Below are 72,089 nucleotides of genomic sequence, written 5' to 3'. Positions count from 1 at the left end.
TTGATGCGTATGTTAGCTGAGTAATTATTAAATTTCATTCATCCAACATAATGACAAAATTAGGATACCGACATCATATCACTAGTCCTTATCTGGATCACGTGGCTCGTTACTGCATGTAGCGACTCCTCACCAATGTCCCTTGATCCAAATTTAGGTGTCACCTGTTTATCTCACAAATCAACGATTATAAAGGTATGCCATGATACCTAAATGTATGAGGATCAACCCGACATGAGTCGTCACCCAAATACCGAGTATGATCACTCAGTTCCGAGATGCAGGCTTGTCATATAAAATCAAATCACCACAAAGGAAATGGTTCGTCATTTAATTCCATTCACGCCCAAGTCATTCGAATGATATTCTGGCACAGAAACATCGGCGGGGTAATTTGATGGGGGCCATTCGAATAATGATCTATCACCTTCATTAGTGCTCACGGATCACTATGGGGAGGCTCGTCACCCCAACATAGGCCGAAAGCTTGGACACGATGTCTTATACCACTATATCTGGCTCATGAGTCTTAGTGGGATCGTATCGCAGTAACGGTTATGAATGGATTCATCCAATAGCAATAGAGTATCTTAGATTCATTTTGTTCTTGTTATACACTGTGAACATACACGATCAGTCGACTAGTGGACTAATTTGATTTATCTAAGAGAACCCCGGCGCAACCGGCATTAGGTGCAAGCATCCTATGTAGTCCAACTACTATCAGTAATCCATGTTCATCCCGAATCAATCGAACGAGCTTAGTGTGGCCAGCCTAACTCGGGTCACCCCTTGGTTTGGGCGATTTACGGACTGACCCAACATTGTAAGCAACCTAAGTATTACTATAAATTTAACAATTCGTCATGCCGTCAATATATATTCAACGACACAACCACATAGGCATTTTATCAAACATGAGAGCATACGTAGAATGCTCATATATCACCTTGCCGTTTTATCAAACATGTGGGCCTCTATGAAATAATACATTCACTAGAGCATTTAATCAAACATGTAAGCATCAACAAATCAACACATCCAATCAAGCATTCAACCAAACATGTGAGCATCATTGGAATAACGCATTTAATCACATGGGCATTTTATCAAATATGTAAGCATCCATAAACAACCAATGGCACATATTGCAATCAAACTCAAAAGATAGACATGCTAACTATTTACAAAGCATTCACTATAACATATCATTAAATGAGACCCTCAAGGGTCAATAAATGGAAACATATACATAATGGTCCGCACCTTAAGAGGAGATTTCTAATCTTTGAGCTTCTAGGGTTGGAATTTTGGAGAAAATCACTAATTCCTAATGTAAAGCAAGGATGCATCGTTAATCACAAGTAAAGTAGGTATAAGTTGTGAAATTGAAGGGTTGAATGCAAGTCTTACTTTCAGTTGCAAGTGGTGGTGGATTTGGCAAATGATTCGATAAGTTAAAGGGTTTGATCGATACGATGTTAACACCCACGCACCAAGATTCTCCCCTCCCTGTCACACTCACTCTCTTCCTCCTTATCTCTTCTTTTCTTTCTCTCTTCCTTTTTCTCTTTCTCTCATAAGGCATGAAAATTCGTATGGGAGCAAAGGAGGCCCTCAAATGCCTTATTTATACCATCAGATCTGGTTCATATGGCTCTAATGACCCGTTATTCCTTATATTAACCCTTGAGGGGATTCTTTCTAACATTTGGGGCCCACTATAGGGTGTAGAGGTTTATATACACCGTATGATAGTTAGCCATAATGATGATATACATGTGAATATGATCATCCCACCATTTGGATGCGCTAATCGACGGATATGATTAGAAGTCTATTTAACGGTAATCGATGGTCGATTAGAGTTGCGGCTATACGGATATTTTTAGTCGGTACCTCGACTTTGGATACGATCTAACGGTCGGAAAGCCACAACTTCGTGAAAGAGTGAGAGGTTTATTTCACTTAAGTTTCAAGTTTCAGCTATGGGTATTTGCGCATTTCAAGAGCTCGGTCTCTGACCCAAGTTATGCAGTTCTAGGTACTATATTGATTCGCCACCCGTGATGGACGTCAAGCCCACTCAAAATAACATTATTCTATAGTTTTAGAACTAGTGGCCCACTAACGAGCGGTCTAGAGTTTTTTCGGATAATCAATGCATTTCTTGAATGAATTAGGTATCAAGATTTCTTGTGTGCAATGATTAAGGTTTGAATTAGCTAAGTTCATAGTGTGGCCTATTCACAATTAACGGAAACGACGATTCATTCATAATCACCCTAAACCATCGGTTCGTATGCTAGTCGAGTAACTGAGTCAATTTAGCTCATTAATTAAAATTTGACCCATAATCGTCTCGGCTTTCGGTAGATCTTTAATTTAGTTGTGGTCGTCTTATTAATCAGTGGTAAGTCCGTTACATTTGGGCCTTATGTGAACAAATCACGATGCTAAACTTGATGCTTAAGTGATTTGACAGATTCATTGGCTTCCTATGGTTGATTAATTGGATTTGTGCAGTTCTTTACAGGTACCACCCACGTATAGGCTCACCAAGTGCGTCAAAGGTCAATAAGTGACAATGTAGGTTAATTATAATGAAAATTTTCAAAGGTTTTTAGAAATCCAAAATGTCAAATATCGGGAACGTTAAACAAACCTTATCCCCTACATATGGACCGATTCCGGTTCCGATTTTCTTGAAACCGTTAGGAATAGTTCGGTTCTAGTTTCACCCCATAACCAGACCGAACTGACCCATGTGCACCCCTACAAACATACAAAGTTATGTGGACCCCACCATGTTGTATATATAAAATCTGCTCCATTCATCAGGCAATAATAACTATTTTCACAATACATATGAAAACAAGAAAACCACAATCTTATAATGGCCAAATGAATGGGGACTATAAATTGTGCTTGAAACATCTAAGTTCACACGATGTGACCCACCTGAGTTTTCTATAAGGCTAATTTTTTATTTCCCTCAATACTTGTAAGCCACACTGATGAACGGGTTTGATGAAAGATACACAACATGTTAGTAAAAAAATTTTTTTAAAAAAAACCCTAAGGGGTCATTTGAATGCATGTAATGTTTTTAGTTGTAAACACATTGGTCTACATGATATTTTGATTGGCTTTTAAGTGGTAATTTATTTACAGGTAAATAAATTATGCCTTTGACTAACCTATAAAGTGCTTAAATGAATAAAGTAGGTTTTATACCAGAGATCTTTGGCAATGAACTTTCCAAAATTAGCAAATCACATAATAAAGACTTGATTTTTTCTAAAGGTTCCAAGAGAACATTAAAGCATGCACACACTAAATGCATTGAATGTCTTCCACCCATCATAGTGGGCTCCAAATGCACTATAGAAGTTTTTAATGGTGGACGTCCCATCTTTCCATTGTGTGGTTCATTTAATTTTAGGGCTACATAGAGCATCAAGGGAAGTACATGATGGATAGATTAGAGGTACTATATACATTCTGATGGGCCTCACATATCATGAGCATATATTAACCATTATGTTTTAATATGTATAATGCCTTTTTAGTTGTAGAGACTTTACTTGTAATTTAAAACCCATGTTTTAGATTACAACTAAAAACTGTAATCTATTTAGGGCGTGTTTGGCCGGGTGGATTGGAAGGGATTGAATGGTATTAGGGTGGATGGCATTGATTTCAAGGTAATGATGGTGTTGTTAGTGGATTGTCTTAAGATCCATGGGAATGCTATACCCCGGGATTACTATATCAAGTCTGTTTGGCACGCCTGGCCAATCCAGGGATTAAACCTTCCCATCCCTTCCAAACCCTCGAACCAAACACGTCCTAGGCAAATTTGAATGGATTAGGGTGGATTGGATGGGATTTAAAGGTAGTGATGGTGTTGTCAGTGGATTGTCTTAAGATCCATGGGATTGCTATATCCCGGGATCAGATCACCCAGTTTGTTTGGCACGCCCAGCCAATCCCGGGATTTAACTTCCAATCCCTTCCAATCTGCCCGGCCAAACAGGCCCTTACTGTCTTTACAGGTGAATACATGTATCCAAACAGGCCCTGTAATTAATTCCTTTACAACCTAAGGACTTCACAGGCATCCAAAGGACAACTAAGGATGGCATCCAATTCCCACAGTTTCTTGTAGTGGCGCAACTCTGTTGTCTATGTAGCTTCTTTTTAGGTTTTTGGGCTGAGTATCAGGTTACACAGAATGGATTTCACAAAGACAACATGGTGGTGGGATCACAGAGTTCGGGTGCTTTGCGCTGCGTAGAACAGGTGTTGTAGAGAAATCCGGTCCGAGTTTCTACACATGAGGAAGGTGGGAAGTTAATTTATTTTACTCCGGTCCGAGACCGACCAAACCATGGATCCGGTTACGCTTCATCACATGAGCATGGGAAAGGTGGACATTTATTGGACGGTTCGAAATGAGAATTATCCATTGGATAGAAAAAGAAAATGTCTAAAGGTCACAGGTTTTGAGAAGGAGACAGATTTTTCCTCAATTCGCTCAGTTTAATTTATGTTAATATGTGTGTTGCATTTACAATTTCAGAGTGCCTTTTTTTTTTTTTACACACCTCACACACTCACGCTAGTGAAATTTCACCACCTATCGATGCTCGAACCCTTGACCGGGTGTTGAAACTCCTGAGAGTCTACTACCAGCAAGAGTAAGGATCCAGAGTGCCTGTATACAATTTCAAAGTGCCTGTATATAAAGCACAATCTTCGCCAGAGTATTAACTACCCAAATATTACTTAAAAACTGCGTCTCCCAGGGGTAGGCTATGGATGGCATACTTGGAGACCGGTTACTGTAAAACGTTATCTACTGCAAAATGTGTGGGGGCCCACCCTAATGTTGAGTGACATCATATCGGTCCAAGTGCGCCCTTTCATTTTCTCCCTCGTCCAAAAAATCAGGCTGATCTAAAAATAAGGTGGGGCGTACCAGCTAAAATCATGCCTAAAAACTCCATGGAGTGGCCACGTATGAGCTTCAGAATCACAGAGTTTATTGCAGCGGGTAGACTTCAAGGGCACATCTAATCTCAGTTGATGCAGCTAGCCAAACAGGCTCCCATGGCGGATTAGATGGGATTACGAATGCAATCCCATCTAATCCCAGTTAATGCAACTGGCCAAACAGGCCCTAAACAGATTGGATGTTGGCTGGCAATGACCTGTTCCCGACCTTTAAAAATATAAAATTTCTGCACATACAGTTCAGGTGTCTCTATTTATTTTCAAGAACGCACACGTGCTAACATGAATCTTCAGACATACCACACGTGTCACCATTAATCTACAAGCATCCCACACCACGTGTTAATATGCACATATATCGATATATACGGACAAGGATGGGGTACAACCCCCACTAGGACCTAGAGTTGGGCATGTCTGGCCCGATCTGGTGGATCTGACCTGATTCAACCAGATCCGACCCTATTTAAACTGAACCGACGGCCTAGATCGGTGCAGCTCGAGTAGGGTCAGTCTGATCCAACCGTTCATCGAATCGAGTTCAGTTCAATGTCAATCTGGACCGATCCGATCCGTGATCCAATCCGATCAGGTCATATAGTATGAAGTTAAAATAGATTGAGAAATAAAGGGCCGAGGTATGGCTTCTACCACTCATTTTTCTCATGTGCAAACATTTCCCCTCTCATTCTCTTTCTACCACTCATCTACTCCCTCTAATAAAACAATGGCCGAGATGACAGTACTGGCGCCTCCATCATCGGGAGGAATTAAAGACAAGAAGCAAGCCCAGATGGATGTGTTGAAGGTAGTGACTATCCTTTTAATTGTGGTTTCAGCCGTTGGGATTGGAGATATCTCTGTTGGGGTTGGGTTTTATGCAGACCCAAACTAGGAGTTTCTCTTGAAAGTCTATGCCATGGTGATTCTCACCAACTTTGAATTAGGGATGAGACTGTTTTTTATCTCTATGGACCTGTGGTACTTGTATAGGTGCCTATATCGATTGCTATAGCCAAGAATCTAGTGTGGGTAGTTGTTGCATTGGTCTACATTTCAAAATAGATCCGATTCGATCAATACTTCTACTTTTTCCGATGGTATGGCCCACGAGCTTTGGATATGCATAAATTTTGGGTTCCAACCCCTAAAATGATCTGGAAAAACGAATGGGCGGTGTGGATCAACTACATGCATTCACGGTGGGCCCACATGCATTCATACTATATCACACCAACTATACAGCCTTGTGTTGCCTGGATAAACTTCAAATTAGTTTCTTGTATTAGGTGCAAGCTATGACAAGTGACAAGTTGAGTAGCCTGCAAGACTCCCTATTGAAGTGACGTCACCAGGTTTTGTAGGACCCACCATGATGTATGTGTTGTATCCACACCGTCCATCAATTTGTAGAGATCATTTTAGGACATGAGACAGAATGAGTCAGATCCAGATTTGGAGTGGACCCCACCACAGAAAACAGTGGGAAGAGTGACTCCTACCGTTGAAACCTTCCTAAGGTCCACTATGATGTTTATCTGACATCCAACGTGTTCACCAGTTAAGACAGACATGAAAGAAGGGAAAACACAAATTTCAGTTTGATCAAAAGCTTTTGTGGGCCTTAGAAAATTTTAATGATAGGCGTCACTCTCTCCATTTGGGCTTTAGATCTGACTCATTCTTTGGCTCCTACCCTAAATTGATATCTCCAAATGAATGGACAGTGCAGATGCAACACATATATCATGATGGGTCCCACAAAACTTGGTCACGTCACTTCAATAGGGAGTCTAGCTACTCAACCTGTCGGTAGCTAATCTGCGTCCCACACACAAGCTACACAAGTGACAGGCTATTGTAGATACGTGTCATGCGAAGATGAGCGCGTACGCGCCTCGAGCTCTAAGTTGTACGAACGGTTCAAATGAGAAGTTACATGGCCCCCATCATAACGTTTATTTTCCATCTAATCTGTTAATAATGTTAAAAAAACATGGATGAAGTGGAAAAACAAATTTCATATTGATCTGAAACTTATGTGATCTGAAAAAGGTTTCAATGGTAAACGATCAATGCCCCACTATTTTTTGCAGTGTGGTCCAACTGATATTTAGATCTGTCTTATTTTTCAGCTCAAGCCTTAAGACAAACTCACCAAATGGATGGACGGTTTGGATATAACACATACCTCATAGTTTGACCCAAAGAACTTGCTGACGTCAATACACCACCACCAACCAATCCGCTTCCGGTTTGTATCACCCACCTCTCTTCTGATCCGATCCGATTCGGTTTTCTTGACCAAGTTAGACTCAGTTCGGATCAGGCTAGCAGTGCATCGGATCAGATCAAGTCAGATGTCCTGGACTCGGTCCCGAATCGAATAAGTTCGGGTTAGGCCATGTAGAATGCAGACCGAGTCAAGTTGGACCCAATCCAATCCAACTCAGTCCAATGTCCATCTTTACCTGGACATAGCTTGAGCACAATGGTCCTATCAGTGGCTCTGTGGGGCCCACAGTGATGTACATGTTTTTATCCACACTGTCCATGTATTTTGACTGATGGGCATGAGCCCTAAATGGAAGCAGATCGAAAGCTCATGCGGACCACACCGCAGGAAGCGGTGGGGATCTAAATCCTAACATTGAAAACTTCCTAGGGCCCACATAGACCTGGATGAAGGGAAATCATAAATATTAGCTTCATCCAAAACTTTAATATGTTCAATCCCCACTGCTTCCTGTGGCGTGGTCTACTCCAGCCTTCCGATCTGCATGCTTTTTAGGCTGATGCCATAAAAAGATCTGTAAAAATGGATGGACAACGTGGATTAAACATATACATAACGGTGGCATGAAATGCTTATATCCAACCAACTACACCAGCTACTTTATCATTCAACCAGCAATCACTTCTCATCATGTTCGTTTGGCAGCCTGTGTCCAGAAAATTGGACAAAAGAGCCTTACAACATGCCAAAATCAACCTCGACTTGTATTAGGCGGGCCACACATTGTATCTTCTGCTATACAAGCGGCAATTCATTGTTTATTATGTTGTGGCCGACCTAATTACTGGACTTGTTGGTTTTGAATTAGGAGCCTCTTTTTACATGGCAATTAACAGGATTGTCAAGGGGAACCCAAGGGCAGTGTACAGTCAAAGGTGGGCAAGATAAAGAATCATGAATCCGAGTAATATTTAAGAGGGATGAGTAACCAAAGGTAACAGACACCATTCAGATACGCAGTGACCCTTTGTATTAATGTATAGAAACTGTTATTCCGTTCTCTACTTAAGAAGATTATGAAATGGAATTTTTTTAAGACACAAACAGGCGGGCAAATGAGGTGACGTGAAGAGTATCAGAGGTACAAGAACCGAGTTAGGAATCCACGAGACAGTCGTAAAAGATGACAAGGACTACAAAATGTAATATTGATTGTGGTGGGGGGCACCAATTTTCATTCTTTAGTACAGAAAAGTACTTCATTTCAACAAAGCTTTAAAAATAAAAAATAAAAAAAATACCCATCAGCGGCTTTCATTCAAAACTAATCTTAAACGATCTGCATCAGTGTAACAATTCCTTCCAATTGCCCCACGCCCATGATTTGGTGTACCGTTGATCAGAAAGACCCCATCACACGAGCGAACCGATATCAACACTGGCATCTAGTGTTGAAATTCCCAAGAATCCAAGACCTTTGCCAATTTTCGGATGGCAGCCTCCTGCATTTCACGCCTTCTTTACCGTTCGTTTGATGGTCACAAGTTGAAATATAGGGGGCAGTAAACATGCAACCGATGTCGCTTCAGGAATGCTAGTCACAGCCTCATGTTCACAAGGACCAAGCAAGAGCACACACTGACCGGCCATATCATACATGGGTACAACCTACCTGATAAATCGCAACATGGCCCATTTTTGGAATCCAGCCTGTTACATGTACAGCCATGCAGCTAGAGACTGAAGTGTGACTGACACAGATGCAAATAGACTGGTTAAACTTCATAAGCATGCAGCTGACATCGACCTCCTCTTCCAACAGAAAACAGGCCAATAAAAGCCAAGGCAAAATACGTCAATATACTAGTACCAAAACCCTAAAAAATAGGCTCTCCCTTCTTCCACCCTACCCACAAAATATAATAAAAGGCTCCTACATGGAAGGAAATGCAGACCACAAACATCCATGCCTTCTACACAAGCAACATTGGGAGGGTCCTTGTTAAATAAATACTCAGTTTCAGAATGGAAAACAAAACGAAAGCGATTGAAAAAGTGGTGGCATGAGACATAGTGGGGTCATGATAAGTGCTTTTGCAAAAAGCATTGTTTCTTCAATTTTCGTTTGCATAAATGCCACATTCTACACAGAATCCATCAATATATGTACTGAAGTCATTTGTCTGACCCCACACCCAGAGCATCGTTCATTTTTTTTCCATCTATTTTCCCATTTTCATTTCAACACTATGGATTTATGGTCAGAGAAGCGCTATACCATATGTTTCCCAATTCCTGTTGGTGTATCAAGATTCCAAGGGGGAAAAAACGATAATATAGCAGCAGTAAAGTTTTGATTCTAGGGGATTAGTCATGAACATTATTAATGCCGTTAGAGAGTTGTTTGTAAATTGGACTTGCATTAGTCCTTGAGTTCCAAGTCATGCAGCATTCATAATCTGTAGTTGAATTAATCTCATGTTGCTCGTCAGATCAGAAGTGGCTATTCAGATATCCAATAAGAGTGAAGCACATAGGTAGAAGTGTGTTTAGAAGTATATGAATTGCATGTATAGGGATGAGCAGAGAAACACCAGTTTGTTCTTCTTTTATTGTTCTATTATTACTTAGTGTGGCATGTGCAACACACGAGAGTTAGGGAAAGATAAAATCAGCACTGGAGAGAGAACACCCTGCAACTTTACTTCAACGTCTCATCATGTCCTTCAAGGTTGTCCATTAAGGAAAACTAATTGCAGGGGCAAAAATGTCAAGCCCTAGTGGAGTTATATATAGTAGAGATTTTCTTGTTTGTCTTGTAGCTGCACTCCAATCTTTAAAGGCGTGAGCATTGAATTTGAAGATCCTTGTGTTGATATGTGAATGCATCAACGTCACAGATCAGGCCTTACAGAAGTGGCAGTCATCTAATTTTCTTTGTTGGCAAATGACTCAGCCATTAGGAAACACATTCTGTTTTCCTTTGTTGGCCAATAATTATGCCATATGCAAATGAGTCAAAAGGGTAGCATACAAGAAGGAAAAAAAAATAACAAATATTGTTAATCACAAATCCCCTTTCCCATTATGGGAATGAAGCTTTAATCGACAAAAGATGAAAAAACTACAGAAAAGAAAAATGCTGAAATTGCATTCAGGGCCTCAGTAGGTTAAGTCATCTTCAATCCTTTTGGGACTTACAGATAGATAACGCAGATTTACTATAACATCATTGACCCAGAAACAGTAAGCCTATTGAGAACCAAAATAAATAGGCATCTCAGTCTATATTCCCCATGAGTTTCTTCACTGGTAATCGAAGTGCAAGGATAACAATAGGAAGTTGTACATCATAGATGCTTCATCCAAGCTCGTATTCAAATTTTGTGAAAAGAAAGAAATAAAAAACAGATGAAACTGAAAATGTTAAAAACCTATAATGTCCATTTGAAGAACTGAATATTGAGCGGATGGATGATAAATTGGGTTGTAAACCAGAAGTAATCAGCCAAAAAAAGAAAAGAAAAGGGCCAAGTTAAAAGAAAATTTAGAAACATATGGTATCAATAGGACTATAATGTACACCATATTCTTCTTGATGCTTGAACATGAAGAATCACTAAATCATTACCTCAGGAAACAAAACATCAGAATAAATCAAAACGAGGCACTAAGGTCAACACATGAGCTAGGGACTGTGTCACTGTAATCATCATTATCCCAGCAATTCAGGGATGGGAATTTCTAAAAGACAATAGAGGAAAAGCATATAAGAATGAATTTATGTAAGGGTTTTCTCAATGTCATCAAAATTTCAAGAGAATTGAGTATTGGTCCTACAAACTGTTCAGAGTCAGCATTATTTCCTGATTTACAATTAGCGGAGCGTTTGGATCTAAACTTAATATAAGCTACTTATGCCTTAAGTAGCTTATCTTGATTTCTACTTATAAAACTGAGGTGATTCGGTAACTTTAAATAAAAAAGCTACTTATAATTTATCATAAACCAAACTTATCTCAAATAAGTTACTTATCTACTGCTGTAAGTAGAAAAAGTAACTTATTTGCTGGTATCCAAATGGGCCCCAAGTGATGTTCCAATGATTAGTTTATAAGCAAATTCCTTGCACAGTCTTTGTTGGCAACAACAAAGAGTTTGCAATAAGATTCCAATCGGTTTATTTTGCAATCGTGCGTTCATCGATATGTATTTGTCCTGTACAGACAACAGTTCACAATAATAATAAAACTCAATTGTATCAGGTTCTACCTCAAGTACATCAGGTGCAAATGTATCTCTATGTAGAACAACATGAAAAAAGATGTGCACGGTTCCACATTCCAAAAGACCTCCAAAAACAAATTAGAATTCCATCTCCCTTCAAATGAGAATGCAAATTGCAAATTACAAATTGCAACTCTGAGAAAAACTTTGATGCTCTGACAAAATGACCATATTCGTGCATTCTGCAATAATAGACGTAACATACTCTCATCTTCATCTAAGCCTAATCAAAACTAATTGTGGTCAGCTACACATCCTGTTCCACTACTCTCTTATCAGGGACCATATCCACAGTTAAACCATAGGCCATCAACTCTTTTCTTACTAACTCCGCCCACATCCTTTTGGACCTTCCCTTGCCCATTTAGAATCTTCAACTTGCACCCACTCTATCCATTGTGCATGGCCAAACCATTTTAAGTCTTACTTTCACTCATCTTATCACCAGTTGATGCTATTCCTAAATTCCTGCAAATGCATTCAATTGGTAATTATATCCTTCTCTTGATACTCCTCCACATTTTAGCCAAGCTCATCTCTTATTAACATGTTCCTTGACAGCCCAAAACAGGAAAATTAAACCAAACAGTTATTGAAGTCGACTCAATGGTTATCCAATACGAACAGGAAATATAGGATATTTCAATGTGCTAACTTCTCCATTTTGTGTGGATCCCAAACAGACTCCGAATACTTGTTGCTCCGCAGGGAAAACCAAGATGATTAGAAGGCTTAGCTTTTTCAACACATCTAATACACAAAATCCTGGATGGTTGGTCAACAGTTGCCACCCCAATCATAATAGATCAATGACAATTAAGAAACACCCAATCTTACAAATATCACATCAAAACAGACAAAATGGAGCAATACAAAGAAAATAAAAATGACATGAAAAGGAAAATAAAGCCACCAAAATCTATGAATATAATCCAACTTAATAAACCATTGTGGTGCTAAGTACATATTATGTCCTAATCGAGGTGAAGGCATGTAATTTGTTGAACTTCTACATGGTAAGGTGGTTGTTAGGAGCATTGGATACATTGGAAATGAAAGCCTGATGCAAGATATGAATTTAAATATGATATGCAAGATTTCAAGCTTAGATCACACCAATTCAGAAACAATCACACAAATTCCACATCCCACATGAAAATCCAAACATTCAATTAAGTGGGAATTTATGCGGGTCCAGGCCTACACACGTTAGGCTGGATCAATGAAAATTATGAACCAAACAATACTCAAAGGGAAATAGAAATCAACCACACATGCATAAGAATCAGTCCCTAATCCAAAGGATTCCCCAATCTGAATTCAAGGAACCCTAAGGTAAGAAAATTGACAAATAACTTACGAAAAACGTAATCTAGGACTAGGATTCATGAAAAAACCGCTATAAGAGGATAAAAACCTGAGCCAAAAGACGATCCTGCGTATGAACAGTAGGCCTGGGCGCTCGCATGTGCGCAGGTACCCGGCCGCACATGCAAGGGGGCGTCGTTTGCGAAAAAAGTTCTCCTTGGCCCTGGTCAGCCAGGGGGATGTCCAAAACCCCGAAGTTTCGGGTTGATCCGAGCTATGGCTTATGCGTGATGCTCCGTCAAAGTTTCAGCCCTCCTGCGGGCCGAAATCTGAAAACCTGCGGTAATGAAGAAAGTTGATGCAACAAAGGACGAATTCGAAGTACAGATGGTAGTGGAAGATTAAAAAAAGAGATGATGGAGGATGGGGGTGAATCGGGATCGATGTGGCTTCGCACCACGGTAGTTAGCCCTTGGCAAAGGGAGAGCTTCGCACCCACTTTTGAATTTTTCCACAACTCACGAAGAAAGCAGAAAAATAAAGCAGAAATTTTTATTAAACTTGAATGAATCCAAGGAACTACAAGGGGTGCCTATTTATAGGGAAAACCCTATACCCCAAAAACTCGCACCATGTGCGCAACCTATTACTTGGCGATGAAGTAAACTAAAATAAAAACCAAACAAAGAAATCTAAAGCATTCACGATGTTTTAAATAATAACAATAAACAAAACCTAAAATATGAAATCAATCCGACAAGTGGGCCATGATCATGAGATCCCGTGATGGGCTTTTCTTGACTATCGAGCCCACTTTTTTGAACCAAAACTTGTCTTCTAGCTAGGAGGCCCTCCCTGGACATCGTCATCGAGCCAAATCGATGGTGGGGTCCTCCTGCGTACATACGTGGGTAGGGGTGGAAGTGTGCGAGCGTGCGGATGCACGATGTCCTCATCAACTCTTCCCGGCTGCGAAGATTTCGCCACTGATGAAATAAAACTCCTAAACCGCTCTAGGATGTCAGGATCAAGTCTCTGAAGCTCCTCCTCAGTGAGCCATGTGCTGTCTGAAGCTGGGCGTGACTTCCATTTAACTAGGTATTTCTGAAACCCACCATCCGACGTGAAAATTATCTCATGGTCCAGGATATCCTCTATTTCCGCTCTAGGTGTGTGAAGACTAGGTATGGGAGGTAGAGGCTGAAATGAAAGGTCGGAAAGAGGCCATAGATCAAAGGGTAAGTCTGGGGAATCAGGATCGGTGGGCGAAGGGCCAGACAAAGTATTAGTGGGTCCCTGAAAAGCAAATAAATCCTCCACATTGAATGTGGAACTAATTCCCATGGAAAGTGGAAGATCTACCTCATAAGCATTCAGACCGTTTCGCTTTATAATTTTGAAGGGCCCAGTGCTACGCGCGTGTAACTTACGAACGGCCCCTGGAAGGTACCGCTCGGGCCTGATGCAGACCATCACAGTCCCCAATATTGAACTCTTTGAAATGTCTATGTTGGTCTGCAGAAAATTTGTAATGTTCATTACTAGTAGTGATCTTTCGTCTGATTTCTTGATGCAATGAATGTATGTGATGCGCAAAAGACTCTACAGACTTTGATGGCCTATGGGACAATGATATGGGGATAAGATCAATAGGCTTCCTAGGCTTGTAACCAGTAACGACTTCAAAAGAACTTAAACCTGTGGACCTATTGACAGAACTATTGTATGCAAACTCGGCTATGAGTAGTACAGCGTCCCATGTCCTGGTATGCTCCCCCACTAAACATCAAAGTAAACTCCCTAGGCTCCTATTAACCACCTCAGTCTGGCCATCGGTTTAAGGGTGGTAGGCAGAAGAAAATTGAAGCCTAGTATTCATCATGTGCCATAGTATCTTCCAAAAGTAACTCATGAATCTCACGTCATGGTCAGACACTATGGTTTTGGTAGCCCATGCAGTTTGACAACCTCACTCAAGAACAGCTTGGCAACATGAGATGCGTCGGAGGTCTTAGAACAAGTAATGAAGTGGGCCATTTTAGAGAAACGGTCCACGACAATAAATATGGAGTCATGCTTTCGAATAGTCTTGGGAAGTCCAAGCACGAAGTTCATACTAATGTCCTGCCAAGGGATGAATGGGACTGGCAAAGGTGTATATAATCTTGTATTATGTTTCCTTTGCTTTGCTAGTTGATAAGTACGACATTGCCCTATAATTTTGATACCAAATTATAGGGATGAATGTGTGATTGTTTCCTCTACTTTGCCAGTTGATGAGGCCATCATGAACACGCACGCCCGCACACCACCACCCCTACACACGTACGTACGCAGAAGGACCCCACCATCAATCTGGCTCGATGACGACGTCCAGGGAGGGCCTCCTACCTAGAAGACAAGTTTTGGTTCAAAAAGTGGGCCCGATAGTCAAGAAAAGCCCATCATGGGATCTCATGATCGTGGCCCACTCGTCGGATTGATTTCATATTTTAAGTTTTGCTTATTGTTATTATTTAAAACATCGTCAATGCTTTAGATTTTTTTTGGTTTGGTTTTTATTTTAGTTTACTTCATCGCCAAATAATAGGTTGCGCACATGGTGCGAGTTTTTGGGGTATAGGGTTTTCCCTATAAATAGGCACCCCTTGTAATTCTTTGGATTCATTCAAGTTTAATAAAAATTCCTGCTTTATTTTTCTGATCTCTTCGTGAGTTGTAGAAGAATTCAAAAGTGGGTGCAAAGCCTTCCCTTTGCGAAGGGCTAACTACCATGGTGCGAAGCCACATCGATCCCGATTCACCCCCATCCTCCATCATCACTTCTTTTTATCTTCCACTACCATCTGTACTTCGAATTCGTCCTTTGTTGCATTTGCTTTCTTCATTACAGTAGGTTTTCAGATTTCGTCGCGCAAGAGGGCTGAAACTTCGGCAGAGCACCACACACAAGCCATAGCTCGGATTGACCCAAAACTTCAGGGTTTTAGAGCATCCCCCTGGCCGACCAAAAACTTCGGAGAGCTTTTCCGCAAATGACGCCCCCTCGCACGTGCAACCGAGTACCTACGCACGTGCGAGCGCTTAGGCCCGTTGTCCATATGCGGGATCGTCTTTTGGCTCAGGTTTTTATCCTCTCATAGCTATTTTTCATGAATCCTAGTCCTAAATTACGTTGTTCCTAAGTCTTTGGATTAGGGACTGATTCTTATGCATGTGTGGTTGATTTCTATTTCCCTTTAAGTATTGTTTAGTTCATAATTTTCATTGATCCAGCCTAACGCGTGTAGGCTTGGACCAGCATAGATTCCCCTTTAATTGAATGTTCGGATTTTCATGTGGGATGTGGAATTTGTGTGATTGTTTCTGAATTGGTGTGATCTAAGACTGAAATCTTGCATATCATATTTAAATTAAATTTATGTCCTACATCAAATTTGGTATCAGAGCTTAGGGTTCTTATAGGGGAATGCGTTACAAGTTTAGGGTTTAGTTGTTTATGTCCATTACGCATCAATTCTCATCAGGGTGTCCCAAAACGGTTACGTATCGGCCGAGTCCCGTTTTTCTACACGTAACGGCCATTACGGGCCCGTTACGGGCGTAACGGCCGTTACTGACCCGTAACAGCTGTTACGGGCCTTGGAAGAAAAAAAATTTAATTAAAAAAACCTTACCTTTTTCCTTTCTTTTCCTCTTCTTCTTCTCTTTCTTCTTCTTCCCCTTCTCGGCCTGCTGCGGCTGCGGCTGCGGCCTCCTCCTCCTCCTCCTCCTCTCTCTCTCTCTCTCTCTCTGTGTTCTTTCCCTCTTTTTTCTTCTCTTCTTTCCCTCTTTTTTCTTTTTGGTTTCCCTCTCCTTTTTTCTTTTTTTTTTGCAGGCGTAAGCTACTGTAGGTACGTGTCACGCTGAGACGAGCACTGACACTCCTCGAGCTTCGAGTTGTACGAACGGTTCAAAGGAGATCAAAGTTTTATGGGCTCCACAGTGATGTATTTATTATATCTACACTGTTCATCTATTTTTAAATATTATTTTAGAGCATTACCTAAAAAATGAATCGTATCCAAAGATTGCCTGGACCACACCAAAAAAAGCAGCGGAGATGATGATTTTCACCATTAAACAATTCGTAGGCCCATCGTAACATTTATTTTCCATCCAATCTATTCATAAGGTCAAAAAGACCTGAATGAAGAGGAAAAACAAATTTCATATTGATCTAAAAGTTCTGTGATCCCAATAAAGTTTTCAATGGTAGACGTTCAATCCGCCACTGCTTTTTGCAGTGTGGTCCACTTGATAATTAGATCTGTATTATTTTTTCATGCCAAGCCTTAAGACGATCTCGTCAAATGAATGAACGGTTTAGATATAACACTTCATCATGGGTGGGGCTCAAAAAACTTTGACATGTGTGCTACACTTCACAATCCGAGTGCCGCCTAATTTGGGGCCTTAAAAAATTGTACGAAAGACATATATTAACTTAAAATTTACCAATTAAATTATAAACTGCAATTGCTAACTCACAATGCCAAAACCAAATTATTTGAATAGTTTTAATTTATTTTTTAAAATAGGACCTTTTGATTTTTTTCATGATTCACTATCCAATAAATGTCCACTAATACATAAGTGGGATAATGACAATAAATTGCATGAATTTGAGGCTAATTTGGGGCATAGATTGGTCCTCCAAGTCAGCCCGAAATTGGCAACGCCATCTACCTGAATTTAATTTCATTTTTTTAAAGAACTACTGGGAGAAAGATATTAAATTGTTAAGTATATAACTTAGATATTTAGAAAGTTAAATATATACATTTTGTAGTCAAATTCAGGTTACCTGGTTCAAAAATTAATCAGACAGTCCGATACAGCTTCTCACCAAAGAGTGGACCGTTACACCACCATAAACATGTTCCAATTTATAAATGAATGCATATTTGGAATGCTTAGAATATTCCGAATTTAATATATATTTTTTTATATTTTTTTGGCAAAAAAAAAAATTTACGCCGTTACGGACCGTTACGCCCCCGTATCGCCGTTACGACCCATATCCGTATTGGTTTTGGATGTCACCGTTACGCCAACCAATACCGATACGGGACACCTTGATTCTCATCATATATGGCTGTTTAGAGGTCCATAAACCCTGACATAAGCTGCTGAAATTTTCTGTTATCCCCTTATTTGAATTATTTTAGATATTAACTTGGCTTTCTATTTCTAGGTTTAGAAACTTTCCTTTTCTGTTTTTAGAAACTAATTCTTTTCCTTCTTTTTTAAAAACTAGTTTACTTTCCTTTTTCTTTTTAGAAACTAACTTACTTTCTATTCTTAGAAACTTTCCTTTTTTCTTTTTTTTAGAAACTATGTTGTTTTTTTTAGAAACTTTCCTAATTTATTTTTTTTATAGAAACTTACCTAATTTGTGTTTTTAAAAACTTTCCTAATTTGTTTTTAGAAACTTTCCTAATTTGTTTTTAGAAAATAGGTTGCTTTTTTAGAAACTTTCCTTTTTCGTTTTTAGAAACTAAGTTGTTTCTTATAAAAAAAATAAAAAAAAAATAAAAACTTTCTTATTTTGACAACTCTATAGCTGAATTTTAGTAACGGTGTATAGTCTCCTTCATATAGAGTCTCGTAGGGTCATTTAGTTTTTAAACACATATAGTTGCCTTAGCAAGTCCTTAGGTTGAGCAACACAGTAAATGCCCACACCTACGGGTCATGGCTTCGGTTTGCACCCCACACTAAACATGGAACAACTGCAAGAAACAGTGGCCAAGTTAACCCAGCAGGTTGAGTCCTTGAATAAGCATTGGGGACAACGTATAGATAAACGCCTCGAAGAAATAGAGGCCTCCTTCAGGGCAAACCCCACCACTGGGGAGGATGTCCAATCTCAAGCAGTTGGTCAGGAGGTTAGACCAAGGAATGGAGACGGCTACGGAGTTGGTCATGGCCGCGTACCTGTGCACCCACCCCGTGAGGGACATCATGATCAATATGACCCAGATGCACAACTCCTCAAGGGAATTGGGGTAGATGCCCCTACATTTGATGGCCACTTGGACCCTAAAGCCTTTCTAGATTGGCTGGCGGATATGGACCACTATTTTGAGTGGTACGATATGTCGATGCTCGACGAGTCCAATTTGCCAAGATGAAGCTTGTGGGTCAAGCAAAGAGGTTTTGGGCGACGGTTGAGCAAAAGACAGAAAGAGCGAGAGAACTCCCAATAGTCCATTGGGGAGAAATGAAAGAAACACTGAAAGAGAAGTACCTCCCTTTCTCTTATCGACTGCGGTTGATTAAGGAGTGGCAGTCTCTTCGACAAGGTTCCATGAGTGTTGCTGACTATATTAAGAAATTCGAAGAGTACTTGACCCACTGTGAGGTTGACGAGGACCCCGTACTCACCCTTGCTCGTTTTAAAACGGGCCTCCGTCCTGACACTAGGAGAGAATTGCTCGCCAAAGACATAGACACCATCAAACAGTTGTATCAAGTAGTGTTGGACGTCAAACAATATCTCAAAGCGTCTGTGTGAAGGCAGTTTGATTTTCGCGATTCTAGTGCTAAGGCTAATCCCTCTAGGGCTAAACCTAACACTAGATATCAAAACAAACATTCCAACAATTTACAACCTAGGTCCAAGGATGATAAGGGTAAAGAAATTGCCGGGTCTAGTTCACGGGGAAGTGGAGCCACTACGTGTTTTAGTTGTCAAGGGTTTGGTCATTTTGCTCATCAGTGCAACACGAGAGAGGGTACCAAAGTATTCTTTATTGATGGGCAGGTAGGAGTAGTGCCCCCAAAGTGTGATGGCGAAGAGGAAGAATATGAGCCCGTAGAGACCCCTAGTGACGAAGAAGAGGGAGTGCAAGAGTCTAAGACCCTCGCAATTGTGCGTTGCGCTTTGGTTCAAGTCAAGAACACTGATGACTAGCGCCGCAACACAATCTTTTACACTTATGCCAAATGTGGAGAAAAGAGTTGTAAATTGATCGTAAATAGTGATAGTTGTGCCAAAGTGGCATTGACTAGCACGGCGAGCCTTTGGGCTTGAAGCTGGAAGCTCATCCTCGACCCTATAGAGTTTCCTGGGTTGACGAAACCTCCATTCCAGTATCACACCGTTGTCTTGTTCCTATTCAGTTTGGATCTTATAAAGACACGCTTTGGTGTGATGTTGTTCTCATGGACATTGGCCATATTATTCTGGGCAGACCATGGCTCTACAACAGGGATGTCACCATATTTGGTCATTCAAATGTGTGTACATTCTGGTTTGAGGGCAAGAAGGTCAAGTTAAACCCTCTGCCACCCAAGAGTACGACTGGAAAGGAGTCCACCACACTGAGTAGTGTGAGTGACTCGAAAGAAGCAAAGGAATCGAAGTCCAAGTCCAAACCGCTCCATATTCTGAATGCCAAAGACTTTAAGCGAGAGAGGGAGGCCGACGCGACGGTATACGCCCTCGTGGCTAGGGAGAGTGTACCAAAGGCTAGCATAGAGTTACCTACTGAGGCCATTTCGGTAGTACATAAGTTTCGTAATGTCTTCCCTGATGATCTACCGAATGAGCTTCCCCCTATGAGAGATATACAGCATGCCATCGATTTAATCCCTGGGGCAACTCTACCAAAGCCGTTTCCACAAAATCCTAGTTTTCCCTTGTATAAAAATAGCTACAGAAATCATTTCCATCTCCAAGGTTCAACTCATAACACATGGATATCTATTTATTCCAAAGAAAGAAAAAAAATCATATTAAATGGCTATTCCAACCAATGTTGTCAAAATCGTAATAGGGGTCGAATCTTATTGAATCACAAATTGTACGATTTTTTAACATTTTCTTCAAAATATGAAAAATACAAATAAATCAGAAAAATTAAAAACTTAGCAATCATCCTTTTTGCATCAATATGCAACCAAGTAATACCATGTCATGATAGTGTTAAAGGATTCTTATCTTTCCTTTTACTTTTTGTCTTTCAAGAAAATTTGCTTAAAGAACATATAAGGATCCTTAATAATTATGTTCTTGTTTTTTTATAAAGGTAATAATTTATGTTCTTGTTACCTTTCTTGAATGTAGAATCACATTGGAAAAGTGGAATTTGATTATCTGGACCGACAAAAAAGGATATTTTGATTTCTAACCATCTTTCCACAATAAAGAAGTCAACATGATCATAATTTGAAACCATCCATAATGACATTTCAAACAGGTCATATGTTAATTGGTGTTTCGACCACTTAAGAAGCAAGAAATCATAAGAATATAAATCTCTACGATTTAACATTGAAGAGAATATATATCATTTAATATTCTTATAAAGAACAAAATAAGATTACTTACCTTTTCCAAACGATTCTTATATATATATATATATATATATATATATATATATAGACACACACACACACACACACACACACACACACACACACACAAGTTTTTTCCTAAATGATTCTTAAAGCCCCAAGTGTAATTTGAATCATAAATCACGATTTGAATCGTAAATTGTAGGATTCATATAGAACAAGATTCAAGGAAAGGTGGGATTCAAATCATTTTGCTTAAGATGTGACTAAAATCGTATATATCGTAAATCGTAGGATTTTGATAGCACTAATTCCAAGGTTACAAAAGCCAGCTCTCACAATTTGACCTTCAACTTTTAACATTTCCATGTCTAACTGCTGTGCAAACCAAAAAACATGATTATTTTTGGAATCCGCATATTTCCATTTCCAGATGCTTCCATTTTGGCTTTTCATGTCCATGTTTTGGTCTCTCCATCCAAGCACCCTTCAAGCAGTACATATTCGACAGTGTAGAAACAGGGCCTATCCGCATCATAATGGCCTAAATAGGCCGAAATGGATGAGTCACACAGGGACTTAGTTGAAATAGGATGAGTCCCTATGTGTTCATATTTCCAGGGGTTAGAGTTGCAGTTCAATCTTGGTAGACATTGAGTCAACTTGGACAAATTTACTTAGTTTCAACAAACCAAGAATGGAATCCACCGTCATCATGTTGCTTAGCTGCAGGTTTTTTTTTCCCCTTTTCTTTTGGCAACAATGCATCTAGCTACTAATATTTTCAGACCAAAGATGCATCTGAAATTTTCGAGCACATGGGCTAATTGTTATAGGTACATCCAACTAGAAGGCAAACAGGTTGATGTATTGGAAACTCTGATGTTCAGAACATATGAAACCAGAAAACAACAGACAGGAGCAAAGTAAGCCTACTGAAAATACCAAGAAAAAAGATGCTAACTAAAAAAGAACTCAAACTAGATTTCTACATCATTAACATTTCTCTTTTGCATACCTTATGACAGCCTGCCATTGGAAAAATATACAATACAGGAATAAAGGTAAACCCCACAATCTGGCTGATCAGAATTGTGGAACTCGAAGGATGACAAAATTGATCGATGGGGCCACATAATGAAGAATGGCTGGACTGTTTTCTGAAATAAGCAAGTAGTTTAATTCATTTAGCAAGTTATTCAGGTCAAAATCATTTAAAATAACATGTTGACCTAGTTTGGATAGGAAGTAATGCAGTTATAGTTTTTCATTATGTTTTGCAACAAGATAACCGTTGATGGGAATGTACAAACACAGTGCGCAGTCAACAGTTTGCCTCTCCTTATTTCCTGCAACTGGAAATTTGAGGTGAGGGACACCACCTAAAGACTTTGATTGGTGAAACTCCTATCTGAGCACACAACATCACAACAATGAAATAACCTCATTTTGCACGACGAATAGAAAATTGTTCCACCGCTCTACTTTTGGGTTGTGGCTAGTTTTGGTCATCCTTGAACTCTTCAAAATCCCCAAGTCTCAAGAGCCTTGAACATGCATTAACCATAGGTCAACCATGGTCAGCAAAGGTTTGACATGCATTGGCGATCTTCATATGGCCCATTGATCGCAAGACAAAATTTACCAACATCATTCAGTGTATGGCTGCAAAAGTCTATTTCAAAATGTTTCCTAAGAGATGAAGGCATTACACCATCTAATTGGTATTGAAGCACTTGTTCTGTTCTTGCTGGCCATGGATTAATAAAAAATCAAAACTAGCTTTCCAACATTTATGTACGTGTGTATATGCCAGCTATGACTTCAGTAGGGTAAACCATAATAGCATAAAGCCCATGGGACGCAGGCGGATATTCCTTTAGGTGTTGTGTCTAAGTATAAATTTTGAATAGCCTATAGAACACTTTCAAATGTCTCATCAAGATCTAGAATGGGAAATTCTGTTTTTCAAGATTTTCCAGTATTCTGCCCTCAATATAAGAAATAAAAGTCAGCAATGTGATTAGTAATGAATTTGCCCCCTTCATAGTTCATCAATAATAAACAAATAGGAATATTTTACACATTTATTTTAACAAATAGGAGTATTTTACACATTTATTTTAACTATTGGAACTGGAATTTGCAAGTTAAGCCATTGAGATTAGTGGTGGGGTTGAGCATTTGAGTTTACAATGGATGCTTATTTTAGAGGTCTTGGTGTTTCCTTGGGGTTTGTGAACCCTTAGATTTTGAGTTTTGAAGACGCCTCTTCAATTTTTTGTTCGAATTTGGGGGTAGATTATGCAGCATCTTCTCATTTTTCTTTACCAAATCTAACGCTATCTTTTGGGTGTTCTTGCTAGAAAAATGCTTGCGTGAAGCATATTTTAGAGGACTTTTGGTTTGTATCATTAATATGCACAAACCATTGAAATAGCCAGCACCATCTAATGTGTGAAGGCCAAATATTGATGACTATATAAAGAGATTGTTCTCAATCATAATCATGAGTTATCTTTCCCTATAAAAGACAAAGGAACAAAGCTTGAAGCTTCAAAGCCTACATTAATTCAAAGAAGAAGATAGATTTTGAAGAATCAATAAATCATTGAACAACTGTTTTATCAAAGAAAGTGTACTGCTAAATTGTTTCTTTGTTGGGACTATTCTCCACTTTCTATTTGTACGCCTTTGTCCAGTGTGTAGAGTATTTCGATCCATCTGGTTCAGACAACTAATGCTTAGAAAAGAACAACTAAATATTGTTTTGCTAATTACAGTGCCCTGTCCAGGGAAATGTACAACTTTTTTCATATTCAAGCTCATGATTGTGGCGCACAACATACCTCCATATGAAGTTTCTATAGTGTGCTTCCCTAAAACCTATCATCAGTGACACTATGTAATCAATTAACCATTGAATTTCCTTGTATGTACCTAACTCAATCAAGAGTATATCTTTCTAACAATGCATCAAAAATGTTAAAAACTTAGAAACTAAATGCACAATAAATTTGTATACTATATAGAGTTGATTTTGAACAATGTGCGATTAATCCAGGATTTTGTAACTTATAATTGGGAGCTACTCACAATGACAGCACAACTAGGGAAAATTGCATGCCCGAAAAGGTTAAAGACCATGTCCTTTAACATGCTGATTAGGCTGCAGGTAGCAAAGTGGAGATGCCCAATATGCCTGAAAAAAATAAACTTCACAACTAATTTTCCCAAAATACAGAATCCCCAAGATGGCTAAGATCTTATATTGGGAACTAATCGAATGGAGAATAGAAGATCGAAGGGACAGTTCAGAAGACATAACCAAATAGGAACTCGTGAACAAATATCATGAATAAAAGCATGACACAAATCAACTTGAGAGAAGAACCAGTTGCACATATAATTTTCTGGAGAAGTGTTGTTCAGGTGACTTAACTGATAAATTCCTGCTTTTTAAAAAAGTGTACAATCTTCAACTGTTTTTTGAGTGATCACTTCAATGTTCAGTACTACCCTAGGTTAGAACAATTTCCGCAAATACTTGCAATATAACAGTCTTACACTGACTTTGTTTCTAGAAAGGTTTGGTTCTGATTCCATTCCATATTCAAGAATACAAGCAACATGATTGATTGGAGACAAAGCCATGGTAGGGCTTTTTATACTCCCTCTTCCCTGGATGATCTTCTATAGCTAATCTCAACTTGATGAAAGCCAGAGACTTTGGTGGCTTCCTTATTGGGGGGGACAGCTTGCAGATATGTATGGATGTTACCTCATTAAGCTACGCTATTGGAGACTGTAATCTTTGGAACAAGAGGTACTGAACAGGATAGAAGAAGCCTAGCAATGTCCTAGTTATTGTTAAAAGTCAATAAACGTGTGATTCGTACATTAGGACGTTATTTCATATCCACCCTCTTCCCTGGATATTCTTCTACAGCTGAGATCTCAACGAGATAGGTATGGATGTTATCTCATTACGCTAAGCTATGGTGGCATTTACATAACTTCAAGAGTGATTGACCAGGACAGAAGAAGCCTAGCAATGTTACAGTTATTGTTAAAGTCAATACATGCACGGACTGTACAAGCATACGGTCCACCAGGGTGATTGTAATCTGGAACAGTCCATCTTTTCTCCTTCCTTTAGCATTGTGGAATATTCTGTAGTCTTAGAGCGATTATATTAATATGTAATAAGTGAGGGACATTTTAGGTTTTTTAAAAGGAAAAGGGACTGGACTCTCTCTCTCTCTCTCTCTCTCTCTCTCTCTCTCTCTCTCTCTCTCTCATAAAAAAGAAAAAGGGACTCGATTTTTCTGCCCCCACTTCAATTCATTGAACCACACTTACATCTTGTGTTTCAATCTCCAAAACAGAGATCTAGTTGGAAAAGATTTTCTAGCCTTCGTTTATGCTTTGAATGAAGAAAATGTGCAAAAAATGGGAAAGATCTAACAGGAAGCTTTCCAAAGTGACCACTCTCAATATCTTGGGAGTGGAGAGATTAAGAAGGATGTTGCCCATAGAGTTCACGTTCGAAGAAATGGACATGTGCCTCTGGAATTTTATGCGATCGTTGTGCGCCGCTCATAACTGAAAGGGAATTGTGATAGGAGCCATAAGACCAAACATGATTTATGTGACAGAATGTTGGCAGTTGAGGAACAACTTGTTTATAGGAGCAAATGAGGATGTTGAGATGAATGAGTGGCAAGATGAGGAACGATAGAATTAGAAATGAACTGATTCAAGGAAACATAGCAGTAGAGTGAGTAGGTACAAGTTCAAGGCTCTAAAACAGCCAGGGGAAGGCCCAAAAAGACGTGGATGGAGGTATTAAGAAAAGACTTGACGACCTGCGGTTTAATTGAAGGTCTAACCCTTGAATCTTGATAGAGTAGAATGAAAGAACAGGATTCATGTAGCCACCCCCAATTATTTGGGTTAAGGCTTAGGCAATGATGATGATGATCGACAAGTATGATAAGGCTCATTTGAACCAAAGCAAGGAATACTACATCACAAGCATTAGCACCAGTCTAAAGTTTGTTTGAACCAAGGCAAGGAACAGCCTACGTAACACACATCAGCAAGACTCGATGTAAAGGTGCACATAAGGGCAATATCAATGCCAGGACATTAATTCCAACTAGAATCGTAGAAAAACATATTGCAAAATCATATTAGGTTCCAAGTATGGTGTCTGTTTTGTAAATGGACCATAAGTCACTGTAAAGGCTCATTTGAAAGCTAACTCAATAGGCTTTCAAACAAGACAAATTTCATGTCATCTAGACATTGTTTGATATCCAAAGCGCAACATGCCAAATAAATGTCGAACATACAAAGAAAAACGAGTTCAACTATATCTAATGCTAATAGCTAAATGACCATTGATCTGGACCATAATGTGCATCAAGAACACATTTATCTTCCATCAGGTCTATCTGGACCTTTGAAATGGCCCAATCTTCAATTTCAATGAGATGGGTGGTCAAAGCCTTTAATCAGGAACCTTGGATGACTGTCATGATCTTTCATCAGCATACTTGTGAGGCTTGGATGCAGCTGAGATGCATCAGACATGGGTAAGGCATAACAAATTATTACAATATCAGAGCACCATGTTGCCTAGATATAACATTCTCAAGAAACAGGAGATCGAAGGGGTGGCAGGCAAGATTTCTCTCATGAAAGACACTATCCATAAATAAGGAAGCCTTTGATGGCTTGTGAAAACATCATTTAGACTGTGTATAGATGTTATCCATTTAGGATTTGTTAGTTATTGGGAGACTATTTGCCTAGCTTCTAGTTAACTTGTGGAGACTTAAAATCTGTTGAGTGTTTCCTGGAGAGAGTCATCTGTTGAATGTTATATGGGGAAAGTATAGTCGTGTTTGGTTGACCCTTGGATTTTTCAAGGGTAATCCCAGGGAAGTCCAGATTTTTATTTATTTATTTATTTATTATTTCATTTATTTATTTATCTATTATTATTTATTTATTGATTGATTGCACCACATTGTGGCTCTCCTTAAAAGTATAAAATCTGATTGGTCATAGTGTCTCCATCATGTCAGTCCCATCTTTAATTAACCAAGAAAATCTAATGCACAACCCAAGGGGTTGCCAATGGATCAAAGAAAATAACAGAAAGATTGGGGCTAAGAACCAGTTTGATCACCAAAAACCCCTTTGAAATCTCCTACCAAATCAAAGAAGCATCAAATACAAAGAACTTCTATTTCAAATCATCATCACAATGCTTTACATGCCCTTATATAGGCTTAGAACAAACGAAATAAACCTAATAAATTTATAAACAAAACAAAACAAAACAAATTGCTTTAGACCCCCCGACCAGACTCGAAAGGCATGGGAATTGCATGACCTTGCCTCGCATGAAAGCTAACTCAATAATCTATAAAATAACAAGTATGAAAGCTAAGTCAATAGTTGTATCAAATAACAATTTCGTGTAACTCTGACATCATTGATGCCCAAGAAACAGCCTATAAAAAAGTTGGCAATACCTACTAAATACTCAATCTAAAACTAGACATTAATTTGAAAAAATCCTATATATATGCAGACCCTTTGATCAATCCATAGGCCCCAGAATGCAAGCCAACCCTTGATCTCATCAAATTTATCATTAGACTATTCATCTGGTCCAGCTCATCAATCAAGATAATCCAAAACGTTGGATAGGTAAAATGCACCCACATTGTATCAAGATAGGTCTGATCATTGCCCATCATGTGGGGCCCACCTTTGACTGTCCATCCCTTTCAAAGGTTAATTTGACCATATTATGTTAACCAACCTCGCAAGTGTAAGGAAAATGAATGACCTGTGTGTACAATAAACAGCCATGGGCTTACAATAACGAGATGTCCATCCCTGTCAAAAATCAATTGATCATCTAACCATAACCATCCGAATGGCTAGGGACATGGCCGTTTTGCAGCAATTAAGAATCCATTCCCAAGGTAAAAGCAAGGGCGTCATTTTCAAGGTTTCACTCAGAAATGGATTCTCCTGTAGAATGGAAAACAAGGGAAAGGAATGTGAGCAAACAAAGCTTTTGGATTACGCTGTGAAATGCTACATTTAGCATTCCCCAACAACCAAACAACCCCTTAAGCTAAGGTAATAGTGCTATGGTTTATGCATTGTCAAATTAAGCTTTGAAATGCTATTTTCATGTTAGCATTCCCTAACAACCAAACAGCTCCTCAAGCTAAGGTTTAGAAAAAATACGGTTCACACATAAACCTAGTAAGCTAGACACGTCATCACAAGTAACAATGCTGGACAAAATGACAAACAAACTAAATAGTTGTACTGAGTTCAAAATTAAAAAGAAAATTATTAAAAATGTTATGTTAATTGCTTCCCAATTTCTGCATTGAAATTTTCACTCCAAAAACCAATTGAAATTCACTTTGTAAAAAGTTCTTGGTTGGGTCCGTTCTCTTGTTAGATGGAAGGAAAGAGACAAATCCCACATACCCAAATATGGTGAATAGTTATATGTCAATGATATTGATATTTCTTAAGTAATTTCTTTCCCATTCACCCGTCCAACTTTGCAAATTAACTAAATGTTTCTATTTAAAATTTGTGTTAACTCATGTCCAGGAGTTTATCATTAAAATATTGCTCAATTTTGATCTTCATACCTACAATATAGATAAACAAACCATGCCCAGAGGCTCCTCTAACAAAATTTAAATTATACTTGACACCTTGTATCCTGGACTCATTGATGAGGCTTGCAACATTACATGGGAGGTATGTGTATCCTGGACCAATGTGCCCACGTCTCACACCCACGCATGCATGTCCAAATTCACATTGTTGATTAACACCAATACAAGTCATTGACAAGCCTCAAATGGGAACCAATCTAACTCAAATTCTTTGAGTCATTGCTAAAGAGAAAAATAAACTAGTGAAAAGAACTACAGCAATAGAACTGCTTTGTACTCATAGCAAGAAATTACCACACAATAGACTATTGTGGCATATAAGTCTTAAAGTTCTAGTATAGTCATGCAACTAGATAACATCTTCAACAAGGAAATACAGTGTCAAATAAAAGCATCTGGTCACAAGCTAAAGAACTCACAATTAACAAAAACAAAACTTGCCAAGGAACTTCAATTCCAAAGAACGATCATCCGTAAACTATGGCAGCAACCTGAAAAGGAGCAACTAACATGAACCAACTTTGAAGTTAAAAAAGCAGAGATATAATTCCAAAACACCTACGCATTTGTGAGGAAAATTGCTGAAGAACCAAAACACGAATCCCCATCAGCAACCATTCAACTTCATTAGCATTAGACCATTTCCTCCATTTTGCAGCAGTTGACAAATCTAATGCCTATTTCCACGACTCTCAAAGCCAGCCTTCCTAGATTTGTTTCCATCTTCAAGTGAAACACGGTCTTCAGAAGATCTACAAAATGAGACCAAATGAAGTGATCTTACTGTCAAGACTTGGACTTCTCAAAATCTGAAAGTAAACACTCTGAAAATAAACTATAAACAATTTAGTTCTAGCATAATAAAAAAGAAAAGGAAACAATGCTTACATTTTCTGCTTCTTTGCATTATCCTGCTTGATGCTCAGAACCATATCCATCGCCATCTTCTGGTGCTCTCTTGTCTGTGAATGCAGATCCAGACCTTCAACTGTTTCACAGTCAATTTTGCAAATGCGGCACCATCCCATGCTCCCAGCTTTCCTCTTTCTTGGGTGATCAAAAGACTCCATGTCACTTTGAATAGAATCCTGGAAAAGATCAATTATATTTAGTAAATAGAAGTACACAAACACCTGTTATTGTGCATGTATATTATATAACAGCATATGCATACATGCCTGCATAAATACCCAGTATATTATAATTAGATATGAACTATGCATAGTATAGAAAAGGAGTGCAGACAATCATTCACTTAAACAAGACAGATTTACTTGTATACAACCATGTATGTGCATATGTACATAGCTGAATAACAAAAAATCGATTCAGAAGAAGCATAAGACAACAGTGGCAGTTAAAAAGGTATAAGAATAAGGACGGGCACATACCTGATTAAAAAAACCACTTTCATTTGGCAAACCATACATAGGCAGACTGCTACCAAATCCTGGCTCGCCAATACGCAAGTGTGGAGGCAAATTCCCTGGCCCAGCCAGCTCACCCATCCGTAAATGGCTGGGAAGTCCACCAAAACCTGTTGGCTCAAGCATACGCAATTGATCTGGTCCTAATGGTTCCCCAATGCGCAAGTGGCTGGACAAGTGACGGGGACCCAATGGCTCACCGCTGCGCATATGACCACCAGGGCCAAGAGACTCACTGCCCCGTAAGTGGCTAGGCACAATATCTGGACCAACCAATTCACCACTCCTTAAATGGACAGGCAGATTACCAGATCCAAGCTGCTCACCTATTCGCAAATTTCGAGGACCATCAAGTTCGCCTCTGCGTAAATGGCTTGGCAATGGGCCTGACCCTGCAGTAGAAGGAAACATGAGAAATTTATTTTCATGGAATGACCACTAACTGAATATAAAGAGAGGTCTAAAGTTTCTGAACTTTCACCAAAAGCATGTGGTTCTCTGCCATCAAAATCTTCAAGGCGTGAATGGCTACCTAACCCAAGACCAGCCGAATTGCTCCCGAATCTTCTTGAGGGAAAGCCAGGGTAATCTCTACCAGGACTCCTTGGAGGAGGCAGATCCATACGATGCCGACCAAATTCTGAAACAGGTCCAAGGATATCTGTGTGGGCCCCAGCAGGATCTATCTTTTTCCCCATGTTATCATGAAGAGCAATAGGCCTCGATCTTTCTCCAATATCTACTGGATGTACTGAAGGACCACCACTACCAACTGGAAAACTGGCACCTGCATCGGGTCCAGCATCACGACCAAAACCGTGTGGCCTGTCCATACCAAATCCATGTTGCCCCCTATCAAAATGCCTTGATGAGGAGAAGTGATTTTCAAACTTAGGAACATTATCACCATCCAAATGAGAAGGCCTAGGAAATTGTTTGAGATCTTCCTCAAACTCTCTTCGATCGATAGCACGGCGACCATGCTCCAGAGAGAAAGGCTTATTAAACTGCTCTTCTGGTGGCAGCTTGAATCCTTCTTCCAAAATGGGTTTATGCCTCTCTTCTGGAAAAGGCTTGAATCTTTCCTCTTGCGCACCATGTGGAAACGATGCATCAGGTACGCCACCAACCAAACCCTTGCCTGGAACCCCATTAATTTTCATCATACTTGTACCAGAGGACTGTCCAAACGGAACACGTTCTGCAGATAAGGGCAGGTGAGGATCATGCTGCCGACCATCAAAGAAACCAGGCCTCTTATTTGCAAACATTTCAGCCTCCATGGGATTAGTGGGATGGTGCCGACCAATTTGACCTTCAGGACCTTGAGACCCCCTCGCCATCATGCCTCCAGGAGATTCGAATGGTCCAGGAGGTGGTCCAGCGAAAGGTTCTCCTTGAGAAAATCTGGGCCCACCTGCATGTGGCAGGGCCATATGACCTTGATTATGCCCTTGAGGTAGGCCAGGTCGTGGCTCAAAACCTCTCTGTGGAAGACCGAAATGACCTGGCTCCTTCCCAAATGAGGCAGACATGCCTGGATAAGGCATGCTGCCAGGTGGAACTTCTTGACGCAAGGAACCAGGATGTTGGACAATTGAAGGACGGCCCTGTTGGGGGCCCTGAGGCCTCATGGGGGCCAACAGCTGCCCTTGCACCTGTGTTTGATGAGGTGGAGGCTCTTGCAGCCTTCGCTCTTGATTAGGCCCAGGAAGAGGCAACGGTGTAGGTAACATCCGATCAGGAGCAGGAGGCCGTTGTGGTCCACGATCTGGCATATGGAGATGCTGCCCATAAGGCATAGGCATCTGCTGGTATCTTTCTTGATCAGGAATTGGTACCTGATGAGCAGGCTGTGTGAAGTTCCTGGATGGAATCTGACCAGCTGGTGGCAAGCCCCTGTATTCATCTGGGCCTGGGCCTGGCCCTTGGCGATGGAACTGGGGCATATTCCCATCATTATAACCAGGACGGGGTAATGGCCTCTCATGACTTGGACCAACATTCTGGTGGGGAGGCTGTTGCAAAGGATTCCTGTCAAAACCGACAACAGTTGGCAGATGTTGAGTAGAAGCATGCATGCTGCTTCTTTCGTTCCCAGGAACATGTCCTCTAGGGATGGCACTTCTAGCATCTGGCCATGATTGAGGCATCTGAGGATCAGCTGCATTGTGCTGCGTCTTAACATTCTGCCCTTCAAGATTCTCTGATGGTTGCGAAGAAAGGTTTTCATGCAGTGAACCTTCTGGGACTTCCTTGACCACGTGCAGGGAACTCTCATCCTGCTTAGAAGCAACTCCTTTGTCCTCATTTACAGTATCTGATGACATGGCACTTGGTGAAGGCTCTGACTGTTCAGTGGCTTCTTCCTTCACTGTCTGCTTAGTTAATGGCTCCTCTGAATCGACATTCTGTGCAGATGACTCCACGTCTTTTCCATGAACAGCTGAGGCATCCCCGTATTCAGTCTCAATAAGTAGATTCTCTTCACCATGCCCAGACTTCAAATTGTTTTCTGACTTTGGAATCTTTAACTCAGCCGAATCTGCTCCATCACTACGTGCAGTTAGAGAATCATTAACATCTGTTCCTTCAGTATCAACCGCTTCAGCCTCCAACTCAGGCACCTTCGAAATTTTCTCAGACACAGAATCTTCGTGTGTTGGTTTCATGGAAGCATCGGCAGCAGATACCTGGGGAGCATTTGTCCCAGGGTGTAGACCCAGGGAGGCGGTTTGGTTACCAGACCGTGGCATTGAAGACTCTTGCAATTGGTCAGCACCATGTTGCCCTGGCTTAGCCATTACACGAGCATCCTGAACATGGGTTGGTCCAGCCGTACCACTAGAAGGATGTGGAAAGGATTGGTGCATTGCAGCATGACTTGGCATCATAGGCCTCCCAGCATGACTTTGAGATTGATGAGTCAGCACACCCTGTGCTGATGGAATGTTATGCTGCCATTGTGGATGGGCATGAGCATGCTGCTGCAATGGCGGTGGGGCCTGAGGACGTAAAGATTGCTGAGGTTGTTGCATAGGTTGCTGTGGCACGAAAGGGCCCTGCTGATGTGGCTGATTGTGAACTGAAGCAGGTGCTGGCCCGGGAAAAGGCTGGGGCTGATGCACAAGCCCATGAGCCTGCTGATGAGGCACGGGTTGATGTTGAGGCAGCTGCATTCCAGGGTGATGATGGATTTGTTGAACCGGATGATGTGCCTGATGATATGCTGGCTGTTGCTGAACAGGAGGAACATTTGGAAGCTGCCCTTGGGCAGGCATTATAGCAGGTTGTTGTGGGTGTTGCATCGGGGCATGGGACTGGGGTGGAGGATTGTGTGGACGCATCTGAGGTGGCTGCTGTGGCGGGAATTGACCAGGATGTTGAGGCGGTTGGTGGGCTGCACCCTGGGGCTGGGGATGTGCATGCATGGGATGTTGTTGTGCAGCACCTGGCAACATTTGTTGGTGAGGCCGAGCTTGTGGGTAAGACTGGTGCCCCGTCACAGCATGTGCTGGTGGATGTTGGGACTGGGGCTGGGACTGGGACTGGGGCTGGGGCTGGAAATGTGGAGGTGGCTGGTTATGAGGCTGGGGCTGGGGTTGCAGCTGAGCCTGAGGATGCGGATGAGGCTGGGGCTGCTGCAGCTGCATATGAGGAGGATGTTGGAGGTGGGGCTGAGGATGGACATGTGGATGAAGTTGGGGTTGCTGCTGCGGTGGGTGCTGGAGATGTGGCTGGAGATGAGGCATTTGGGAATGAGGCTGAGGATGTTGCGGCATCTGGGAATGTTGCTGTGGGTGCGACTGTGGATGAGCTTGGGGATGTGGCTGAGGATGGGGATGACCCAACTGTTGTGATTGCATTTGCGACTGGGGTGGTGGATGCGTTTGTGGTTGCAGTTGAGGATGGGGCTGCACTGGTCCATGAAGTTGCTGTTGTGGGTTGATTTGTGGCTGTATTTGAGGTTGCACAGCCATCTGAGGTTGGGGGTGCTGCTGGGGCTGTGGCTGGGGCTGGGGTTGGGAGATGGGTTGGGGCTGGGGCTGGGGCTGAGGCTGGGGTTGGGGCTGGGGCTGGGGCTGGGGCTGGGGCTGGGGCTGAGATTGGAGCTGAGCTGGTGCCTGCGCCTGCGGCTGTGGCTGGGGATGGTGCTGGGGCTGCATGTATGGCTGAGGTTGAGGTTGCCCTTGTATTACCTGCTGCTGGGGATGAGCCTGCAACTGCTGTTGTTGATATTGTGCATACTGCTGATACTGCTGCTGATACGGGTCATAACCAGGATACTGTTGATAGTATTGCTGATAGTATTGTTGCTGTTGCTGATACCACTGCTCTGGTGTCGGGGCCTGAGCCACTGCCTGTGGCTGTGCATTTACAGCCGCTTGACTTTGACCTTGCCCAGTTGCAGGAGCTGTCACATTCTGTGAGTTCTGGTCTTGGGATGCAGTTGCTCCTGCTGGAGTAGCAGCTTGGCCCTGCTCTGCAGCAGCTGGCGCATTCGCCACTTGTTGTGCTAGAGGCTGTTCACCCTATCCAACCGGTGTAAACAGTAAATCAGAAACACAATGTTTAAACTAATCCTGTAATTCAGGTAGGAATGGTGTGTTAGACTCACAAGGCAGATCTGTGAGTGTTCCAGTACTTGACGATGCACAATATGTGCTCCACACCTGTTACACATAACAGGGGAATTGCCGAAGCTGCACCCAGCACAATGGGCAGTACTCTCTGACAACAGACCCTGCCATGTGCATCCACTCCTATGGTACAGACATGTCACTGCAATTTGCCCTATGGTTTCAGCAAGCGCTTGATTTGATTCCTTGAGAGGCTGCAAAGGTTACACAACACCACATTATTATGCAATTCCAGTTGGAGGTTAAAGCTATATGCACAGTAGATTAATGAAGGGAACCATACCTTGGTTTCTGCTTCTGTCACCGGGTAGCCATCGTAGGGGCAGGTGTGGGTGTTGCTCACAACATAAGCTAAGCAGGGTTTGCAGTACAGATGAGTGCATTGTGTTTGCAATGCTTCATCCGGATAGACGAGCAAGCGACAAACAGGACAGAAGTATTCTCCGGCAAGAGACTGGATATTCTGTATGCACTCAATATCGAAACCCATACTGATTGAAGGTAGTTGTCTTCAGTTCATGCTACGCATTATATTCACTCTGCATAAATAAAAATCAAACTCCCTGTCAATTTTGACAATTATGAAGAACAAGATTTAAAAATTAAAAAAAACAAATTACACGTTTAGATGTCAAACAAATCTAGCCAGTTCATGAAACAGTGACATTCAAGAACAATAAACGGATAGAAAAAAAAAAATCTAGGAAGTGAACAGAAAAAGGTTGTTCATGCACATTCAACTAGACTGAGAGTGCTGAAACTAGCTACTTGAGAGAAATAGCATGTGCTAAACTCAAATACCAGCAAAATTACTGCATCAATGAACATGCGAACAAAAGACAAAGTGATGAAGCAGAAGATCGATCAAGCTTACAGGTACATAAAAAAAAAAAAAAATCAAATGTGAGAATGTAGTCAATGAGGTGAACAATGAATACGCAAACAGGCTTAGTTGTGTCAACTCATCCACGAACACAAGGCACGGTCCAGATTGGCATGCATATACACCACCATATAACATAAATGCTGTGAGTTGTCACAATTTAATGACTTCCAGACACCATAAACCGCCCTACATTAACTAGAATGTGGCATTATCCGGGAGAAGATGGCAATAGGAGATTTCTCCAGATAACTGTCAATGAACCTGACTGGAGGCCACAATGGGCACAAAACTATGCAAGTTTTTCTGTACAAATTGATATCAGTTGCTGGATTAAACACTAGAGCTTTCTCCAGCTTACTCTCCAGAAGAAGATTGAAAGATACAAAATAGCTGGGAAGCACCAGAATCAGAGGTAAGTGATAAAAATGGAAAAGGAATGCTATCAAACACCAGTTGTGATGCAGCGACAGATGCTATATACAGGCCCACATACATTCCCACATGAAGATTGAATTTCCCAACATTATCCACCTCACATTTCCTTTGACTCCAACATTGGCTGGAGTATAGTATTAGAGATTAGTTCAAGTCCGAACTAGTTTAGAATCTTGTGGACCTCTAGCGTAGATCTAAAATTTTAAAACAGAGTCACTGAGCATTTTCTCTTTGAGATTTTGTCAGTTTCCCAGCAATCATGATGAAAGAAACCATTCGATACCGCTGAGTTTCTTGTGGACTACTTGCTTCCTAGGCCTTTCAATGATGGAATAACTGGGTACACAATCCTGCAAGTATCTCAGAAACTCAATTGGGCATGCATCAAGTAGTATTGCAAGTAATGTGATGTACAACTATCCAACACCATACAAGAAAGACGACAAAACATGAGCTTCCAATCAACGGGTCTTGATCATGACCCAAGGGCCCATGATCCAGACTGTTCATCGGGTGGGTGGGCCCACGGTAGTGTTACCAGTAATGTGTTGTACAACCCATCCATCACAGACACATACAGGGAAAAAAATGCATGAACATCCTCACCAACGGACCCGGGGGCCCATGACCCAGACTGTTCCCATCAGGTGGGTCCCACCAAAAATGGGCCGATGTACGCATACCACAGTGATTGGACAGTCCTAGTCATTCATTGGTGGTACCATTTCCCAATAGGTCATCAATCGGGCGCGCAAGGATCATCCGTTCCGTTAGTTATTTCAACCGCAGCCAATCCACTGCAAGACCCACCTTATGAATGGTCCAGATCAGAGACCCCTATGCCATCCATTTCTCGGTGCAAATGAACTAGGGTTTTATATTCTAGTTATTGAAAGAAAAAAAAAAACAGATGAAAGCGACTAATCAAAAGAGGAAAAATAAATAAAAAGAAAAAGGGAAAAAATCCAGATTCCATGAAATCGCGCTTTCGATTGATATTGATAACAAAAGATCAGCTTCCATTAATCAGACAATAGACAGACACAAAGAGAGGGAGGGAGGGAGGGAGGGAGGGAGGGAGAGATCCATGCCTGCAACAACATCCGATCTTTCTGCGATTCAAGACCTTAAACCCTAGAGGAGAGACGAGAAGGTGAGGTCTAGGGTTGGGGGTTTTGGCGAGTAGATTCAAAGAAGGTAAGGTCTAGGGTTTGGGTTTTTGGAGAGGAGATGCAACGAAGGTTTAGGAAAATGAGTGAGAGAGAGAGAGAGAGAGAGAGAGAGAGAGACGCTAGGATAGACGAGAAGTGAAGACGGAAGGATTGAGGTGGGAAACCTTATAAATGATCACGGCTCGAGAAAGGAGATGACGGAATGTGAGGCCGATGAATTCTTTGATACGTCGCGTGAGTATGTATAAAATAGACGGATTCTCGGTTACCACAAGTGGGGCCCAGTTTTCCGTGATCCTAACCATCAGTATTTTGGTATGGTAGAGTATAAGTGAAACTTAGTTAATATTGAATCATTTCAGACATCTAATTTTTTATCTTATTAAGTTGAATGTGGACCGTTGGTTTACTTGTCCTATTAACTATCCATTTGGTGAAATAAAAATCATGTCGAAACATTTTGTTTTCCTATCAAAGTTATATTATTTCATGGTCAATCAACAGTGTTGTTGTACAAATAAACGGTCTAGATTTACGCATCATGAATCCCACTTGTCACAATTCGAAATTCATTTGTATCGTGCAAAGATGCCATCTGCATATCATCTAATTCCTCTAGGGTGTTAACCCTAACGGCGGATGACGGTAGCGTTAGTTCTGAGATATTAGTACTCGGCAGCTTACGACAGCGACACGCGCGATGATATTTGAATGAGCGAATCGCAGAAAGACATGCTAACTTGGCACACATATGGAGAACGGTACCGATCATTAGGTAAAGACGAATATGGACATTATTCCTTTAAAATTAGCCACGATAGTATACGAAATATGGGCCGTTGCGAAACAATACCAATATTCTACATTTAATTTTGGCCAGAAAATGAGTATAAGATCCTAGATGAATGGTTTTAATGTTTATCTCAAAGTGATACATGGATCAGATTACTTATACGTGGTATACATTGTCACATGTGCCGAGATTCACCCGTTCAATCTCCCCTCCCGCGATTAGCTTTTATCCACCGTAGATGTACACTCGCCTGGGGACGCGGATTGCGTCCTACCCCCACGTTGATGTAAGTGTTTTATCCACTCCGTTCATTTCTTTTCTCAGATCATTTTAAGCTTTGATCTTGAAAATGAGGCAGGTACACAGCTCCAGGACCACACCAAAGGAAGCTGCAGTGATAATGACATCCACCGTTGAAACATTTATAAGGGCCACCGTGATGTTTTTTTACCATCCAACCTATTAAGAAGGTCATGTAGACGTGGATGAAGTGAAAGAGCAAATATCAGCTTGATCCGATTCTTCTCCAGCTCCCAAGGAGTTTTTAATGGTGAACGTTCAATCCACACTTTGTGTTTCACTTAAGCCTTCGACCTACCTCATTTTTTGGATGATATATTAAAATGATACGAAGAAAACGATAAATGGCGTGGATAAAACACTTACATCATGGTGGGCCCCACAGATCCCTGCCTGGACGGATTACCGTCCGGGCGGGGTTAGGACGCAATCCGCGAGCGGATTCCCTGTGACGCCGGGAACAGAGATATCTCCCTGCACCTCTGTGCCAGGGGCTGTGTGGGGTCCACAGAGATGTCAGTGACAAATCCACTCCGTTCATCTGCTTCAAAATACCACAATGTAACAGTTTTATAAAATCAGGCAGATCCAAATATCAGTGGACCACACCAACAAAACAGTGAGAACAGCAATGTCCACCGTTGACACCTTGCTGGAGCTGACCATGATGTTTATATGCCGTCAGGACCGTTCATATAATTATTACCACTCTAATAAACTGTAGGATGATAAAAAATAATAATAATAATAATAATACTTTTGTCACTGCCAAGCGTTAAATCTCCACTATTTCGTGTGGCATGGCCCACATCAGTTTTCGGATCTGTCTGATTTTCAGAATCCTGTCCTAGTCTTTCAAAACATACGGACGGAGTAGATTTGAGATGTCCTCTAGACCGCAATGCCCTAGTCACAAGGAATCTTCTCGAACAGATGTCCCTGCGAAATCCACTCCATCCATCTGTTTCAAAAGACCAGAAAAGGACAGGATTCTAGAAATCTGGCGGGCCACACTAACAAAACAGTGAGATCAGCAACATCTGCGGTTGACAAGTTCTAAAGCTGACCATGATGTTTACATGCCATTCAAACCGTTCATTGAATTATTACATATGCGAACAAATATCACCCTGATACAAAACTTCCGTCATTGTCCGGCGTTCAATCCCTATTGCTTTGTGTAGTATCGACCGGGGCTATGTGGGATTCATAATAGGACAGGATTCAATCCATTCCGTCCATCTGTTTTGAAATACCACGGTAGGATAGAAAGCTAAAAATCAGGTAGATCCAAAACTTAGGTGGGCCACACCAACAAAATGTAAATAGGTCTGTTCGTCGAGTGGGCCAAGGCATACGGTGAATGTGCCAGGGCATGTACGTTGTAGGCTTGCCTGATCACTGGGTTTTCACGCGGCATGCACCGCAGTCGACCGTGTGTCTAGCGAGATTTGCCCAATCAAGATGATTCTTAGATATTGCAACTTAAGATTATGGGTAATGACTTTAATAATTAAGAAGGAAATGGTTAGGCACCCTCTTCCACTCGCACTTGTGTGTAGCCTATACATATTTTAGGATACCGGGGGATTCCTAAAGCTCTAATGGTCTTATACTATCAAACCATTGCTCAACCAAAACTAACACTAATGAAACCGTGGCGTCTCACTTGGGTTGGATTCAAGGAGATAGTAGTTGTAAAGGATAAGAACAGCATGTATTAGGCTGCTAAGTAAATAATAAATAAGGATAATTGAGCAACATTGACTTGTGATACATCAAGATTTGAGAGTTAACGTATGATTAATAATTACTTAAATTATAAGCATGAGGATATATGAGAGAGATAATGTGCAAATGCACCTATAGAAAATAAAATTGACGGTCAGATGGCCGACCATGCACACGGAGACGGGGGAAAGGAAAATGAGAGCTAGGACACCTTCCCAAGGAGAGATTATCATAAATCTTGAATCTCGATTCTACTCCGTCGATCTTGGACCATTAGGATGACCATAAAGCTTATATATGTTAGATTGGATGGTTTAGATGGATGGGGCACACTCTCAGTCTCCTCTAATGAGAATTGGACTCTTTGAGCATCTCACTTGTAAAAGCGTCCCACACACGATCACCCTCACTTCCTTGACTTTATTTCTCTAATTGGAGTGGTTAGGGTATGGTATTAACTCAAAGGTGAAAAAGCGTGCAGTTTGAAATCGTTACTAGCTAAATAAAACTTATAAGTTACGATTAGCTATAAATAGTAAAAACACATATAGCTATTTGAAACACATGACTAGATGATATTAAATTACATTTTGTGGAATTAACATCATTATTATACAATGATTGCATGTTTGGAAATACCACGGCATTGGCATTTTGCCCCCAATCCCATGTTTCGAATCAAATTCTTCATTTGAAAAAAACATGGTATTACGTGGAACTTGTGTATGGAGGACCACAAAATCATAATGAATAGACCTGATTTTATAACTGATGCTAATCACTTATATGCATATGCAACTCGATCGTCACATGTAGAGGGCACATATGGATGGACGGTATGATATAACACGTGCATCAACATAGCCCCACATGCATAGTAGATTTTGAAATCCACCAGCAATCTTGTCGTATCTCACTGTCAGGATTTGATAACATGATACTATCATTGTTTCCAAATGCTAGACGAAATTTCTATTGAACCAAATGCAATTCCATACACCTTATCACATGTTCCAAGCAGGCGCTTAAGGCAACTTAAGTGACACTCGTGGTTTAGTCTATAATCACATATTCTAAGTAAGGGCCTTGATAATAAAAAATGAAGAGGTGAAATATTATTTTATGCCAACAAAACGTGTGGATTCATCTTCATGGGTTTCTAAGGTTTTTAGGGAATTTGATAGAATTTCAACATGTCTACATTTAATTGTGCCTCATGTGACCTAAAGGGGCTAGGTAGGCAGAATAAACAATAAATAACACACACACACACACAGAGCTTTACTTCATAGAGCCAGGTGGCTCTAGGTAGGGAAAATAACGCAAAATGTAGTAAAAAAAAGGAAAGAAATACGGTTATAGCCTTGCTTCCTTGAATTATAGACTTCAGGCAAGCATTTAGGGAAAAAAAGGAAATTGATGAGAGAGTAATTACATAATATAAGAAAATAAACATGTAATCAAATGTTGCAAATGTACTGGAAATATGTGGAGTAAAATGCAACCTTAGCTTTATTGAGATGTTAGAAAGAAAATAAGAGAATAGATACATATTTTCTACACAAGATATGGTTGAATATTCCCAATTCCATTCACACTATGGACTTTAATTGTTTCTTCAAATCAAAGTATTTCGGTTATAAAATATAGTCTATCAATTACAATTCCATGATCCACTAAACGCAAGTTTCACTTAATAGTATTTTTCCCAATTGATCCTAAACATAGGATTTTGAATGGTCAAAATAACATGATATTTCCAAATAGATAATAATTGAGTAATAATGGTGTCAATTTCATCTAATGCAATTCAATACCATTTAATCATACATTCCTAACAAGCCTGAAATCATTGTTGAGATTAGACCCATCCATGGCAGACTGTGTTGAAACAATGAGGTCATGGGTCTGAGTTCCCTTGTGATGGGTGTGTGTTGTAAAAAGAAAAAAGGACCCACCCAAATCATGCTTGAGATCACACCCACTTGTGATCTGGAGCTGAAAATGTGGGGAAATGGTAGCTCACATTTGCAATCCACACCGCACTGTCCTGGCAGCCCTCTCCCAAAATCTTTCATGTTTTTTTTTCACGCATATTCCCTTTGTTAAAGACACGCCAATGACCGTTTGGAAATTCCACGATTTGATGCCTGTGGAGATTCCACGATTTGAGTATGCTACTCAAAGAATACCACCCTATTTACGCAGGTAAATATCAACAAGATAAACGCGTGGGATCAATGCCTGCATGGAGCCTTGCTTGATTTTAAATTTTTTTATCAGAGTGGTGCATATAAAGAGCAGACCCACATGTTGAAGGTCTTGAATCTTACACAATTTTCCACATTAATAGATGTTGTGCCCCCACACATGCTGCAGTTCCCTCCTAGAGTGGAGAACTGCACATACACTGTTGTGTGGGAACTTTAACATGCAATATTTTTTATTTTCTACCAATGTACCATTTCAATGGAAGACTGGGCGATACCCCATTAGCATCACCACACTCATTAGGTGGGCCACATATACCTACACTGAGTTAGAACTTTCTATGGTTTTCAATGGTGTAGCCTGACTGATGATTGATGAATGGACTGTCTTGGTTTTAGCTGCTACAATCATTTCAATGCTGCGTCTCGGCATTTGTACAGGTTGGATGGTCTAAACAAGTGATACATTAGCCTTAAAGAAGGCATTGCATGTGAAAGTTCCCATGCAACGTTGTATGTGAACATTTCTCAAGGTTCTGCTAAGAATCTTAACTACAGAAACTGCAACTGCATTAACAGACATTGAAATGGGAAGGGGGAGAGATTTCTCTTCAAAGAGGTATGGCCAATGCTTGGGCCCAAAGTTTGATTGGTGCATTCGGGTTTTCAGTTTCTACGAGTGGGGCCCATGAGCATTACAAAGTTTCGTGTGTCAGGAAAATTTTCACAAAAACTAGCAATGGATTTTCTCTTTTCAAAGGGAATACAATAATTCTTTGGTGATTTTCTCCCCGCTAAAGTAAGTGAATGTTCATGACTAATCCAGATGTGAATTAAAACTCAGGTCATAGAATTGTGACAAAGGGGCCCATGGTTCAGTGATCCAAACCATTGGCATGGTGGGGCCTCACCATGGATAACCCATGCACCAAAATCCCCCATATTGTAAAATCCTAGCTATAAAAATATTCGGCCTATTTCTTTATTGAAGAACTGTTGTTGTATTTTCTTTCTTCACCATTGATAGCCACCTATTGGAAGGCCAGGATCTTTCCGCCTAGGTGACCTTTGGTGCATGTGCCATCCATGGGTGGGGCCCAAAATATCTTTGGACCGCACCTTGCAAACATTCTGCCCACACAACACCTCCTCTCCATACTACGTGCTCATATGGAAGTGCATCCACAGCTATCCTAACCTGAGTTAAAACAAGGAGTTATCCGCCAAAACCAAGATCTTAACCGTATATTACAAGCCTATCAACATTCATCAAACCCGAGCAGAAGTTCAAACCTCATCCAGACACCAACTTCACGACAATGGTGATGGCATTGAAAGCTATTAGTGGGAGCCTCATGTATTGGGTTGCGTAGATGAGCCCGATCACCTGCCCCTTGAGTGACTTTGTCCTGCCCCCCGAGACTTCAGAAAAGCTCCACCCTCTTGGAGCAAGGAAACGGTCCTCATTCAGTATCGCCAAGGCATTTGCAAGAAGCAGGAAACCTTCAAGCAATGTCCACAAGCCCATTCCTGCATGATACAGGTTTATTGATTCAGTTTAGAAGCCAACCTTCAAGAAAAATTCATAACCACGGCTATTTTACTATAATTATCATTAGGGCTGTCAACGGTTGGGGTCCTATAATATTGTACCCAGGCGAACTGGGTCCAGCTCCATTCGGGTATTGGTCTTTGGATCTAGGTTTCAAGTTGGGTTCGGGAAAACATAAGAGCATTTTTACATGGTTTGGCCCACCAGATAGATGGATTAGATCACACGTGTGCCGCTTTGATGTGTATAGTGTGTAAACAGGCCCTCTTACCTGTGTGGCTTAGGAAACCTCACTTTGTTGTTAAAATGATCAATGTGTGTGCATGCATGTGTGTTCTATGTATACAATTATACTATTAAAACTAACTGGACCTGACTAGACCCAACCCGACCTGACTTTAACCAGGTCCATCACATGGACCCAACCCAAACCCCACAACACCCAATTATTAACCAGGTCCAAAAGGCGAGACCCAAATCCGACCCAATTTCTCAACGCGTCCAAACGATGGGACCCGGACCCATTAAAATCGGGTCAGGTCCATTGGGTACCCATTGACAGCCCCAGTCATGATGTGGAAGTCACCTCAAATTGCAGACTCCTTTCTTTCATATCCAAGTTGGAGGTGTCATATTTGCAACTTGGTGAGAATCCCTCAATATGAATGTTAAGTAGATTACCATTTACTTATTTCCACTTTATTAGATTAATGATTGCAATTTAATTGAATGGTGCATCCAAATGTATCCTAATCCCTTTGCATAAGCTTGTTAGAATAGAATTGGACTTTGTGAAGGATTCAAAATCCCTCCATAAAACAACAGAACAGCATCAGAAGAATTCAACAAATAACTGAAATTCTATGGAGATTGATTCAGCGAGGATTGAGAATTTTCATCATGGCATGAAACACAGAACATGTGTGTGAGATCCATGTGGTTCATGAGGTGGGAATCACTGTGAATATTCCTTGACCCAGAGGTCATGCTGGTCCACTAATTGGGTGGGCCACACGTGCGTGGACCATTTGTCATCTTTTGTCAACCACCCAATTTGTTCATACTCCATACAAGTTTGCCACCCTAGCAAAATTCTACTTTGGCATTTCCAGAACAGACATGTAAAAATTGGCTAGGGACGAAACAAAAGCATAAACGTTCCTCTGAGAAACCACAACAGAGCACCAAGACAAATGGGCAGTATGGAAAGCTCATTTTCTAATGAAATCTTAGAATGTGTTCATCATACACAAATGCAATGAACTCTTCCTTCAAATGTTCGTGATACTCTTATAATGTGGCCGCCAACATGATGGATTGTACATAAAAAGGCTCAAACATGGTTTTTTGACTTGGTGACTCGGATTGACTCGTTTGGTCAAGTCGAGTCACGACTTGCCCGAGTTGGGGGTGTATTGGCCCAACTTGCCCGAGTCGAAGGTGACTCAGGGGGTGATTTGTGCACAAACCGGATTGGGTAGTACTGATTCCGAGTCAACTCGGATGAGTCGTATCAGCCTTGTCCTGGTCTTAAAACCATGGGCCCGAATGTTAAATGGAATGCAGAAACAGCTCTAAGGTCATGAACATTCACAAGCATGATTGGGCCTTCTTTAGTAGATTCTTTCCAGCTAATTATCCAATAGGCCATAAAGGTCATGTTGCAGTACTAACAAGCAGCGTTCAAAGTATTGGTATTGCTACAAGTTTCGCTGGCCGGGGATACGGAAACAATATTGATATCTCCAATAATATCGCTGATAACCGGAAATGTGAGGAAATATGGGAAAACGGTAGAATTTTTCAATTAAACTTCAGGAGATACTAAAACACACATATTTGCATATTTAGGAATAAAAAAATTGCAAAAAGAATGCATGCATAATAAGTTTCCAATTAATAGGGGTGTAAAAGCATGTGTTGTTGTAAGAAATCAGTCCAACCATCACATCCATCCCATCTATCCATCCAACCTTCTGTCCAAACGTCCATCAATATTTCATAATATCCACACCACACGATATTTTGCCGCGAAATCGTCGACAACTGGAAAGGAAATGAAAGATTGCAGTCTCGATATCGCCTATGTTTCGATAATGATAATGTTGTGATATTATCGATATTTATTGTCGAAAAATTGAACATTGCATACAAAGATATCCTATGGACCCCTTAGCCAAAGAATCAGCATTCTGTGTTCTAAGTGCTGATGGTATCAGCTGATATCTTGGTATCACCAGGTGATGAAACCATCCGGGAATACCAAACTTATAAGGTATCAATGATAGTATCATTCATATCAGTGGATATATCGCAATATCAAATTCATTGTGATATATCAGCACATGCTTAGTTACATAATACTTGCGAATGCTTAGTTACATAATACTTGCGATGTCTCGCAAGTATCGACTGAAACATTGTATTTACTGAAATTCAGGGAAAAAAGAGAAATGAGTAAATAAAAATAAATTACTTGCTAAAATTCTTTTTTGGGACTCTATTCCTAGGCATGCTTCACAACTCCACTTAAAGATGTCCCCCCCCCCCCCAAAAGAAGAGTTGACAATCCCATGGCTATGCATGACTTCACACAATCAGTGTTTTCAATATTGGTATCGACGCATGTATCGCACCATTGAGATACGGAAATATATTGAGTATCACATGGGAAATATAGCATGTATTTCTATTTTTGGGAAACAATGGGAAATTGATTGAATTTTTCAATGACACTTCAGGGGATGTTAAAAAAGACATTATTATTTGCTCAGGAACTCAAAAGATCACCCAAAAAAAAGTGCACACAATAAGTTTCCTTTGTATAGGGACCTAAAATATGCGTTGTCTGACAGAACTAATGCAATTATATCAAAATCAGTTCATATATAATTATAGATCATAAAAGACATGTATGAAAATCGAAAATCAGAGGCCAAAACAAGATTTTCCCCAATTACCCCCATTTTCACCAAATTCGAAAATTGAAGGCCAAGATCCATGATTGAGCATGTGAAACATGCAAAATCATAGTTTATGAATTTCATTCCACCTGATTCCAAGTGATTTAAATAAGAAAAACCATTTAAATTTGAAAAGGAAAAAAAAAAAACAAAAACAAAAACAAAAAACTCCAATTTTGTTTCCTGTACTGTATGCTATCCGATCTTGATTTCTGCACCCAAACCTCATTCTCTCCAAACAATCAAAATGTAGTGGTTGAAATCACCTTATGAAAGTAACCAAAGCAAAAGGTTTTTGAAAAAAAAGGATAGTTACAGATTTTGGTGGATTTTTCTTCTTTTTTTTTTTGCAAAGGGAGCTGATGTTGGTATTGATGAAACATATCAATAGTATCAACAAAGAGAGTTTATAACTGCGGTATTTTGGGAAATATCGCAATCACACTATATAGGGAAGAAAGTGAACTTAAGCTCGGTTTCATATCGCCCACATGCGATATCGACAGTATTGGCTGATACCATGGATACTGCAAACACTGCATGCAATCGCATGGATTTCAAGTAAGAAATTTTGATTCCCAAGGTAAAACCAAAATAAATTGAGGAAATCCAAATTTCTTCTGTTGTACCCTTTTTTAAATTGTTGAGTGAGTTTAGGAAAAAAAAAAAACATATGTTGATGAGTGTAGGCCAATACATAGATCGCCATGCAGACAACCCAGTTTGGTGTTCCTGCTATGCATATATTGGATATCACTTGGAGTACCTGGAATCATTACATTTAAGCAAGGTTGAACATAAGTTGCAAAGTCTTTTTCATCCCCAATACTTCCACATCTCTTTTCATGCACCACATAAACATGCATAGGAAATTCAAATGCATTCATTTCATACATCTTCATGAGCCTTCAAGAGCATCCATAAAAGCAAAGGGCGCACCCTTCAAGAGGCATAATAGCATGCTAGGTGTTAACAGGCCATTTAGAATTTGCCTGAAACCAGTACAATCACCCTTTGAGAAAATATATAAACAAAGCCCTTCCATATCTTTTTCTAATGCTTCTACCAGAAATTTTTTACAGTCTTTCCCTTGCTTTGTCGTTTGCTGCGATTAAAGTCTCGTAATGGTACAAATATGAGCATTTGGCATAACAAGTTGGTACCAATAGGAAAAAGAAAGATGTGTATCGATAGGTTTCGTGACTATATATGACTCAAAGACATGTTTGATATGGTCACGAAATCTATCAATACCAATATGTCTGATATCAAAATGCACATATCGATGGTGAATTGGGGTTTCAATGGGTTGGGTGGCCCAATGGGTACTCAAAGCTCAACCCAACACGGACCAGGTATCGATGTAATTAAATGGGCGAGGGTGCAGGTGTGCGTATTATTTTTTAGTCCAATTAATAATTGGGCCAAATGTGGGTTTACCCTTGCCCATATCCAAACTCATTTATACACACATACACATGGCTAAACCTCAAGTGCAACGCATGTGTAGTGTTTGAAAAGGAAAAAGCCTTTTCTTTAAGGATTCCAATATTTTATAGAGAAAATTGTACAAGAGAATGACAAGACAACATCCACTATACATAGGGGAAACACTCCCCATGATCCTCTTCGGAAAACCCCATGATTATGAAAACTTTTCATGCTCGAGCCCAACCAAGTGCCAAGTCTTTCATTTTGAGGAAAACCACATTGGACGTGCAGAATTCGTCCTGGAAGATCTGACTGTTTCACTCATACCAAACTGCCAGAGCACCGCATGCAAAGGTAGTCTTCCTTATCTTTTTTACTAAGTCTTCCTTATTTACTAAGAATAAACCTATTCCCCAAGATACCCTAGTCTTCCTAATCTTCTTTTTTTTTTTTTTTTTTTTGAAAGGTCGCTCTTCCTGATCCTCCATAACCATTTCCCCAAGAGAGTTGTGTGCGTAGATTTTAGACCCCCAATTCCGAATCTTCCATCCTCCTCGGTTTTACAGACCCCATCCCAACTAACCAAATGAAACTTGTTTCTCTTTTCCACTCCTTGTCAAAGAAAATCCCACCACATCTTTTCCTTCGGATGACACTAATTGGGCATTGGAACAATGGCAAAGAATTTCTTTTTAAGAAAATCCCACTTATGAATGGTCATCATGCTATTTTTTATGTTTTATAAAAATAACAATTATATATATATATATAAAATATCTTATCTTTTGGTTTAATGGTGTAAGTTTTTGTAAAACTTCAAATCATAAATGGCTACCAGATACCCTAACAGGTACCCTCTAGTACCCAACAATTTAATGTGTATGGGCATGGGTGTCCATTACAGGCCCAACATAGATATGCCCATGGGTATGGGTTCACTAACCATTGGCGGGTAGAGTTGTACACGAACCGAGCTAGCTCGGTTAGCTTGCTCGATTCAACTCGGAAAAGCTTGACTAGACTTGGATCGAAATTGTGTTCGAGCCGAGTCGAGCCATTTTTATTGAGCTTGAAAATTTCGAGTCGAGTCCGAGCTGGATCGAGCTCGGCTCGACTCGACTCGGTTCGGATCGACTCAATTTTTTGACCAGGTATATATATTTCAAAACATTTTTTTTTTAAAAAAAAAAAAACCAACCCGAATCTTAGCCGTTCTCCAGCGTTCGACCCTAAAAACCCTAACCCACTCCAGTCGTCCAGTAGCAGTGCCCGACTCAGACCCTACCAATCTCTCTCCTCTCATCTCTCTCTCGCCGTTCTCCAGCGCTCGAACGGCGACCGGCGACCACTCTTCTTTCCTCTCTTTCTCGCAGTTCTCCAGTGCCCGAACGGCGACCGACGACTACTCTCCTATACTCTTTCTATCCTCCAGCGTCCGCCTGGACGACCAACAACTGAAAGGTACTCTCCCCTACTCATCTCCTCATCTCTCTATTCTCCAGCGTCCGTCCGATTAGCGGACCCCACCCGACCACTAGCCTGGTGGATATGGCCCAATTAGAGGGTCAGACCCCACCTGAAAACTCGAACTCGAACTTGGCTTGAACTCAGCTCAAGGACCGAGTTGCTGACTGAGCTTAGCCGAGTTGCCAATCCAGGCTCGATGACGAAACCGAGCTAGGCAAAGCTCGACTCGGATCGACTCGTGTACGCCTCTACTGGCGAGTATGGGTATGGTTACCTCTACATCAGCCTATTAAAAGCTATCTAGCAAAAGTATCGGCAATGCTACATTAAGGCTTTAAAAAAAAAAAAAAAAAAAAACATTGTATATAAAAGCTTTGCTGATATATTCTTTTCAAAAGTTTTTTATTCATAATTATTTCTCAGGGGTATTCTCGGAATTATCTATGCTTTTTTTTCACCCTTTCCTCCCTTTTTTCATTTCTACCCTTGCAAATGTTAGAGAATTTCAAGAAGAACAGGGTGGAAAAAAAGAAATAAAAAAATTTTCAAGTATTTTTTTTTTCATTTTTTAATAAAGGAGTGGAAAAAAGAATTAAAATTTTCAAGTATTTTTTTTTCATTTTTTAATATTTGTTTTATATTCTTCTCCTCCTTTCGCTGGTATTCCGTTTTCGATGCTTTCCAGATCTTCTTCTTCTTCTTCTTCTTCTTTTCTTTTTTGAAAGGTAACACTACTAGGGATTGAACCATGGATCACTCACGCACACTATAGAATCTCACCAGCTCATCTAACGAGAGGGATTCAATGCTTTCCAGATCATGAATGTGCTGAATTTTATATGTTGACTCCATAATCAATTGATCAACTAGCATCAGTTTATACATGTGAATTTATTATGCTGGCATGTTGAAGCAAATTCTGAGTGATTTACCTCTTTCGATGCAAAACTAGCCAGTCTTAACAAAGTATATGTATCTCAAGCATATTTTGCACATTTCTTTACTTGGTATTGTTGCAACTTGCAAAAAGGGAAATCATCTTACTCTTGATAGAAGTTGTCAATTAGTTAATTTGGTTTTTCTTGAGTGTTTCATATCGAGGTCGAGACAATGATTTGTGCATTATTGGAGTGTCATTTTTTAAACTCTTTATAGGTTGGATTATTCAATACATAACTTGCATTATTGGGAAGGAAAATGAATTGTCAAGCATTTATGAACCTTGTCACCTCATCTCATTGTTAAAATCAATATACCAAAACCACCATATCTCAAAGAAAAAGCAATATCCTCATGAAATTCCATGCCCAAAACCACCATAAACACAAAAATAAGTGAATAAATCAAACATAAAAGCCCAAATTCACCCAGAAATAAATCTATTTTAATTTCAACATAGCATATATAGCACATAGCACAAACATGAAGGTTTGGATATTGTATTGTAAGGACCAATCGACAAACATTAACTAAAACTCAAAAGGCCCAGAATCGCCTCCAATCCCCACTAATCTCAACCCTCAAAGGCCGAAATCCTCCAAGTTCAAACATCAAGCACCAAATCCAGTAAACCTAATCATCATTAATCCAAACCCATCTCCCATTCCCCTCTAATAACCCCCCAAACATATCAACAAACTGCAATACAAATCCCAAAGCCAAATCCACCACCAAGATCAATTCCCCTAAATCCACCCACATACAACTCAAAGCCCATCTCCCATTCACCTGATGAGAAAACCGAAATCACCCCGACCTCAACTCACACTCAAGACCCCCAAAACTCATCAAATCTGAAACAACAAACCCCAAATCATCAACTCTAACGTTGCCATCCAAAACCATCTCTCATTCCCCTTTAATGACCCCCAACCCCAACAACAAATCTCAGTTCAAATCCTAAAAACCAATCCACCACCAAACTCAATTCCCTCCAAAATCCCCAAATCCACTCAGCACACCACTCAATACCCACCTCCAATCCACCAAAATGAAATACCCAAACCCTCCAACAACCAAATCACCAATGTCCAAAACCCATCTCACATCCCATATATTGCCCCCAAAACCAATCAATAAACCTCAATTCAAATCTCAAAACCCAATCCACCACCACCAATCTCAATCCACCAAGCACACCACTCAAGACCCAACCCCCATCCACCCAAGGAAAAAATCCAAATCACCCCAACCTCGACTCAGACTCAAACCCCCCAAAATCCATCAAATCTTAAACATCAGATCATAAATCATCAATTCCAATTGTTGCCTGTACAAAACCCATCTCTCATTCCCCTCTAATTATCCTCCAAACCCGTCAACAGAAGTCAATTCGAATCCCAAAACCCAATCCATCACCAATCTCAATCCACCCAGCAAACCACTCAAGACCCAACCCCCATCCACCCAAGGAAAAATCCAAATCACCCCAACCTCAGCTCACACTCAAAACCCCCAAAATCCATCAAATCTGAAACATCAGACCGCAAGTCATCCCCAATCGTCACCTGTCTAAAACCCATCTCCCAATTCCCCTCTAATTACACCCCCTCCCCCCAAACCCATCAACACACCACAATTCAAATCCCAAAACCCAATCCACCATCAATCTCAATTCCCCCCAATCCACCCAACACACCACTCAAGACCCATTCTCCCATCCACCCAAGGAAAAACCCAAATCACCCCAACCTCAACTCACATTCAAACCCAATCCTCACCATCCAAAACCCATCTCCCATTTTCCATAATTTCCCTTCAAATTCACCATTATCAACGTCATGATCATCATATTAAACACAAAAAACAAGTACCAAAAAACAGAGAAATAGATGGAAATTTTACTCTAGAAAGATCGAAGCAGCCGCTCGCTTCCCCCCAACCACCGGATAGAGCTTCCAACGAGACTGAGGAATCACCGCAAGTTAGAGAGAGAGAGAGAGCTGCTGCTGTAGCGGTAGTGAAAGGGAAGATAATTGATACTCTGGCAGCGTACGACACTTGATATGCAATCACTCGGAAATTGTATACGTGGCGTGATTTAACTCAAATTATACCGTATAAATTGTGGGATTCACTTTTTTGACTCAAATTCAATAAATCATATTGGTTGAAGAATTCCTAACCTCTGATTCTTCAGAGACACTTGTTTGTTGAAGCAGAACCATTTCAACCATCCCTTGAGTGTCCACCAATCAGATGGTCAGATAATCAAATAATTTTAAGTTTTTGTTAGTGATATACCTATAGTGGGACCCACATTTTGGACAGTTTAGATTGATTTATTGTATGCTACTTATGAAAGTTTTTAAGTAATCTCTAAGTGCATGCCTATCGTCCATCACACTCTGCCAGATAATCAAGTGTACCGTAAGCTCACCATTCTCGACTTCTTTATAGCCAACGTGTCACGTGTTTATGACATCTGATCCGTTCAGAGGATTGGCCCATGATGGATGAAACCAGATGTGAAAATGAAGTACATCCATTGACAGTGTAGCTAACCCCATGTGTTTGGTCCGATCCTTGGAAGTTCATTCGTTTTAATGGTGTGGCCCAACCACTGTTCCATTTTCTTGATTTTAATTTCAGGTGAGATTATTGATTGAGGCCAACCTTTTGCGCGGATCGGATGCACTGAACATGAAACACAGGTTCTACTGCACGAGTTAGTAGTGGAAATAAGCCAGACTCGGTGAGTCAAACGCTGAGTAGAGTGAGTTCTGACTCGACTCGTGTCCTTTCCAAACCAGAGCCTTGGGGAGGCTAGATATTCGAGTGTAACCATCTGAGCTTTTTTTCCAGCTTCTCTCCCATACATTCTGGAGTTGGGACTTTTAGCCTTTGAACTGGCTCACATCACAAGTCTCACTTTGTATTGTATGGTGAAAAGGTAATGAAGAAAATGCTTTCAACCCTTTGGTAATTTGGCTCTTTTGATTTGAACACGTGCAATCAGCATATTCTTTGAATGGTAAGTGGGCAGATATGTTTTTTATTTAGGGGGGCAAAGAGAATCATATCAAGTTAATTGTTTATCATTATCATCATTATTATTGAAAAAGGTCCATATCTAACCATTGGCCTGCTAACTTAATGTGGGGGTCGTTTGGATGCCGGTAAATGATTTTAGTTGCATTTACAACTTGTCCTAATTGATTTTAAACCGTAAATGATTATTTGTGTATAAATAACTTATAAATTATTTATATTTTGTAATTGGGCCTTTTCACCTGACATAGCTTAGATAAGTAATCCTTGAAAATTATTTAAATGACTTATGAGAGTAGATTTTAAGATGGATCATTAGGTTGATCAATCTCAATATAGTGTAGGGCTGATCCTCTCATTAAACCAAACATTAGGTTAGCCATATAAGTGGTCCCATCAATTCATGCCCTTTTATGATGACAAACAATGGAATATAAATGGGTAGCCATAAACACCTTAAGAAAATACAATTAATAATGTTTTCGTTAGTCCAAACACAAAACAACCCTAGACAATCACGTTTACAATAAATTCATCATTGAAAAGGTCAACGCCAATAAAAAGCTAGGCTAAATCTGGTTGCTTATAAGATGGTTGGGCAACTATTCAAACCATATCATTATCGATGGCTGTGAGATTTTTCAACTCCTCCCACAACTTTACCAGCAGATCCATCTCTCTCTGGTTATATTCATTTATTGTGCTGCAAAAGCAGTCCAATCTTTACATCACACCCCCAGGGAAGTCGGCTTCTTTTTTCTTCAAGCTGACGTTCCCACATATGGATGAGCACTTCCCCTGACTTGCTCAACCTGCGATGTCTCATTCAAGGAGTAGTTATCTCCCGGTGGTGTATTTGATCCCATTCCTCCAAAGGGCGACAAAGATATTAGAATATCATCCTTGGGTGATGTGGTGGAATATTTAATGCAAGTTTGAAAAGCTTTTAGGTTAGGTTTTTCCTAAAGTTTGGGTTTGAAACCAGGTTTAGGGTTTTGTCGCATTATTGTGACTGGGTTAACTAAGTTTTAGGGTTGGTTCCTGGGGTTTTAGGATTTATAGGATTTGGATTTACAGTTTAGGTTTGGATTTGGGTTAAGGGCATGAATCATGATTTTTGTTCAATCTTCATTAAGCTGATCGATCATAGGTGGGGTGTCTACACACTTGTTCACTACTGAAACCAAGTCAACTCACCCGAGTCGGTTGAACCATCAAACCATGTGTCCAAGTCGACTTGGACTCGACATAGTCCGATCTAGTTTAGTATCATGAGTTTGTTAACTTGAGCGGGTCACAGCCTGACTAAGGACTAAGCAGAGTCCTGACTCCAAAGACCATGTGCATACATGATGCACCTGAACAGAGGTATCAGTTCCATCTATTCTTCATTCAGATCCAGCGTGAATGCTGCATCTTGAAATAAAATTCAAGACATTTAACTTGTAAGGGTGTTATTGTAAACCATCTGCAATTGGTAGACTGGCCCACTTAAGTAACACTCGTCCAGTGATTGTAACCATCCGATTAGCAGATTTCTTTCTTTACTTTTCTTTGAAGACCCATCACATTTTTTTAATGGTCCAAAATTAGGACATTAATAACATGAGAAATGGTGGGACACACAGTGGAAGTAGGATAACCTGAAGATCACTTCTATTAGATGATGTTAACTGTCCATCCACATGGGTATGGTGGAATCCATTTGATGAGAGGCCTGGATCTCAACTATGAAACATTATAGTGTGAGGCTTTCTTTTCATCATCAGATGTTGGTGAGTCTCCACTATGCACCGTGCTCACCATCTAGACCATCCAATTACTGGGCCACATTGTGGATGAAAGGTAGAAAATCTACATCACCAAACAATCTCAACCATCCAGAGAAGATATTTGTATTTTAAACCTGTAAGTTGGTCCCGTCGGATGATCGTAACCGTCCGACTGGGCCCTTACATGCAGACCATTGGTCCTAATTATCTGTTTCACAGGAAGGCCTGGCTCAGCTAATAAGGCAGATCTATGCCATGATGGGCTTACCAGACTGACAACCTAAGCTATCAAAAGTGGGCCCGACCTATCAACAACCTATCAAAAGGTGGGCCTCACCCATACCATTGCTGAATCAAAACAGAGATCATATAGTAAGACCCTGTAGACATGAGATTCCAGCATTCAAAAACTACCTTATTACATGCTACTTTGGAAACTGATGTGGGACACAACTGAGAAATAGCATTGGATGGGAGGAATCCACACCATAGATTGGACATGATGCAAAAATAACCATGATTGCATAATTACAACCATTAAATTGAAGGGATGCAAAGGAGTGAAGATTGTTTTATTAATCCAATCCAATCAAGATGATATTGGGGGGCCACATGCCCACTTGGGCCCCACATAAAAAGCACTTGGATCATGATCATATTAGATAAGACATTGCACAAATTCCAGTTGCATCATTAAAAAGAATTAAAGAAATGGCTGTGATCTTATCAGATGTTACACTGTTCAAGTCCATCAAAAGCCTAATCAGGCAATTGTTTCTGACCATCCAATCAAAATGAAAATAAAATAAAAAAAATGAAAAAATGATAATCACAGTAAAGAAATTAAAAGGAAAAGAAAAGAAAATGGAGGATGTATCTTCTGTAATCTTCCACTTGGGTATGGGATATCTCCTCTAACTATGGGATATCTCCTCTGACTCTGGGATATCTATCTTCTGAGAAAACTAAACGAGTCTTCATTCTCTGCTCCTCAAACAATGATTGCCTTTGACATGGTATGTTATACAGAAAACAGTATTTTTTAAGCTCTTCCAACCGAAGAGTGTTGAAATTCCCGCACCTTGTGGAAAAGAATTCTTTAGATGATCCACGTCAATCTCCGATGTAACGGGTCTCATTCGTTTGTGAAAATCCAACAAAATCACATAAGTTCCAATATCTAATCATCGCATGACTACTCCTCGGTTCTGTCTTAGAACTGGGATTGAGTTGTCTTTCGATTTTTCGCATATGCAACCAGGCAATGGGTTGGCATAGAAGTTCTCCTCCAATCTTGGAGACTCTCCAACTTCTCTCGGGTATGGAGCTCCGAGCCTGTTAGCATGTACCTTCTTCACCTCTGAAGAGAATTCCTCCCACGACAATGCACCCTCATCCATACTGTCTATCAGTTGCACAAAAAGTTGTCTGGAAACAAACCGTTGCAGGTCAGTTTTTAAATGGTTACGGATACAAATGACCCTGAAGAGAAATGAAAGAAACAATATTTTGCTCTACCCAGCTATGGTAAATGTGGGGCCCTCTTTTGGTAATCCAAAGTGTTTGTATGGTGGGTCCCATCATTGGGATGCCGCATAATCTCCCCTATCAAATTATCCTAGCCATCCGATCAAAATGGATAACTATAATCAATGGCATGCATTTCGTGAGGGCCTAGTTGAAAGGATATAGGATCAACCAACACAAATCAGAACTTTGGGATGGCCCCATAGTGAATCAGATGGATTAGCCAATTGAGGTGAACTTTACTGTATAAATGAATTGGATCACAAAAAGATAGGCCCCACATGAGCATTTTTTTAATATAATCAAAGAGGATTTGATAATACCTGTCAGGGTTGAGAGTTTTGCGAAATCCTTCGAACCTTCTATGTCCTTGCACTGCTTTAGCCATGTTACCGTCATATGTATAAACGAAAACATCACTCTCAAGTGCCACAATGTAGTCCAATGCAGCTAGTTGGTTCTGATACATATTGAAAGGCTCCAACTCCTCTTCAGTTGCAAGCGTGGAGTGTGAATAGACATTCGGGTATTCAGCTTGAAGAACAGTCATGCTGTCGCTCCCGTAAATCTCCCCCGCGACAATGTAGATGTTCGTTGTGGAAGGGTAGCCCATGGCTTTCAAGAAAAGGGCCGCTTCTCGGGGAGCCATTGGACAACCCCCTTGGAGTCTCCTCTCCTTGCTATCAATCTCTTTCTCCTTCCAGTGCTTGACCCTGTACCTCATTTTTTGGAGCTCCTCCGCCTCCTTTGCGGTGAGGTTGTGGCTGCAGCCGGTAAATGCAAGCATGTCTTTCTCATATCTGCAACACAATGTTGTTTTCTTTCATTGATCAGATCAAAACGCTCATGGATTGAGGTTGCGTTTGGATACTTAATAGAGTTCTACTCTAAATTTAATAGTTTTAACGACCAAACTGGAGCCAAAGGGACTAGCCCCCAAAACAGTCATTTTGGGAGAAACCTGAAACACATGGAATTGTGATTTTAGAGGTTTCGTTGTCATGTGACGCTCCAATCTGGCAATTTTCTATATATCGGATTGAGTAATTGAACTTTAAAGTTTATCCAAGTGCCCAAACACACACCTAAATGACAGCATAAGGACCACTCTCTTGCTATGGTTAGTTCTTGCATATCAATTGAATTATTGCAATTAAGTTCATTTGAGCATCCAAACACATCCTAAATGCCATAAGGATACTATCTTGCTAGTAAGTACCTTAAATGGAGAGCAATATAAGGGTTGCTAGTAAGTACCTCAAATGGAGAGCGATAAATGGGTTGCCATTGTTTCTCAATCTATCAACAAGTATCTTCCCCAACTCCTCAATTTTATATGAATATCGTAGTGCCTCGTAATTTGCACGGCACCTAAGCCTTTGAATTGAAGAGGCGAGTCCATTATTTGCTAGCCGAGAATCAGTATGTGTGAACTGCAACACCTTGTGCCGCTTCAATAAGGCACGTATCTCCCCTCTATAGTAACTAGCCTGTCAATGGCTTATGCATTTTAGAATCTTCCCATTGAAATTTTATGCAAGGGTCTATTCAGATGAGAATTGAATTGGATTGCAATTCATTAGAGAGGAAATGACCGAAATGGGGTTTTGGAATCCCCCAATGCAATTATGCATGTTTTAAGCAAGGTATTCTTTAATGGTAAGGGTGGTTGTAACGGCCACCACCATTAACTTTAAGACATGGACTGTAACAGCCATTACAGTCTCTTTTTTATTATTGAATAAAAAACTCAAAAAACATGTATCTGTCCCATGATAGTTGGGGGGCGTACAGGGCTGTTACGGGGGCTATAACGGTCATTACAAGTAATTTTTTTTCCTGTAATGGCGGTTACAATTCCGTAACAAGTAACGGTTGCCACCATTATCTTTACGTAACGGCCTTTACGGCCCCATAATGACCGTTTCAGCACACCATGGTTTCAAGTTGAACTTGAATGGACTAGCACCCCCACTTTGGTCATTTGCTCTTTATCAAATTCACATAATCACAAATGCATCCTGAAAGATTTTCATACTCAGACCTTTGACCATGAAATGGGTGCCTTTGCAAATGGCTTAAGCGATGCGTATCGACGTGGCAACGACTCGACTATCTCTATGTCATCTTTTAAAACATTGATGAAGTGCCTCCAGTCAAAAATGTCTTTAAAACCACTGCAAGATCAGTTGAAACTAAATCAGGTAAAATTTTAAATGTTTTCTAATCTGTTGGAACAAATAGAAAGACACCATAGCTGTGGATAAGATTCCATACCTAGGATCTGTCCAAAAGGAATTATGATCTAGAGAAGGGAGAACTAAAGTGGCATTTATGACCTTTGCTATTGCAACCATATCGCATATCTGCAATCCAATTAGCACAAAGGATAAGTTAACAAAATAACATTGTTGAAGTAATATTTAAAACTAATCCTGGATGGATCCTCAATTTGTACAAGTGGGAAACATGGTCCTATGATCCAGGCTGTTGACCAGACGGTGTTCCTATGTGGATGTGTGGTGCCCAGAAAACCTCCTTCATGGGTGGCTTCCAAATGCACAGTTAATGAAAATGCAGCGATGACTGACATTCAACAGGAACAAAGCCAGACATCGAGTGGATACGATCTTCTAGCCCAGGAGATTTTTAACATGGTCCATTATCTATGATGGGACTGATTAGATCAACAACGTGGATCATCAAACCATGTTCTTGTTTGTACAAAATCAAGGACCCAATGACATTATATATATATATATATATATATATGAAATTCCTCTAAAACTAGAACCTTTCTAGCCAGGTATATAAGAACTAATGAAAAGTCGATACATACTCCTGTTCTCATCTGATTCAATCCGCCATTGGCATGGACAAGCATATAACCATTTGTAGCACTTGTCTCTGAGAAAAGAAATTACAAAACAATAAGAAAAGGCTCAATCAACACTCATGTGGTGTGAAAATCATGGTAGATCAAATATATATATATATATATATATATATATAAAACTTGCTCAACCTACTTATATCATTCCTCGATCGAGCAATACATTTATGGTAATTATCGCTATTTGGTTTCTTCCATATTTCGGGAATCTGTGTAGACAGTAAAATAGACAAGAGTTAGCACATTCTCTATATTATAATCCAAGAAAATATAAGAAATTAAATCTGGAGGTATTTGGATCATATCAAATATATTAACATAACAATATCATGATAATGCACTTGCTTCTAAGAGTACGCGTTCATTCTGAAACCCAGTTGAACCTTTTGCTTTTTGATAAGTAAATAGGCTCAAACCTGAGACCTCAATGTGGAAATGCACCATGTCTATGATGGGCTAAGGGATTGGATCCCTCGGTTCAACTACAATGACATTCAAACCTATCTAAATTTCAAAATATCAGAGTCAACCGGATGCCTACTGAATGTTTTAGGGTGCGTTTGGATGCATTATTGAATTGAATTGCAATTATGATTCTAAAATATTGGAAATAAATAAATTGTAATTTCCATGATCAATTCTTGTAATGAGGATCATGGGCTCCAAACAAATTGCAATTACATTATACTTTGAAGTTTGAAAGAAAATGTAACTGCAATTTGAAGGGCACTTCCTCATTAGGACTACTATGAAACATCATTAATTTTTGTCATTTCCATCTGCTAAAACTCATTTTTCAGAATTCAATTCACTCGTGAATTCAAATTCACAAGTTGGTGTAAAAGATTTCCACAACCTTGAAGTAAAGTGGGGAGAGTTAATTCAGAATCAAAACTGAAAATAAATGCAGTCTTGTTTGTTTTGGAAATCACCCCAAAACAGAAATAGACCTTAGCATTTCAACGGTTTTAATTGAATAAAGAGAAGTACAAAAAAAAAAAAAAAAAACTACTCAAGATTTCTGCTAATCACTGATTAAGCAGCCTAAATCGAAGTTGGAACCAATCTTATTTTCTAATCTGAGCATTTTATCAAGAGGGATTATAACACGTGCGACCTCTATCTTTGTGCAGTATGCATATGTTTTCAATGTCCGGCAAGTGGAGCTCATGCTTCGGTAATTCAAATCATTGGCCTGATGTCTCCGTACGTTTATGGGCTCTGCTCCAATAGGACAATCTTAAACTTCTGATTGTTGGCCTTATATATAGACGGTTAAGTTAAGAAGCGATATACAACAATGGTCCACATTAAAATGTTGCAAACTGGGTGATTTTGGGTCATGATCAATCCCCAGTGGACAGAACAAACCAATGGTCAATATCACTCAATGATGAGCCCCACTTGCCAGAATTGAAAACCCACATGTTATGTGGGGATGGGTGTTGAGTTCGAATAATCCTCAGCAAAGCTTAGATTTTAAAAATTCAATATATAATAATAATTATTAAAAAAAAAAAAAAAACAGAAGTTTAAATTAACCATCATCAAGATAATAACCAAATACAGATTCAGATGATAGAATTCAATCTTTGGGTTTATTCATAAAGACCCACAATCCGAAAAGCAAAAATAAAAATAAAAATAAAATCCAATTTTTTTTGGGCTACGCTGACCTGAACTGAAATAACTTTCCTTAAAATGCAACATGGTTCGAAAGTTACAGGGAAAAAAAAAATGATCTTTCAAAAACTGACCCGTAACAGAATACCAATATCACAAAGGAAACATTACAAGATATTCATCCGAACCAAATTTCCCAAAATCAACAAAACCCATCAAGAGAAAAAGAGATTGATTCAAATAAGCCAGAGAGAGAGAGAGAGAGAGAGAGAGACGTCAATTCCAGAAAAGAAAAACCCACCTTCCTGATTTCAGGGAAGAACCGGAAACAAAATATAGAAAAACAAAATTCAAAACAAGACAGGAAAAACATTTCTGCCCTGCCGGAAACTTCAATTCACCTTGACATTCATTAAAAAAACGGAAAAAAACCAACTTCCTATTAAAAGGGAAAAAAAACATAGATCAAAAACACCTTAAAAGGAAAAAATCAAACAAAAATATACAAAAATCAAAGAACCTTCCTATAAAAACAGAGATCCAAAAACACCCAAAAAGGATAAATCAAACCGAAAATAGAAAAAAACATGATTAAAAAATTAAATTTTTTTTTTTTTTAAAAAAACATTATCTTTCTGCAACAACAACATTCATAAAAAAACCAAAAGAAAAAACAAAAAAACAAAAAAAAAAAACAAACAAACAGCGAAAACACCAAAATCCCCACCACACAGCCTCCACCAACCATTCCAACGCCAACATCCATCCAAACACCGAAATTTCAAAAACCCAAATCACAAAACCACCAAAACTCCTTACCTTAACATCCATCACCGGTTTCACGACCTTCACCTCCGCCTCCCGCTCCTCCACCACCTTCTGCGCCATCGTCCCCTCCTCGAACATCTGACGCAATACTAAAACACCCTTCTCCTTCCCTTTCATATTCCTCTCAACATAATCCGAAACCAACACAACCTTCACACAAAAGAGCGAAAACACTATAACCAATACAAAAAACCCCAGAATCCTCTTCTCGACATTCCGCCCCAACCGCAGCAGCGACTGCAGCCTCGTAACAAAAACACCCATGGATTCAGGCAAGCAGAGAAGACGCCGGCGGATTGAGTGGTCGTCACGGTCTTCTTTGTTGCAAAAGTTCATCGTGTCGACATCGGCCATGTCGGAGACCCGCCGCCTAGCTATGTTGCCGGTGATCGTCGGGCTGCTGCCTGAATTCGTAGAGATCGTTGCCATTGGCGTTGGCTTGAGAAATTGGAAGTAAGAGAGAGAAAGAAGGAGGGAGAGAGAGAGAGAGAGAGAGAGAGAGAGCGAGAGGGAAGAAAGAAGAGAGCGCTAAGCGCGGGAGAGACAACCGTCGTTTGGGAGTTAGTTTTTTCAGTGGAAAATGGGAGAGTTTCTTAAATATAGAAATTCTGATTGTTTCGTATTTATGTATGTCTTCTGGGATTCTTGAAGCCTTACTTTTTATAAATCTATTGTAATTAAAACATTCTAAGATTTGAATGATACTCGGGCTACGTGTGATACTTGATACGCAGCCACTCATAAATTTTACAGTCAACTGTATCCAATTCACGATCCCAATATTCGATTGGTCGAACAATCCTAACCTCCAATTCGTGGATGCTTGTGGAAATAGAACCGTTGGGTGTTTTTTTATTTCTAGCCGTCCAATAAGTGCCCAATAATCAGAGGCTAGGATGATCGGATAAAGTTAATTTTTTGGTCCGTGATATAAATAGGATGGATATCATAATTTAGGCGGTTTTATTTTATTAGTTGTATGCCACGTGTGCAATTCTAAGTGCCTGTGTATCATCCATCATACTCTTACGGAGTATCCATTTTTTTGGTTAAAATTGGATACGAACCGGAGTGTGGGGCCCACCGTGATGCCTCAATAAGATATAATCCGTCCATCATGTAAGTCTTCAGTTTTTCTCTTTGGATCCCAAAGCTTAGGTTGATGAAAGACTCAGGTGGGCCACAACAAGTAAAATCATGCCTAGAACCACTAAAATCGAGATATGGGTCCCACCCGAGTTTTGGGATGGCCAGATTTTTTTTGGACGCGGATTAGATACTGACAGGTTGAGTAGCAGAATCGGCTCCTGAAGGGACGACGCCAAGTTCTGTGGTCCCACTATGATGTATGTGTTGAATCCACACCATTCATCATTTTGACATATCATTTTAGGAGATTAGCCCAAGAATGAGAAAGATAACATTCTGTAGTGGACCCGCCACAGAAAACAGCGGGGAGGGTGATTCGCACCGTTGAAACTATCCTATGGCTCAAATCTAAACCTGTTTAAAAGTTAAAAAAGATATGAAATAAGGGGAAAACTTTTGTACCCTTTAAAAGTTTTTAATGATGAGTGTCGCTGTCCCCGCTGTTTTCTATGTTAGGTCTCTAGAGCCTTAGATTTAACTCTTTCTTTGGCTATTGTCTTAAAATGATCTCTCCAAATGGGTGGAAGGTATGGATAAAAAAACACATTATGGTAGGACTCATAGGACTTGGTGACGTAACTTCGACAGCAACTCTCGCTGCTCAACCTGTGAGTAGCTAATCCGGATTGGATTTTTTGATCCGGTGGACCTAATGTAGAAGGCTTTCATGATCATATAGACGGTTGGATTATTGAAACATTAATTTAGATCCATCAGTTATAATTCAGGTCCATCAGTTACACTCCCCACGTCTCAGTAACAAAATTCGTGGGGACGTGACTAGTCCGAGCATGTGCAACAAAATAGGCTATGTGAGGCCCACCGTGATGTGTGCTAACATCTACTCCGTTCATCACCTGCGAAAGCTAATGTTATTAAGTGAGACAAAAAAGTAGTAATATCCTAAACTCATGTGGGCCACACCACAGAAACAGTGAATAGGAGGATCTAACCGTTAAAACCTTCTTGGGGCCAGAGAAGTGTTGAACCATGCTAATATTTGTCCTATCCCTTCATCCTGGTGGGACTTAACTTATGAACGGTTCGGATGGCGTATAAATTTCATAGGTAAGCCTAAAAAGGTTTCAATGGTAGGCATCCCATCCCACGGTTTCATGTGGTGTGGCCCACTTGAGTTTTCGATCCGCCTGGTTTTTGGGCTCACTACGTGGGTGTAATAACACATATCAAAGTGGGCCCCACAGCTTTAGCATCATATTCATGGTGCATTCTTAGCATCATTTGAATGGTTGTGATCTTCTGATCAAGACGATGCTGAGCCACGAGCAATCCAGACCGCCTATCCTGTCTAATGGCCAGCCACGATCAAGTTCCACACGCTTAGCACGTGTAAATTCATGATAAGGTGGGTCCAGGAATTCGGACGGCATCAGCTTAATGTATATCCCATCATTGCCAACGTGTCAAATCTAAGCAGCGTGTACAGTGGGCCCTACCAAGTGCCTTTCCAAATCAAAATCCACTCTGTCCCTACGCGTATACAAGAATCCACGGTTGAAAATACACAACCAGCCTCCATGTGTTTGGCCCCGTATACAGGCAAACCGTCCCATATGTTATCCTGCATATTTGGACACCCGACCCAGATGAGCGGCATGGATCCCTCGCATGTATGACACGTGGCCTTCGTAGGCACGAAATGGACACCCGACCCAGATGAGCGGCATGGATCTCTCCGACTATGACACGTGGCTTCTGTAGAGACGAAGTATCGGTGCCGGTGGAACCGCGGCACAGTTGTACGCGGGGAATCCAGAAAATGAAGCTTCCCCGTTAGATGCGTGTCGCTCTCTGCGGATTCGAAAGCCCACACACGTGTGGAATCCTGTCCACACAAATTCAATTCTAAATATTGATATCCGAGATTTTCATCATGTAGGCCACATTAAATGGATCTTGTGATATAAAACTGAGATCGTTTTATTTGACACAGCACAATAGAAACAGACGGCTAAAGTAATTTGATTATAACCGTACAATCATTTTGTATGATATTGTCTGCGTTATGAATGAAATTCCCTTATTTTTTAGGTTCGAAGATCTAATAATTTCGGTCCACCTGATGGAAAGCTCAGATATCTTACACGCTTCATTTAGATACAGGACTCCATGCGCGCATGGGCCTAGAGAATTTCTCTACTTTATAATGAATTTTCAAATATGAATGTTTTGGATACAGTCGGAGGTTTGCTATGCCCACACGCGTGTGCAGCTCAGATGATCTAAACGCCAACGCACGTGCCATTATGGCACGTGTACGAGATCCGATCTTTCCATAAGATAGTCCACTTACCTGAGATCTTCTTGTACTAAAATAATCGACTTTAACTACTCATGTTGTCCACAGCAGACAAACAACATGGAAGTTTTTTTTATAGCCGTTTATTTATTTTGTATCTCGGGGTCCATGGTTTGGATCAAACACCCTATTTTTTGGGTCAGATTATCTATATAGAGTGATCAATATCACTGAAGGCTTGGATCTGTGGCCACAGACCATTTTGGTGCGTTCGCTGGCGTGAAGATGAGCATTGATTTTCGAGCGTGTGAGCATTAGCAAACGTTAGATACGGTGATGGTTCACCACCACTTTTTAAGTCTGAAGTGACTTAACTTACGACGTGGCAAACACGTCCTGCAGTCCGATTCTAGTTCATCCGTCGTGGGCCCATTAAATGAGAATGGTAACCAAAAGATTCGCCAATTTTGATCTTAGCCATCTGATTTGTTGGGTGTTTTTTTATTTCTAGCCGTCCAATAAGTGCCCAATAATCAGATGCTAGGATGATCGGATAAAGTTAATTTTTTGGTCTGTGATATAAATAGGATGGATATCATAATTTAGGCGGTTTTATTTTATTAGTTGTATGCCACGTGTGCAATTCTAAGTGCCTGTGTATCATCCATCATACTCTTACGGAGTATCCATGTTTTTTGGTTAAAATTGGATACGAACCGGAGTGTGGGGCCCACCGTGATGCCTCAATAAGATATAATCCGTCCATCATGTAAGTCTTCAGTTTTTCTCTTTGGATCCCAAAGCTTAGGTTGATGAAAGACTCAGGTGGGCCACAACAAGTAAAATCATGCCTAGAACCACTAAAATCGAGATATGGGTCCCACCCGAGTTTAGGGATGGCCAGATTTATTTGGGACGCGGATACTGACAGGTTGAGTAGCAGACTCGGCTATTGAAGTGACGTCACCAAGTTCTGTAGGCCCCATATGATGTATGTGTTGTATCTACACCGCCCATCATTTTGAGATATCACCTTAGGAGATTAGCCAAAGAATGAGAAAAGATAAAAATCTGTAGTGGACCCGCTACAGAAAGCAGTGTGGAGAGTGATTCGCACGGTCGAGACAATCATTAGGCCCACGTAATGTTTATTTGAATTCTAATCTATTGAGAAGTTAAAAAAGATATGAAATAAGGGGAAAACTTTTGTACCCTTTAAAAGTTTTTAATGATGAGTGTCGCTGTCCCCGCTGTTTTCTATGTTAGGTCTCTAGAGCCTTAGATTTAACTCTTTCTTTGGCTATTGTCTTAAAATGATCTCTCCAAATGGGTGGAAGGTATGGATAAAAAAACACATTATGGTAGGACTCATAGGACTTGGTGACGTCACTTCAGTAGCTACTCTTGCTACTCAACCTGTGAGTAGCTAATCCGGATTGGATTTTTTGATGCGGTGGACCCAATGTGGAAGGCTTTTATGATCATATAGACGGTTGGATTATTGAAACATTAATTTAGATCCGTCAGTTATAATTCAGGTCCATCAGTTACACTCCCCACGTCCTTAGTAACAAAATTCGTGGGGACGTGACTAGTCCGAGCATGTGCAACAAAAAAAGCTATGTGGGGCCCACCGTGATGTGTGCTAACATCTACTCGGTTCATCACCTGCGAAAGCTAATGTTATTAAGTGAGACAAAAAAAATAGTAATATCCTAAACTCAAATGGGCCACACCACAGAAACAGTGGAATAGGAGGATCCAACCATTAAAACCTTCTTGGGGCCAGAGAAGTGTTGAATCATGCTAATATTTGTCCTATCCCTTCATCCTGGTGGGACTTAACTTATGAACGGTTCGGATGGCGTATAAATTTCATAGGTAAGCCTAAAAAGGTTTCAATGGTAGGCATCCCATCCCACGGTTTCATGTGGTGTGGCCCACTTGAGTTTTCGATCCGCCTGGTTTTTGGGCTCACTACGTGGGTGTAATAACACATATCAAAGTGGGCCCCACAGCTTTAGCATCATATTCATGGTGCATTCTTAGCATCATTTGAATGGTTGTGATCTTCTGATCAAGACGATGCTGAGCCACGAGCAATCCAGACCGCCTATCCTGTCTAATGGCCAGCCACGATCAAGTTCCACACGCTTAGCACGTGTAAATTCATGATAAGGTGGGTCCAGGAATTCGGACGGCATCAGCTTAATGTATATCCCATCATTGCCAACGTGTCAAATCTAAGCAGCGTGTACAGTGGGCCCTACCAAGTGCCTTTCCAAATCAAAATCCACTCTGTCCCTACGCGTATACAAGAATCCACGGTTGAAAATACACAACCAGCCTCCATGTGTTTGGCCCCGTATACAGGCAAACCGTCCCATATGTTATCCTGCATATTTGGACACCCGACCCAGATGAGCGGCATGGATCTCTCCGACTATGACACGTGGCTTCTGTAGAGACGAAGTATCGGTGCCGGTGGAACCGCGGCACAGTTGTACGCGGGGAATCCAGAAAATGAAGCTTCCCCGTTAGATGCGTGTCGCTCTCTGCGGATTCGAAAGCCCACACACGTGTGGAATCCTGTCCACACAAATTCAATTCTAAATATTGATATCCGAGATTTTCATCATGTAGGCCACATTAAATGGATCTTGTGATATAAAACTGAGATCGTTTTATTTGACACAGCACAATAGAAACAGACGGCTAAAGTAATTTGATTATAACCGTACAATCATTTTGTATGATATTGTCTGCGTTATGAATGAAATTCCCTTATTTTTTAGGTTCGAAGATCTAATAATTTCGGTCCACCTGATGGAAAGCTCAGATATCTTACACGCTTCATTTAGATACAGGACTCCATGCGCGCATGGGCCTAGAGAATTTCTCTACTTTATAATGAATTTTCAAATATGAATGTTTTGGATACAGTCGGAGGTTTGCTATGCCCACACGCGTGTGCAGCTCAGATGATCTAAACGCCAACGCACGTGCCATTATGGCACGTGTACGAGATCCGATCTTTCCATAAGATAGTCCACTTACCTGAGATCTTCTCTTACTAAAATAATCGACTTTAACTACTCATGTTGTCCACAGCAGACAAACAACATGGAAGTTTTTTTTATAGCCGTTTATTTATTTTGTATCTCGGGGTCCATGGTTTGGATCAAACACCCTATTTTTTGGGTCAGATTATCTATATAGAGTGATCAATATCACTGAAGGCTTGGATCTGTGGCCACAGACCATTTTGGTGCGTTCGCTGGCGTGAAGATGAGCATTGATTTTCGAGCGTGTGAGCATTAGCAAACGTTAGATACGGTGATGGTTCGCCACCACTTTTTAAATCTGAAGTGACTTAACTTACGACGTGGCAAACGCGCCCTGCAGTCCAATTCTAGTTCATCCGTCGTGGGCCCATTAAATGAGAATGGTAACCAAAAGATTCGCCAATTTGATCTTAGCCATCTGATTTTGCAAGTTCAATTTGGACCATTGATTAGCTAACCTCATCCAACCGTGTGATTTTGGAGTTGGGGTTCGTGGATATGGTGATCACTGGTCAGTCCTATCTACCACGTGTGTCGGTGTCTGACCATTGTTTTCAAATGGTGGTGAACTGTCTAGGATGCTTCAAAAGAGAAAATTTTCTCTCCATTGGAACGTGGGTCTGTACTCGACATTCAATCCCACGTTGGCTACGTAATCTTCTAACATTTGCCTACGTTGAGACGGGAGGAAATCGGATTGCGCACTGAGTAACTCACTAGGCTTTTATCGTACTGAGTAAACTAAGTTGGGCCTACCGTACATGTAAATGTGTGTGGATTATTTACACCGTCCATCCCTTTTTCAGCTCATTTTATTGGTTGAGCCGAAAATTGAAGCATGCCCAAATCTCAATGGACCACACCACAGGAAAAAGTGGGAATAATGACTTCCACCGTTGAAAGCTTGGTAGGGCCCACAGTGATGTTTATTTGTCATCCAACCTGTTCATAAGATCATACAGACATAGATGAAGGAAAACATAAATAAAATATTGATCCAAAATTTCCGTGGCCCCTATAAATTTTTGACAGTAGAATTTCAATTCACACTGTTTCCTGGTGAGGTCCACTTGAGATTTGGATATACTTTGTTTTTGGGCTAGAGAACTCAAAACATCTGTTAAAATGGATGGACGGAGCGGAAAAAACATGTAAATCATGAGATTTCTCGTTTGTCCCCACACCCTCTATAGCTGTATATTTGTAGTGCCTGGTCTCACCATGATTCAGGCCCAATATCCAATACGTCCAGAAGGCATGTCCCTTCATATTATCGAAATATCTGAAAAATCATCCTGATCTAGAACACACGTGGGCCACACCAAAAGGAACAACCGGTTGGGAACACCCACCATTAAAATTTTGTACATTGTGTGAGGCCCACCGTATTTTGTATATATCATCTGCTCCAGTCATAAGATGACCCCACTATGTCACAACTCAGGTTTGTGTTGGCCTTTTTTTTTGGGTCGAAGGAGAACATGAAGGGGCACTTGATGGACGGATTGGATGATATCAACACACAACCGTGGGCCCCATATACCGCAGTAAACTAAGCTTATTATACAAACGTTGTAGATGATCCGGGCTGAGGATTACCGTATTATTATATTGTACGGTTATTATTAGTTAGGGATATTCACCGTATAATGAATGGTCAAGGTGCCGACTTTCTTTTTTGCACCGGCACGCGTGATTGAATGGAGTTAGTTGAGAAGTGGACCGTCACAACTTAAAAGGCATTAAGAGACAGGTCAAACTCTCTATCTCTCTCTCTCAAGATTGAGCTAACCATCTATCCACCGTACACGTGGCATTCATGCGCCAATCTGGACCGTACAAATTCATTAGAAGGGCACACTTTTCAACGGCTACGATCGTGATGTCTATGTCAGATGTGTACGATGGATGAGTGGAGACATACGTGTGGAATCCGGCGAAGAAGAAAGAAGCTCGTTCTCGTTTCTTCTTCTCTTTGACTCGTTCTCTCACGCGTGTAAAACAGACAAATGATCTCATGCAGCAGCTGTACCTGAACTTTCACATCCATTCATCTTTTACCCCCCAATGTCTCATGTTGGTAGAATAAAAATAATGTAAGAAGGTGGGTCATACCATGAAGAACACCCTATATCATCCATTTATTCGGTGGGCCACACAAGTACAATGAGTCATTCCATTAGCTGTCCATAGATTGTGAGACACTCGATAAGTGGACCTTATTTTTTTTAATGCAATGTAATATTCATGGTGTGACCCACATTTTTCATGGATCCGATATCATGTATATATGAAATATTGGGAAGAAAAAGGACGCTGTATGTTAAGTTCTAGAACAGCCGATGCGTTCGTTCGTCTCCAGGGCAGATGCTCGTCAGTTGTGACAACCTCGTTTGTCCTCGCGCACGTGGAATGTATCCACGCGGAAGGAAGATTTTCGTTGACTGAAGAAAGACTTTGTTTCCGTCGCGACTAAGCGTCCGCTGTGTATCACCATCCACTGGGGCCCGCATGCTTGCACGATCCGGTGATTTGGTAGTGATCCCTCCGGCACCAAGGTCTCAATATTGTTCGGTTCCGTGGGGCCCATCATGATGTATGTGTTTTATCCATCTCGTCCATAAAATTTAACAGAACATTTTAGACTATGATACAAAAAAAGAGACGGATCCAAATCTTAAGTGTACCACACCAAAGGAAGCGGTGGTAATTAAAATCCCACCGTAAAAAAACTTCATAGGGCCCACTGTAATATTTATCTGCCGTCCAACATGTTTATTGGGTCACACGGACCTGGATGAAAGGAAAACACAAATATCAGCTTGATAAAAAACTTTTGCGGCCCCAAGAAATTTTTAATGGTGGGCATTATATCACCACTCTTTCCTAGAGTGTGGTCCACCTCAGATTGGGATCTGCCTCATTTTTTACAAAATGCCTTAAAATGAGCTGGAAATATGGATGGACCGCATGGATAAAACACATACATCGTGCTAGGGCCCACAGCAACGACCAGTACTGACCTCGGTAATGAGGAGTCACCACCGAATTC

The 72,089-nt window shown here is 40.5% G+C and overlaps 3 protein-coding genes and 2 non-coding genes across 12 annotated transcripts; all 5 read right to left on the bottom strand.

Moving 5' to 3' along the window:
- Nucleotides 1-10,409: 10,409 nt before the first annotated feature.
- On the bottom strand, nt 10,410-10,497 carry LOC131254656 (small nucleolar RNA snoR27). Its single transcript, XR_009175778.1, has one exon. It is a non-coding gene; the product is annotated as a small nucleolar RNA snoR27 (small nucleolar RNA).
- A 31-nt stretch (nt 10,498-10,528) lies between these two features.
- On the bottom strand, nt 10,529-10,618 carry LOC131254655 (small nucleolar RNA snoR26). The gene has a single exon (XR_009175777.1). It is a non-coding gene; the product is annotated as a small nucleolar RNA snoR26 (small nucleolar RNA).
- A 10,701-nt stretch (nt 10,619-21,319) lies between these two features.
- LOC131252667 (uncharacterized) lies at nt 21,320-37,616 on the bottom strand. Of its 7 annotated transcripts, none has more exons than XR_009174637.1 (9): nt 37,403-37,616; nt 35,274-35,529; nt 34,969-35,184; nt 30,832-34,882; nt 30,315-30,742; nt 29,812-30,011; nt 29,486-29,675; nt 24,290-24,395; nt 21,320-22,353 (listed from the first exon to the last, which is right to left on the bottom strand). XR_009174637.1 is itself a non-coding variant. In XM_058253330.1 (7 exons), exons 2-7 carry the CDS (start codon nt 35,478-35,480, stop codon nt 29,594-29,596), a joined length of 5,184 nt encoding a protein of 1,727 aa, XP_058109313.1. In that variant the 5' UTR covers nt 35,481-35,529; nt 37,403-37,616; the 3' UTR covers nt 29,177-29,593. The 7 variants fall into 7 exon arrangements, 1 of the variants encoding a protein (XP_058109313.1); XR_009174634.1 differs by lacking the exon at nt 21,320-22,353 and adding an exon at nt 29,343-29,414 and having other exon boundaries at nt 24,199-24,395; XR_009174638.1 differs by lacking the exon at nt 24,290-24,395.
- A 6,036-nt stretch (nt 37,617-43,652) lies between these two features.
- On the bottom strand, nt 43,653-52,934 carry LOC131252666 (uncharacterized). The gene is made up of 2 exons (XM_058253329.1): nt 52,775-52,934; nt 43,653-44,047 (listed from the first exon to the last, which is right to left on the bottom strand). Exon 2 carries the CDS (start codon nt 44,043-44,045, stop codon nt 43,812-43,814), a length of 234 nt encoding a protein of 77 aa, XP_058109312.1. The 5' UTR covers nt 44,046-44,047; nt 52,775-52,934; the 3' UTR covers nt 43,653-43,811.
- Nucleotides 52,935-56,385: 3,451 nt separating this feature from the next.
- On the bottom strand, nt 56,386-63,070 carry LOC131252665 (O-fucosyltransferase 19-like). Of its 2 annotated transcripts, XM_058253327.1 has the most exons (8): nt 62,555-63,070; nt 60,249-60,321; nt 60,059-60,126; nt 59,497-59,585; nt 59,264-59,396; nt 58,477-58,709; nt 57,543-58,019; nt 56,386-57,120 (listed from the first exon to the last, which is right to left on the bottom strand). In XM_058253327.1, exons 1-8 carry the CDS (start codon nt 62,990-62,992, stop codon nt 56,877-56,879), a joined length of 1,755 nt encoding a protein of 584 aa, XP_058109310.1. In that variant the 5' UTR covers nt 62,993-63,070; the 3' UTR covers nt 56,386-56,876. The 2 variants fall into 2 exon arrangements, with proteins under 2 accessions (XP_058109310.1, XP_058109311.1); XM_058253328.1 differs by lacking the exons at nt 60,059-60,126; nt 60,249-60,321.
- Nucleotides 63,071-72,089: the final 9,019 nt, after the last annotated feature.

This window comes from Magnolia sinica, chromosome 8, assembly GCF_029962835.1.
Source record: "Magnolia sinica isolate HGM2019 chromosome 8, MsV1, whole genome shotgun sequence".
Classification (NCBI taxonomy): domain Eukaryota; kingdom Viridiplantae; phylum Streptophyta; class Magnoliopsida; order Magnoliales; family Magnoliaceae; genus Magnolia; species Magnolia sinica.
The sequence above is the reverse complement of the archived record's forward strand: the minus strand, read 5'-3'. Positions and strand labels throughout refer to the sequence as shown.

Excerpts from the sequence above, each read along its gene's own strand:
- LOC131252667 (XM_058253330.1), bottom strand. The coding sequence starts at position 35,480 with ATGGGTTTCGATATTGAGTGCATACAGAATATCCAGTCTCTTGCCGGA. Across the intron at positions 35,185-35,273 it reads TGACAGAAGCAGAAACCAAG|CCTCTCAAGGAATCAAATCA; the intron begins GTATGGTTCCCT and ends TAACCTTTGCAG. Across the intron at positions 34,883-34,968 it reads AACACTCACAGATCTGCCTT|GGTGAACAGCCTCTAGCACA; the intron begins GTGAGTCTAACA and ends CCGGTTGGATAG.
- LOC131252666 (XM_058253329.1), bottom strand. The coding sequence starts at position 44,045 with ATGGGCTTGTGGACATTGCTTGAAGGTTTCCTGCTTCTTGCAAATGCC.
- LOC131252665 (XM_058253327.1), bottom strand. The coding sequence starts at position 62,992 with ATGGCAACGATCTCTACGAATTCAGGCAGCAGCCCGACGATCACCGGC. Across the intron at positions 60,322-62,554 it reads AACCGGTGATGGATGTTAAG|ATTCCCGAAATATGGAAGAA; the intron begins GTAAGGAGTTTT and ends CTGTCTACACAG. Across the intron at positions 57,121-57,542 it reads AAAACTCTCAACCCTGACAG|ACAACTTTTTGTGCAACTGA; the intron begins GTATTATCAAAT and ends GTTTGTTTCCAG.